The sequence below is a fragment of the Glycine max genome, chromosome 16 (genome assembly GCF_000004515.6).
Source record: "Glycine max cultivar Williams 82 chromosome 16, Glycine_max_v4.0, whole genome shotgun sequence".
NCBI classification, from domain to species: Eukaryota; Viridiplantae; Streptophyta; class Magnoliopsida; order Fabales; family Fabaceae; genus Glycine; species Glycine max.
This window is the reverse complement of record NC_038252.2, coordinates 21,744,086-21,816,174: the sequence shown is the minus strand read 5'-3', so window position 1 is coordinate 21,816,174 and position 72,089 is coordinate 21,744,086. Positions and strand designations below refer to the sequence as shown.

The 72,089-nt window shown below is 35.3% G+C and overlaps 1 protein-coding gene across 2 annotated transcripts; it reads left to right on the top strand.

Annotated features, from left to right (window-relative positions):
• Nucleotides 1-18,348: 18,348 nt before the first annotated feature.
• Nucleotides 18,349-41,598, top strand: LOC100781794 (uncharacterized). Of its 2 annotated transcripts, XM_003547776.5 has the most exons (7): nucleotides 18,352-18,922; nucleotides 20,027-20,181; nucleotides 20,539-20,787; nucleotides 39,771-39,905; nucleotides 39,978-40,160; nucleotides 40,253-40,414; nucleotides 40,925-41,598. In XM_003547776.5, exons 1-7 carry the CDS (start codon nucleotides 18,568-18,570, stop codon nucleotides 41,342-41,344), a joined length of 1,659 nt encoding a protein of 552 aa, XP_003547824.1. In that variant the 5' UTR covers nucleotides 18,352-18,567; the 3' UTR covers nucleotides 41,345-41,598. The 2 variants fall into 2 exon arrangements, with proteins under 2 accessions (XP_006599214.1, XP_003547824.1); XM_006599151.4 differs by lacking the exon at nucleotides 20,539-20,787 and having other exon boundaries at nucleotides 18,349-18,922.
• The last annotated feature ends 30,491 nt before the right edge of the window (nucleotides 41,599-72,089 follow it).

Below are 72,089 nucleotides of genomic sequence, written 5' to 3'. Positions count from 1 at the left end.
TCTCATTTGAAGGCTAAACAAATTTTGTTTCAGAAGCAACTTGTTGCAGATTGATTTGGCCATGCAAAATTTCTCTAGCTTGAGCCATAACACAAAAGTAGTTTTTTCTTCAAAAACTTCGTAAAGAACTTCATCAAACAGCGACAAGAGAATCAACGAGTGAGCTTTTTCATCTTGCAACTCAAGGACTAACTTATCAACCTTCAATAGTTGACCGGAGAAAAGTGCCTAGATTCTTTATTCTTTCTACAAGGCACACATCTTGATGCACCAAAGGTTGAAGCTATTCTTCCCTATGAATTTCTCAATCTTGATTGTGGTGACCATCTTTTTGAAAAAATCTTAAAGATGCAACATGAATAAAATAGAATGGTTAATCTATGATGACTTAGACCCACCATGAAATAGAAGTGAAATTGATCTAAACCGAAGATCTAATACCAATTTATTAGGTTTAAGACTAAGAAATACACAAACAAATAAGGAAAACATATGATAAAAGAAGAAGAGATATAATGCAACAAAAATTGTATTGTGAATAACATAAATAACATACACAATGAAAAGGGTTCAGAAACTCTGTCTCTTCAACTCACTTCAAACCTTGTTAACTAATCCTCTTATAGGAGCGTACAAATAATAGAATAACTAAAAATATTTACAACTTGATTAAACAGTTACAACACAGAACACTATTAATGAACTATTTAAATAGACTAGCTAAATTGTCTAGACGATGAATAAGTAGACTAGACTGGATGCAACACTGGATAAAAAGAGATATTCTAGGACAGAGGGATACACTGGACAATATAGACAATGTCATCCACTTCTTTTTCCAACAACCTCTTAAAGGAGGTAATCCTTGAGGCAAATCTTCTGGAAAACATTAGTGAATTCCTGTAACAAAGAAACAACTTCACAAGGCAAAGAAGAATTCAAATTGTTAGTGAAGTAAACATCTTTATACATGAGTACCAGTCTCCTTCGAACAAAGCACTTTCAACTTCTGTTTTCTTTGCAAATGCACCCACTCTCTTATTTTCCTCTTTACTGCACTCACTTTTAATTCTCTCTCTTTCGCTTATTTTCACTCATATATTTTCTTTCTTTTTCTTGAATGCTCAATTTCTTTTCTCTCAACCTACACTCCCTTGCAATTCTTATTTGATCAATATATGCTTTCACATGTTTGAGAAGTGTTAATAAAATGGTGCGGTTATTCGTGGCAAGGGTATATCTATTTTTGTACCCATCATGCGTGACTTTTCTTTCAAATTGCCAAGGACACCTAAGAATTATATGTCTAGCATGCATCAATGCAACATCAAGAACCTCATCTTTGTATTTGCCAATGGAAAATGAAACCAAAATTTTCTTAGTCACCCTTCTATCTCCATAATCATTCAACCATTGACGTCTATATGGATTAGGATGCTTCTTGGTTGGCAAGTTCAATTTCTCAACCAACAAAGTGCTAGCAACATTGGTAAAAGTCCCACTATTAATAATCATGCTACATACCTTGTCATTTATGTGGCACCTAGTATGAAAAATAAGCTCACGTTGCTCTACATCACCATCTTCCTTAGGTTGTATGCTAAGAGCACGCCTTGTAACAAGTGCAACTCCATGTACAAGTTCAGCAACTTCAACATCACTACAATCCTCCAATGTTGGCATTTCATCATCACTTGAGCCCTCAATTTCTATGTCTCCATTATCACTCACAATCAGTATTCTTTTATTTAGACATTGAGAAGCAATATGTCCAACTGCTTGACACCTAAAACACTTGATATCACGTGATCTAGAAGAGATATTATTTTCCATTTTACCTTTAGGTGCAACAACTGAGTACTTGGCCTTCCCATCATTTTTAGGAATTACATCACTTTTATTGTTCTTTCAACTTAATTTCCATGTAGAGTTAGAAGATGAAGCAAATTCGGAAGGACCTTTTGACTTCATTTGCCTCTCCAACTGAATTGTTTTGTGCAACAAATCATCCATCTCCACACAATGTTGCAACTTCACCACACCAACTATCTCTTTCTTTAAACCTGCAACGAACCTTGCCATAGTTGCCTCCCAGTCTTCCTTAACATTGGCTTTAATCATGACTATCTGCATCTCCTTGAAGTAATCCTCCACACTCATAGAACCTTGAGTTAAACTTTACAATTTTCTATGCAAGTCCCTATAGTAGTGACTTGATACAAATCTCCTTCTCATCAAAAGCTTCATCTCTTCCCATGAACAAATAGGCCTTTATCCATTTCTACGTTTGCTAATCACAAATTGATCCCACCAAATACTAGCATAATCACTAAATTCAACAACTACTAATTTTAGCTTTTTCTCCTCTGATTAATTATGACAATCAAACACATGTTCAACCTTTTTCTCCCACTCCAAGTACAATTTAGGATCATTTTTTCCTTGGAATGGTGGGATATTAATCTTAATATTACCTAAGTAGTTGTCAACTCTTGGCTCATTACTTCTTCTCCTTTCACTATGTCTCCCATTTGAGTACACTTCTTATTCTTCCTCATCATGATTTCTTCTAGGAGGTGTCTTAGACCTAGAAGTAGATTGTAAATCATCCAACCTTGCATTTAGAGTCATGACTTGTTCTTGAATAGCCTTCATGAACAACTTGAGTTCAGCATCTCCTACTCCTTCACATATGATTTTAAGTGCTGTAAAAATTGAATTAGAGAAATAAAATCCTCATACTACACTCTCTCACGTGTTTACACTAAAAATATGTTTTAGTCACTCGTGTTTTCACTAGATTTGGCTTTTTTTCCCTCTGATAGCCTTACTATTCTTGTCTTTTACCACTCAATTTCACCTTATGAGCTCTTAAGCAAAAACCTTTAAGGATGATTCTACTCAACAAGAAACAATAGAGAATTGTGATACGATAACTTTGGGGGAAAAGAACAATAAAAACATAAACAACAAGGAACTTAAGAGATTTTTTTATGAGACAAGAGTAAAGAAAGGTGTATAGAACCAACAATACCAACAATGCAAATAAGATCAGAATTGACACTTTCTGAGTAACAGAATATAAGATGATTTGACATTTTTTATTTCCTTTTCTTAAAATCTTCTTTTGATTATGTAGTAAGTAATTTGAAGCACAATATTGAACACTATCAATTTTTTTGCAACTTTTTTCACTCTTTCAATCTGAAGCTTTTTTTCCCCACAAATTTCTCTTTTTTTTTGCATGAATTTTTTTTCTCTCTCTTTTTTATAATAGGCTAGAAAAGAAGACGCCCAAAGAAAGGTAACAAAGGAAGATAATCAGACTTAGACAAAAAGAACAAAGGAAGACAAAATATAAGAAATATGATAGAAATAGAACATAACACAAATGTTGACAAATAGAAGAAACAAACTAACAAGCAAAAACAATTGTTTATTTTTGGATTGAAGAAGACAAAGAAAGAATAGACAAAACCTGAATTCAAGAGTTGAAGATCTGATGTCAAATGATACGAATCATCTTGAAAATAGGTAAAGGATAGAAAGAGGAACTTGACCCTAACTACTACTTGTCGGTAGAACCCAAGTTATTAAAGAAAATGTGACTCTAACCACGACCTACCATTAGAACCAACACTATAAAGTTTTTAACCCAAGAACAAAGGAAAATCTTTTTGGAAGCTTACATGAGCTTCCTATTTATAGGTTAAGCATAGAAACCCTTTATGCACACATAATGAATTCCCACTACCATTTCCACTAGGCCTTAATTACCCACTAACAATTATTTCCCACTAAGCTTTTATTTTTAGCCAAAACTTACTTCCCATTAACCCACTAACTAACATAAAATTGTAACTCAAATCTAACCTAGAAGAGCTGAAAAGACATTTGAACTTATTCACTAAAAAATAAGCACAAAAATTACATGGAAAATTGAGAAATTGGTTTTAAATAACTAATCAATTCCAAAACTTATTAAAATCCAGCCCATGAATGTTTCTTGTCTTATAAGCTTAGGCTTTTCTGTTAGAAATAATGGCGCATGAAACCACAAACCGAGAGAGGAGTGAATTGGTTTTAAACCTATTTTACACTCAAATTAAAACTTTCTGCTAATAGTTTCCTTTAAATCCAATTGAAACAAGAGATTCAGATGCGTTGCAAATATCCTTTGATTTCTTAATCGTAATCAAACAATTAAATAATGATAATAATCAAAATATCAACACACAAAAGTTAAGAAACTTAAGCAATAAGCAATATAAGAGTTGAAGGGTTAGAGAAAAGATGCAAATACAATTTATATTGGTTCGATTTCTAAGAAATATACATCTAGTGAATCCGTAATAACCTACTAAGTTCTTTCCACTATAATCTGAATTACGACCAAACTCACTTGCAAATGCACTCATAAATGCACTAACCCTTGAAAACCTACCAAGAATTAAAACCTACATGCAAAAAACCCACTACATGAACACCATTGAGTAACCCACTCAATGAAAACAAAAATAAAAAAATAGATTAAGGAAATATTTCACCTGATAAGTGAATGATGTGAAGGTTTGAAAACACTTTCTATATAGTATCAACTTCTCTTCATGATCCAATGCATAAATCCATTGATTCCATGTATAGACGAGTTTCCAATCAAAGGATCAAAGTGGTGATGATACTCATAGGTTCTAAAGCTCTCTCAATGAAAATCATAGTAAAAAATATGAGAGAATGATATCACACACGAGATACTTAAGAAAAATCATTTTTATAGTCTCAAAACAGAAATAGTCGATTAGGTCATAGAGATAATCGACTACATTGTTCTTCGCACCACTTAGGTTTCCTGAAAAACATATAGTCGATTATATTATCATATAGTCAATTTTTTGCGAAAGTGAAAAATTCTTTAGACCCAAGTAGTCAATTAGATACTTAAGATAGTTTACTACTTGCTCACCTATCTCAATTCTGAGATATAGGGTTCACAATATAATCTACTATATATAGTTGATTATAACGATGTAGAATTGAAACTTAGAGATTTTAAAAACTAAGTTATGAAAGTTTCAATTCTAAGTTATGAGCATGTTGAATTACATATCCTAGTCTAGGATGCATGTATGCATGACTTCAAACACACTCAAGCATTAAAGCAATAATAATCATCCTAATCAAGGCCAATGTTTCAATTAATATTGAGAAAGATTTAAGAAATTCTATTCAGATAGGGAAGTTCGGATGCTAAAAGGAGAAGAGTTATCACACAAATTGTTAAGTTTGTTGCAAATTTATAATGAAGGGGTTCAAAGCACTCTCAAGCTCTCTCTACCTATAATACAAAGCTCCTTATAAAGGAGAAAAATAGAAAACAATTAGTTAAAATACAATCTATGCTAATGAACCACCAGACTAGATGCTTCCTTCTACGTGACTGGATGCTCTACTGGATTACAGAAGATTGGACGACCAATATAGATGAAAAGAGTATTGGACCAGACAACCAACACTATCATGCATCCTATCTTTATCATTCATCGTCCAACAATCAACAATCTTCACCTTTGTTCAATAACATTTTTGAATTACAAGTAACAACAACAACAACAACAACGCCTTATCCCACTAGGTGGGGTCGGCTACATGGATCAACTTCCGCCATAATGTTCTATCAAGTACCATACTTCTATCCAAATCATTAAGTTCGAGATCCTTCTTGATAACCTCTCTTATAGTCTTTTTGGGTCTTCCTCTGCCTCGAATTGTTTGCCTTTTCTCCATCTGGTCTACTCTCCTCACTACAGAGTCTACCGGTCTTCTCTCTACATGCCCAAACCACCTAAGTCTATTTTCCACCATCTTCTCTACAATAGGCGCTACTCCAACCCTCTCTCTAATAGCTCCATTTCTAATTTTATCCTGTCGAGTCTTACCACACATCCACCGCAACATCCTCATCTCCGCTACACCTACTTTAGTCTCATGTTGGCTCTTGACCGCCCAACATTCTGTTCCGTACAAAATCGCCGGTCTTACCGCAGTCCGATAAAACTTTCCCTTTAGCTTGATCGGTACCTTTGCATCACATAACACCCCCGATGCTTTTCTCCATTTCATCCATCCTACTTGAATGCGATGATTCACATCCCCTTCAATTTCTCCATCATCCTGTATTACAGACCCAAGATATTTAAACCGTGTGACTTGAGGGATAATATGGTCTCCTATTTTCACCTCTGAGTTAGAACCCTCCTACTTTTGTTGAACTTACATTCCATATACTCCTATTTGCTTCTGCTTAGGCGAAAGTCATGTGTTTCTAGAGCTCGTCTCCAAGTTTCTAACCTCTCATTCAACTCCTCCCTCGACTCTCCAAGGAGGACTATGTCATCTACAAAAAGCATGCATCTCGGCGCTATCTCTTGGATTTGTTCCGTGAGGACATCCAGAATTAAGGTAAAAAGGTAGGGGCTAAGGGTTGACCCTTGATGCAAACCAATTGTGATGGGAAAATCGTCTGACTCTCCACCCTGTGTCCTAACACTAGTCGATACCCTATCATACATATCTTGGATAGCTCGAATATATGCAACCCTAACCCCTTTCTTCTCTAGAGCTTTCCACAAAATCTCTCTAGGCACTCTATCATACGCTTTCTCCAAGTCAATAAAAATCAAGTGCAAGTCTTGTTGGTCCATGCGATATGCTCCATCACCCGCCCGTAATAATAAATCGCTTCCATGGTCGACCTTCCCGGCATGAAACCAAATTGATTCTCAGTAACTTGAGTCTCCTTTCTTAATCTCCGTTCAATCACTCTTTCCCATAATTTCATGGTATGACTCATGAGCTTGATTCCCCTATAATTTGCATAATTTTGTATATCCCCCTTGTTCTTATAGATTGGCACTAACGTGCTTCTCCTCCATTCCTCCGGCATGCGTTTTGACCTCATAATTTCATTAAAGAGTTTGGTGAGCCACTCAAGACCTCTATCTCCAAGAGTTTTCCACACTTCAATAGGTATGTTGTCTAGCCCCACCGCCTTACCGTTACTCATTCTTTTCAATGCTTCCTTTACTTCCTGTTTCTGAATTTGACGATAATACTTATAGTTCCGGTCCTCTTCTCTTGTTTCTAGACTGCTAGAGTCATATCCATATCCATCATTAAATAAGTTGTGGAAATACACCTTCCACCTTTCCTTGATATCTTTTTCATGCACTAAGACTTTGCCTTCTTCATCCTTAACACACTTTACGTGATCCAAATCTCTAGTCTTCCTCTCTCTACCCTTAGCAAGCCTATATATAGATCTTTCTCTGTCCCTGGTTCCTAGAGCTTGGTATAGTCCGTCAAAAGCTTGGGCTCTTGCCTCACTCACCGCCTTTTTGGTTTCATTTCTAGCTATCTTATACTTATCCCAAGTTTTAGAATTTCTACACCTAGACCACTCCTTGAAACACTCCTTTTTTACTCTAACTTTGCTCTGAACACTTTCATTCCACCACCACGATTCTTTACCCCTAGGTCCAAAACCTCTAGATTCACCCAACGTCTCTTTAGCCACTTTAATAATCTCTTGGGACGTCTTGTTCCACATATCATTTGCACTTCCTTGTGATTGTCCACACCATCCCTCCCATATCTTTTGTTGGAAGATTCCTTGTTTCTCACCCTTCAAGTGCCACCATTTGATCCTTGGTGCTACCATAGGACTTCTTCTCTTTGCCCTATCTCTAATTCTTACATCCATAACCAAAACTCTATGTTGGGTAGTCAAGCTCTCTCCCGGGATAACTTTACAGTTCAAGCAATACTTCCTATCAGACTTCCTGATAAGGAAGAAATCTATCTGAGAACATGTCCCTCCACTTTTGTAAGTGATAAGATGTTCCTCTCTTTTCTTAAACCATGTATTGGCTATAGAAAGATCCAAAGCCTCCGAAAACTCCAAGATGGATTTACCCTCCCCATTCATCTCCCCTAGGCCAAAAACCCCATGCACCCCCTCAAAACCTCTATCCACGCTACCTACATGTCCATTGAGATCCCCTCTTAGGAAAACTTTCTCTCCTTGGGGTATATCCTGAAGTACCCCTTCTAGATCCTCCCAAAATTTTACCTTAAAGTGTTCTGCTAACCCAACCTGAGGTGCGTACCCACTAATAACATTAAAGGTGTCCTGTCCCACTACCAATTTTAAGGCTATGATACGATCTCCTACTCTTCTTACATCTACGACATCCTTCTTCCACTCCTTGTCCACAATAATCCCTACCCCATTTCTTGAATTACAAGTAACTCAGTTCATTTCCAGCAATCTATGTTAAGTAGATCCAAAAAATGCATGAACTTGCTTCTTGGAACATGCTTCATGAACATATTAGTTGGATTCTCTCTCGTATCAACTTTCTAGAATTTGACCCTCTTCTGAGTATGGATGAACTGGTATCTAATGTCAATGTGCTTAGTCCTATCATGATGGACTTGATCATTGTCTAAACAAATTGCACTTAGATTATCGCAAAAAATGATAGCCTTTTTCCTGTGGAAACCTAAGATTGCTAATCATACCCTTCAACCAAATTCTTTCCTTTGCTTCTTTTTGCTGGAGCCATGTACTCGGCCTTTATAGTGGATAAAGACATTGTTGGATGAAGCATTGTCTTCCAACTGATAAAAGAGTTGCCTATCATTAATGTGTACCCAGTCATAGATCCCCTTGCATCCAAATTTGCAACATAGTTAAAATCTGAGTAACCAATGAGAGCATACAACATGCCCCATGGTAGATGAGTCCAATATTAGTTGTACTCATAAGGTACATGAATATACGTTTCAAAACTTGCTAATGTTCCTTCCCAGGATTACCCAAATACTTACTTAAAAAACTGATTGCTTGTGCTAGGTCTGGTCTAGTGCATGCCATAGCATACATGAGACTACCTATAAAACTTGCATAAGGAACACGAGACATGTATTTTTTCTCTGATACTGACTGAGTAGTATTGAGTTTAAATAGACGAATAGATGTTGTTACAGGAGTAAATACTAGTTTTATGGATGCCATCACAAAATGATTCAACACTTTCTGAATATATTCCTTCTAACATTGAAAGAGCTTTGTTTGGAATCGATATCTCTTGATCTCCATGCCCAAAATCTTTTTAGTAGCTCCTATGTCCTTCATCTCAAATTCACTACTGAGTAGAGTGACTTTAGCTTTTGAATTGCCAACATATTTTGAGATGTTATGAGCATGTCATCCACGTAGAGTAATAGATAGATGTGGGAACCATCCTCCGCCTTGCTACGATAAACACATGAATCATAGAGGCTTCAGATGTGCCCATGAGAGACAATGAACTCATTGAATCTCTTGTACCACTGCCTTAGTGATTGCTTTAACCCATAAAGAGACCTTTTCAATCTACAAACAAATTTTCCTTTCCTTCCACCTTAAAACCTTCAGGTTGTTACACTAGAATGTCTTCCTCCAATCTTCCATGGAGAAAGGAAGTTTTGGCATTGATTTGTTATAACTCCATGTCCAGAGTTGCCACTAGGGCCAAAAAAACATGTATAAAGTTGTGTTGAACTACTAGAGAGAATATATCGTTGTAGTCCACTTCTTCCTTCTAACTGTAGCCCTTAACTAACAAACGTGCTTTATAATGAATGACTTCTTCAATGGACGAACCATATTTCTTCTTGAAGATCCAGTTGGACCCCACTACTCGTTTTCCTTCAAGTAGCTCAGCTAAATCCCATGTCTGGTTCTTCTAAAGGGATTCCATCTCTTCATCCATAGCCATTTTCTACTCCTCAACTTTAGAGCAAGAAATTGCTTCCTGATAAGTGCACGACTCAAATGAATTGATGTCTTCTTCTACCTATAGCGCATAAGACACTATATCAAAGCCATATCTTTTAGGAGCTTTGATTTGCCTTTGTGTCTTTCTGGGTGTTATGGTTTTGGGCTGCTTCGGATAGTTTTGACTCATCCAGTTAGTCCCCTCAACTGGTGCTAACTTCTGGTGTCGATGGTGCATTTAAAGATCCTGATTAGTCTCATTAAGTGCTTCAAACTGCTTCTAATCACTAATGTTTCTAATTGTGGAACAATCAAACTCCACTTGTTGAGTGACATCCTTAGCCTTGCCCAAATCTTCATTAGATTTAGAATGCAACATAAAACTTTGTAAAAGACAACATCTATACTCAAAATGACCTTTCATTCAGATGAAGACCAGACTCAGAATCCTTTGACTCCATCTTCATAGCCCATAAAGAATCCTTTCTTAACTCTAGGCTCCAACTTACCTTCACTTACATGATAGTATGTTGGACATCCAAACACCTTCAATATTAAGTATTCAGTTAGTTTGTTAGACCACACCTCAATAGAGGTCTTGATGTCTCTGGCAGTGGATGGTGAACGATTCATGAGATAACATGTTGTGCTGACTACCTCGGTCCAAAAACTCATATGCAAGCCCAAATTGGATAGCATGCATGTTAGGAAAGATTTGAAAATTTCTATTTAGATAGGGAAGCTAATATGATAAAAAGAGAAGAGAGATATTGCATAAAATTATTAAGTTTATTGTGAATAACAAAATTTACAATGAAGGGGTTCAAAGCACTCTCAAGCTCATTGAACTCGGAATGCAAAGCTCTGTATAACAAAGATAACAACTAATTGTCTAATTGAAAATGGTTACAACAAAAAAAATAGAAAAACAGTTACAGTTACAACAGAACCTATATTAATAAACCACTAGACTGAACGCTCCCTTCTATGTGACTGGATGCTCCACTAGATTTACAAAAGATTGGATGACCAATACAAAAGGCAAGAGTATTGGACCAGATGACCAACGTTGTCGTCCATGTTGGATCAAGTGGCCTCGGAATAATTAAAAAGGGGGGGGGGGGGTTGAATTAATTATGAACGTGTCTTGACTAATTAAAAATTTAACCTTCTTAATGTTATTAGATTCAATTAGGCTTTACTACTAAGTTGTGAGGATGTAAAGAACAAAGACAATAATTTAGACAAAAGTAAAGCGGAAATATAAGAACACAACGAAAATTAAAAAGTGTAGGGAAGAAGAAGACAAACACAAGATTTATACAGGTTCGGCCACAACTCGTGCCTACGTCCAGTCCCTAAGAAACCAACTGGTTCTTGAGATTTCTTTCAATCTTGTAAAATCCTTTACAAGCCAAAGATCCACAACGGATGTACCCTCCCTTGTTCTCTTTGAAAAACCAAGTGGATGTACCCTCCACTTGAACTGATCCACAAGAGATGTACCCTCTCTTGTTCTCAGTATAACAATCTCAAGTAGATGTACCCTCTACTTATACCACAAAAGATATACCCTCCAATGTGTTGGGACAAAGAATTTTGAGGCGATTAGTCCTTTGAATCTTTGTAAGGGGAAACAAAAGATATCTCAGGCGGTTAGTCCTTTTTTTATCAAAGAACTTTTCTTGAAAGAGAAAGAATTGAACAAAAACTTTTAGAAAGATGAAGAGAAATGAATCAGAAAGATCTGTAAATAACTTGTTATGAAACTTGTTGAAAGATTGTAAGATTGTTGAAAGATGTTATGAAATTCATGCCATGGTCACATATTTATAATCACTTGATGACTTAAGTTAAAGTTTGTGACTCTTGGCAATTTCTTTAAAACTAGTCACCTTTTAAAAATTGTGACTCTTTTGAAAACTAGTCACTTAAAAAGTTGTGACTTTTGAAAAAATCTTCAGAAACAAGTCACTTGAAGAATTGTGACTTTTGGAAACTTATTTTTCAAAATCAGTCACTGCTAATCAATTATCATCAATGTGTAATCAATTACACATCAACAGATGTGACTCTTCATGTTTAAATTTGAAAATCAAAACGTTTAGAAACACTGGTAATCGATTACAAGTATTGTGTAATCGATTACACAAGTTAAAAGTGATCTGAAAATGTTTAAAAACAAGTTGTGACTCTTGAAATTTGAAATCTAACATTTTAAAACATTGGTAATCGATTACATGCTCATAGTAATCGATTACAGCTTTGTAAATCAGTTTTGAAAATAATGTTGGCTACTGGTAATCGATTACTACCTTCTGGTAATCGATTACCAGAGAGTAAAACTCTTTGGTAAAATATTTTGTGAAAACTTCTTGTGCTACTCAATTTTTTGAAAAACTTTTTTAGTACTTATCTTGATTCTTGAATCTTGAGTCTTGAATCTTGAAACTTGATTCTTGAATCTTGATTCTTGAAACTTAATTCTTGAATCTTTGGAATTTGGTTAACTCTTGATTCTTTGGCATCATCAAAATAACCTTGGAAGGCATTGCTTCCACAATTCACACTATCTCTATCATCCATCGTTCAACAATTAATAATGCATCTGACCTTTTCCAACAAGATCCCATTTATTCTTTCATCCACTCCATTTTGTTGTGGAGTATAGCGTACATTATGTTGTCTTGTGATGCCTTCATCTCTACAAAATTGATTGAATTTAGTAGAATGGAATTTCAAGTCGTTGTCAGTCCTAAGACACATTATTATCTTTCATGTCTGATTCTTCATAAGAATCGTCTAATGCTTGAAAATTTGAAAGTTTCATATTTTTGGTTCATCATGGATGCCCATGTCATCCTAGAGTAATCATCGATGATGGAGAGGAAATACCTTGCCCCTCCCGGTGATGGAACTCTCAAAGGCCCCTAGCAATTAGAATGGACATAATCCAGCATGGCCTTTGTTGTGTGCATAACCTTTGGGAACTTTGTCTGATGCTGCTTCCCATAGACACAATGCTCATAAAATTGAAGAGGTTTCACCTTATGATTTCCAAATAAGCCTCGCTTGCTCATAATATCTAGACCTTTTTCACTCATGTAGCTCAAACATATATACCACAAAGAATTATCAGATGAGCCATTAGACACATGGCTTCCAGATTGTGAAACAGCAGAGACAAAGCTTGTCATAGTCGACCGTGATGGATGTACGAATTTCCTTGCTTGGTTCACTACATTACCACAAGCTTCCATTTCCCTTTAATCTACATAACTAAACCTTCAACCCAACAAGAAAAACCTTTTGAATCCATGGCACCCATAGAGACTAGATTTTTCTTAAACTTTGGAACATGACGAACCTTAGTTAAGTTTCTATCAATCCCATCATACATTATGATTTGTATAGAACCTATATCGACTGACTTGCAAGGAGCATTGTTACCCATCAAAACATTACCACCAGACTTCTCCTCATATGTTACGAACCAACTTCTTTGTGGACACATATGATAAGAACAACCTAAGTCTAGTACCCATTGTTCAGAATGTTGTTGTGGTTATTCACCAACAACCAGAACCAAATCATTTTCTGATGAGGAGTTATTCTGAACAAGAGCAACAAAAAAATCTTCATTTTCTTTCTTTGGACAGTCTTGCTTCCACTAACTCAGTTCTTTGCAATAATTGAAGATATCCTTAGGATCAACTTTGCTCTTCCTGCCACCTTTAACGGAGTCATTACCTACACTAAGAGAACTCACAAAATTCTCATAAGAGGGAGGAAGAGAGGCTAACAAAATCATTACCAGAATTTCATCTTCCATTTTGACATCAATGTCACGTAGCTCTATCATAATAAAGTTTAGTTCATCAAGATATTCCTTCAATGGCATACCTTCCCTCATTCATAGGGAAAAAATGTCATTTTAGAAGCAACTTGTCATAGATTGATTTTGTTGTAACTCAAGCATTGACTTATCAATCTTCGACGGTTGACCAGAGAGAGGAGCTCAGATGCCTTATTCTTTCAATAAGGCTCCCATCTTGATGCACAAAAGGTTGAAACTATTCTTTCTTGTGGATTTCTCAATGTTTATTATGTTGATCATCTTCTTGATAGAATCTTTAAAATGCAGCACAAACAACAAAAACAAAATGGTTGATCACTAATGATTTGATCTACCACAAAATTGATGCAAAACTGATCTTGAACCGAAGCTCTAGATACCAATTTGTTGGGAAGTATTCAACAAATTCTATTAAGATAGGGAAGTTCAGATGATAGAAGAAGAAGAAATATCACACAAATTGTTAAGTTTATTGCAAATAACACAATTTACAATGAAGGGGTTCAAAACACTCTCAAGCTATTTCAACCCAAAATACAAAGTCCATATAAAGGATACAACAGCTAGTTGTCTAACCGAAAATGGTTAAACAAAAAACAATTGCAGTTACAACACAACCTATGTTAATGAACTGCCATACTAGACACCTCTTTCTACGTGACTGGATGCTCCACCAAATTACAGAAGATTGTACGACCAATACAGAAGACAAAAGTACTAGACGACCAATTACAACTCATCATCAACAACATAAAGGAAAATACATAATGACATCTTCATGTTCACATTTTCTTGTTGTCTTCTAGTTGGACTTAAATCTTCATCCACTTGTAGAAAAGTGCCCCAATGTGGTGTAGCCTCTAATCTACCTTGATCTCTATTATTGGGCCTTGCAAAATTTTCTTCATCCTTTTAGTCTTAGACCTAGTCATGTAACCTTTAATCTCTCTCTCTCTCTCTCTCTTTCTCTCTCTCTCTCTCTCTCTCTCTCTCTCTCTCTCTCTCTCTCTCTCTCTCTCTCTCTCTCTCTCTCTCTCTCTCTCTCTCTCTCTCTCTCTCTCTCTCTCTCTCTCTCTCTCTCTCTCTATATATATATATATATATATATATATATATATATAATTGATAAATAATTAAAAAAATATGATCATATTTAAATATTTGTACATGAAATAAATTATTGTTTTTATTATTTTTGAAACACACATGTTTACATGCATGTATGTATGATAAATGAATAATTCATTTTTAATTTATATCCTTAAATATTATTTTTATTATATCATTATGAATTATTCTGAATTATATATTTTCCAAGAAAATATTATTTTGATTTTTTATTTTTTTATGAAATATATTTCAAATATAACCAAAATGAAAAGTAAAATATAGCATATTAATATACTTTCTGAAAACATAATATTAATATATTATTTATGTTGCTATATAAAAATAGATATTGACCATCTTTAATATATATTAAATAAAATACAATTAATTTTAATAGTATTATTTAATATTATATATATTAAATATATTATTATGTTTTTTAACATAATAAATTTAAAATACATTTATTAAATGCATTTTTTATACATATGATTGGTATATATTAAAATTGAATTGAAAAATAAATAGTAAATGTAGTCATATTTATATATGTAACACACGCTAAATAAGTTATTATTTTATTAATTTTTAAAATATTATCTTACAAAACACATTTTAAAATAGAAAATCTAAAACGTATACTAACACATTAGATTTGAATAATATTACTAAATGTCTCTATTTAAAGATGGTTGGATACTTTACTTCTTATTGTGTCTTTCACTTGAGCTTATCCTTCCTTGGTACTCGGTGAAACAATCCTCCGAAGGGTGAGATACCTACAAAAGGTTCTCAAAAACTCAAGTTAGCTCTCAACGTAGAGAGGATAATGAGTGTAATAAATGAGAGTGGATAGAATAATGTATGTTACCTTGAGAATATAACCATTATATACATGTATTTATATGCCTTTAGGTCCATGAGCCTTACATCTCAATTATGGGGATGTAATACGAGATTACCTAATAGTGTTAATGTAGTATTAAGATTAGGTAAGCTAAATTCCTTAACCTCCCCATGGGGTGGTGCGCAAAAGGGTACTTGGTCGTGATCGAGGGGGTATTAGGCTATGGTCGAGGAGGTCCTAGTCTGTGACAGAGAGGGTACTAGGTCGTGGTTGAACTGAATACCTAAGGCTTCTTCTTGTGTGAAAGGGTTGGAGGAATTCAGGTATTTGATCTAATCAAATACCCAAGTTCTTTCTTTATCGAAGGGGTACTAGACCATGGTCGGGAGAGTACTAGGTCGTGGTCGCGAGGGTACTAGGCCGTGGTCAAGTCAAATACCTAAGGTTTCTTCTTGCCTAAGAGGGTTGAAGGTATTTGGGCACTCAACCTAATAGAATACCTGACTTCTTTCTTTATTGAGGGGGTACTAGACCAAGGTTGGGAAAGTATTAGGTTGTGGTAGAGCCAAATACCTAAGGTTTCTTCCTACCTGAGAAGGTTGGAAGTATTTGAGTATTTAACTTAGTTGAATACCTAATGTTTCACCTTTATCAAATAAGGTCTAGAGTATTCAAATGAATACCCAATTTCTTTCTTTATTGAGGGATACTAGGTTGTGGTCGAGGGGTACTAGGCCATGGCCAAGAGGGTATTAAGTCGTGGCCGAAGAGATCCTAGGTTGTGGCCAAAGGGATCTTAGGCCTTACGAGTATATCAAATATTTTATTTATTAAATATAATATATTTATTGAATTTTATTAATGTAATATATATTTAGAAAGCATATCACTATATGATGTACCTATGTTTATAACTATGGTTAATTTACAAGTATTTTTCATAAAAACTTATTGTCTCTATTTATCTATCTATCTATTTCTCTCTCTACGTGTGTATATAAAGAGAGATAAAGTATCATATGAGAACGACCATCTTATGTGAGAATGAGAATGATTAATTTTAACTATTAGATTAAAATGAAATGTCAAGATTAAAACATTTCAAATTCAAATTAAAACTTCATTTAACGATAAAATCTTCGTAAGATTTACTAAATAGAACATCAAATATCTTAAATATTTAATCCATGATGTCCTAAAATATCTCAAACTCATCATCACACCACCGCCATCATCATGACCATTTCCACCATAACTACTATGGTCACCACTACAACCACCACTAAGATCATCAATCATTGTTGCCACAACTAACATGATGTACCTATGTTTATAACTATGGTTAATTTACAAGTATTTTTCATAAAAACTTATTGTCTCTATTTATCTATCTATCTATTTCCCTCTCTATGTGTGTATATAAAGAGAGAGAAAGTATCATATGAAAATAATCATCTTATGTGAGAATGAGAATGATTAATTTCAACCATTAGATTAAAATGAAAGGTCAAGATTAAAACATTTCAAATTCAAATTAAAACTTCATTTAACGATAAAATCTTCGTAAGATTTACTAAACAGAACATCAAATATTTTAAATATTTAATCCATGATGTCCTAAAATATCTCAAACTTATCTTCACACCACCCCATCGTCATGACCATTTCCACCATAACTACCATGGTCACCACTACAACCACCAACATGACTATTGTTGCCATCATCACCACTACCACTGCCACTATTGTGATCATCGTCATGACCACCGTCATCACCACCAGGTGGTAGTGATGACAGTGGTGACGACGGTGGTCATGACAGTGATCACAATAGTGGCAGTGGCGACAATGGTGGTAATTATGATAGCAATCTTGATGTAAATTAAATCTCTAAGATATTTAATTTTCTGTTTTGTAAATCTTATAGAAATTTTATGATTAAATGTAATTTTAACTATTGATACATACAAAATAATATTTATAAAATTAACAAATCAGAGTAACTTTAAATAATCAATTAAATGTCAATCAACATAATGATAAAAATTACTTATTTATTCTATAAAATAAAAAACTAAATATTTTGATTTAAAAATAAAAAAAATTAAAATCACAAATATAAAGTTATAAAATAAAAGTTAAATTACTCATTTGATCCTTATAGTTTCTTGATTCTTACATTTTTAGTCTTTATAGTTTGAAAATGGTTTTTTTAGTCCCTATCTAGTTTAAAAGTATTCTTTTTTAGTTATTATAATTTGTATTTTAATTCTCTTTTAGTCCCTATAGTTTGAAAGTGATATTTTTAGTCCCTATAATTTATATTTTAATTATCCTTTAGTTCTTACTAAAAAAATATATATAAAAATTATTAGCTACAAATTAGTTATAAATTATCAATTATTTTTTTATTATAAATTATTTTATAATAAATTAGTTACGAATTACTTGATAATATTTTTATAGTTAAATGTAATGATAATATTACTCATATTTTGATGGTAATGAATAAAAAGAAATTAAAATATAAAGTATATAGATTAAAAAGACAACTTTCAAACTATAGAAATTAAAAGAGAATTAGAAAACAAAATTATAAGGACTTAAAAAAATTATTTTTAAAATTAAAGAATTAAAATGTAAACTATAAAAACTAAAAAGACTACCTTAAAAAGTTTAAGAACAAAAAAGATAAGAATTTGAAACGACAAAAACCAAATTGGGTAATTTAACCTACAATAAATAACATTACATTTTAGCCTAAAAATTTATACAATTATAAACACCAAAATGACTAATTAAAAAAAAAAGGAGAAAAAAATCAGTATGCTTGGCGGAAACTGGATGGAAAAATCCAGTGAAAGTGGTAAACTTATGGGGACTGGGCATTTTGGTCGAAGTGCTGTGTAGAGGTTGGCCTTGAGTCTCTCAACAATGGCCTTGTTGCTACAAACGCATTACCCTCTCTCTCTACGCTCACCGCGTTGCCCTTATCTCTTCCCTAACCCTTATTATCATTCATTTCTCATTATCCCCACCAATCCCCTACCGCGATTCAATGCCGCCATTACATTCTCCGGTCACCGGACTCCGTCGCGCCCTTCGTCGGCGCCACCCGCAGCCTCCGCTTTCGATCGCCACGCGCGTCCGGCAACGCCCCTTCTCAAGGCTTTTGCCCGCGCCGCCGTCTCCGCCCTGCTGTTTCTCTGCTTCGGTGTTCGCATGTGCTTGGCCTCTTCGCCGCCGGCGCCGGCTCTGCCGACGGTTCAGGAGGAGCAAACTGTTCAAGGTTTCAAAGAAGCCTAACACACTCTATTCTTTGATATGTTATTGTTTGTCATATGTTTAATAATTATAGTTGAATTCGGTGGTTACTGGTGTGGTTTTTACTTTTTGTCACTAATTTTCGTAAGCGTTGAATTGTGTTTTTTCATTTTTAATTTCTCCTAATAATTACGAAAAATGTCTCTGTGATAGTATGATTTTGTATATTTTTGTAGTAATTCATCAAAATAAAAAATGGCATCCGAAAATATTTCGAAAAATAATAGATAAGGCTTTGATTCCTTGATGTTAGATGGAATTTATGTTTTTTAGGTGAAACTAGGATATCTGGGTATCTCCTAGCTGAGAGCTAGATGCTAATCGCTTGAGCCTTGAGGTACTGAGATGCATTTGAGTATCTAACTTTCCCAACATATGCTTTTCCATACACGTGAACCTGAGACTTGATCACATGTTTAAGGGGTGCAATTATCTGTCAATCATACTGCACCAATGCACCGTGTTGGTAGCCAGAATTATACTTTAACATGAATAAGGAGCAGTTTCACTTCCACCGAAACATTAATGCGAAATTTCTTCCCTTTAAGTTGGTGGTATTGCTAGGTTATGTATACAAAACTTTTGATAAGGATTACTTAATAAGTTTAATTGTTTGATTTTGATTGAAATTAAATCCAACAGAGTTTGCTTACGGAAGGGAAAAAAAAGATCTATTATTTCTTCAAAACAAATATGCTACCTCAGGAGGGACACAAGGAAGTAGAATGAAAATTGAACAAAAGATGGGGAGGGTTTTGTTTCTTAAATTTCTTCTTTCCTTGCTTCTATATTTTCATATTTTAATTCTGTCATTTACTTTACATTTTAAAATTTGTTTTAGCTGCCTCCCTTTCGTAAGGAAGTTGATGTTACAAAATTTATTACGGATCTCTGTAATTCTATCTGGTAATCAAATCTAAATAGCGCTGGCTACCTATCAGTTGTTTTGACTGTTTTAGCATAGTTTGAGAGAAGTCATACTCATAATGATATGCACTTACCTAGTTTATGCACGTATACATATATATAATTATCCATGATGTTGTGATTTGTGGTTTAATGGTCACAGATGATCATGATGGAATAAAACAAGATGACAAAGAAACTGTAGTAGATAAGGAATTAGAGGAAGCCTTTAATGCCTGGAAATCTAAAACATTTGCATTGACTGTTCCTCTGAAAGTTGTTGCTCTACGTGGCTCCATACCTCCTTCATGGATCAAGGTCTGTGACACATACTCCTTAACCTGTTTTCTGTGATTAATCAACATGTTCTATTATTGTTTGCACTGTATTTTCTCTTGGTGTTGGTTCCTGGGAATGGTCTTTCTGTATTCTTCCCAATCTGGATGTGCATTGTTTGCTCAAAAGTTCTCTGAAATCCTAATATCATGTCTTGTTATAAACTCTTTTCTAGCATCAATTAGCAGTTCATTTGGTGAGATTATGCTAGTTCATACTGTAGCTTCCTTTGAATCTCCCATGTCATTTCAAGCAACTTATGGCTGCTAAAATAATTTAATCTAGATTTGCAGTAACTTATTTTATAGTTTGTCATGCTAATTTATTCTTCATTTTTAGGACTTCATAAATTCTCAAGGGAGGAGAATGAAGTTTAACGTCAAGTATTATGCAAGTCTTGAGAACATCTTTTCTGACCTATCAATTCCCTTTACCAAAGGAAAAATTGGCCCAGCATCTGCTTTGGCGGCTGATATTGTTGGTATTGGTGATTCATGGGTCAAATTTGCTATTAACAAAGCTATAATTGAACCAATAAGAGATGTAGAAGATCAGGAATGGTTTAAAAGCTTAGATGACAAATGGAAGGTAACACTATATTTTGTATTTCTTCTCCTTTGAAATTGTCTCTCAAGATTGGCTGTATACTTCTTTTATAACAAAAACATTGATTTCTTGAACTTAGTTCAGCTTAAATTTGATGTGTCTGCATACTTCATTAAGCATATATGACATATGAATATCTTTGTTTTGAAAACCATATAGAGGCAAACCAAGACATCATAGTTGTCTGAGGGCTTCTGTGTGCGCACCTGGGTATGTGACATACTTGTATGCATGCTCATATATATCTGCATACTTCTATGCTTGTGCTAAACTGATAGAACTTGTATCACAGTAGATTTTTTATGAGTTCCTACATACCTTATTTTAAGAGAGAGACTGTTAGGTCAGGAACTACACAAATTGAAAGTGGGCCTGAGACTGTGAATGGCCCAAGAGTCTTGGAAGTTTACAATAGAAGGGATAAGGGTGTAATGAAAAAAGGGGAGAGTTGGTTAGGAAAATTTAACAAAAAAGGATGCACAATACTACCACAGAGAAGTGTTGTTGGGATGAAGTTATACGGGATTTTAGGGAAAAAAGGGAAGTTTTGACATTGAGGGGTTGTGGTGGTTATGGTGGTTATGGTGAGGTAATCACTCTTGTAAGAGCTTAGTCCTTTGAGGGTAGCTTTCATAGCTACTTTTGGGGTTATTCCTGTGTATTCTGTTGCTCCATTCAACCAAGAGTTCTTTTTTCCATTTGAATTCAATGAAATTCAGTGGCTTTTCTATCTTAATTTAATCATATCTTTCTTCCATTTAATTATCTAACAGGGTGAGAGAGAGAGAGAGATCTTAACCGAAAGATTGTAACTCTAGACTCTAAAAGGGGGAGAAGGCTTTGTTCTTGCTGTTGTTTTCTTTCTTTTGTTTTTATAAATAAAATGTAATATTGGGATAAAAGGTGGAAACCTAAATGTGAACTAGGGTTAAGAGAAAATACTTGAAGTTCTAAGGAAGTATAAAAGTGAAATAGAGTATAGGTAATCTTGGTGAGAGAAGTACCACTATTATCTGTAGTTCTATACATATTAACTGCTATTTGTCTGAACCTCAATAGCCCATGATATTTTGTGATAGCAACCTGAATGTTAATCGTGAACTCTTGCTTACATGGTACAGTGCCACTGCCATCACTACACCAGCTTTTTATTACAAAAACTAAATTTACTGAAAGAACACATTAGAAAAATAGATTAACTTTGCTGCTGAAGATTATAACAAAGCATCATAGTGAAAACCTAATATCTATATCACTCAATATTTTGAATCTTGGATAGTGGCTGTAGCGGTCTGCCCGAAAACCGCTATAGCGGGATAGAGGATAGCCGTATAGTCGCTATTCTGAAATTTTTTATACAGTCTATAGTTTATATAATGTATAATATATACATATAAATTCTCAAAAATGATAAAAGATTACTCAAAATTCATGACATTCATAATTAACAATAAAAAGTCATAGGTGTCTTAAATAAAACATACTAGCAAAGTACTTCATACCCAATTTCTGACTCTTTCTCAGTGCCACTGAATGCTGCCTATATGGTTGCAACTTCACCAGAGCCAAATCTCCAATTTCCAACTGACAATCTCTTCTCTTCTTATTTGCATTGTGTTTCATATAATTCTGGGCCTTTAAAAGATTAGTTTTCAACTGTTGAAGTAAATTATCTCTATTAATCAATGAGTCCTGCACAGCGGCTGGATCTTTAGGGTCAGATTCATAAGGAATAACTGATGGTGGATCACGTCCAAAAACAGCCTTGAAGGGAGGCATTCCAATGCTATGAGCCTATGATGAAACAAAGTGTTATACCAAAATTGAGCCCATGGAAGCATATCAACCCATGCTTTAGGATAATAAAATACAAAGCATCTCAAATACATTTCTAAAGTCTTGTTCAAAACCTCAGTTTGGCCATCTGATTGAGGATGGTAGACAGAACTCATAGCCAATATAGTTCCCTGTGCTTTGAACAACTGCTGCCAAAATGAATTGATAAAAATACTATCTCTATCAGAGACTATTGTTTTTGGAAACCCATGCATCTTGACAATATTAGAAATGAATGCATTTACAACAGATTTGCTATTAAAAGCAGCCTTCAGTGGTATAAAATGAGCAAATTTTGAAAGTCTATCCACCACAACAAAAATAGTAGCATAACCACGGGAAGGAGGTAGATTACTGATGAAATCCATAGCAATGTCTTCCCAAAATATCTGTGGAATGGGTAAAGGTTGTAATAAACCAGCTGGTAAAGCTTGTTCAACTTTAGCTTGCTGGCAAATAATACATTGCCTCACAAAGTCTCTTATATCTTGCTGCATTTTTGGCCAGTAAAATTGCTTGCAAATTCGTGAAACTGACTTTGTAACTCCCTCATGACCCCCAATTTTAGAGGCATGAAACTCCTGCATAATTTGTTCTTTTAGTTCTTTATTGGAAGGAATCATCATTCTACCCTTCCAAAACAACAACCCATCTTTCACTGCATACTCAGTGCCTTGTACAGTACCTTCCATGCATTGTTTGTAAATTGCAGCTAAAGAATTATCCTCTTGTAACAAAGCTGATACTTGATTCATCCAAACACCTACAGCTTCTAACCAAGCCATCAAAAAGCTTCTTGATAAAGCATTAGCAGGTAGATTTTCTCTACCAGGCTTATATTGAATGACAAAATCATATCCCAGAAATTTGGGAAGCCACTGTTGTTGTTCAGGAGTTTGCAATCGTTGCTCTAACAGTTCTTTCAAACTCTTTTGATCAGTTCGAATAATGAACTTATGGCCCAATAAATAATGCCTGAATTTTGCCAAAGCTTCAGTGATTGCATGAAATTCCCTAATATAAGCCGACTGTTTTTGCATCCTAGATGACAGTTTTTTTGAAAAATAAGCTATAGGATTTCAGCTTGGCTTAAAACTGCCCCAATTCCAGTCCCCGAGGCATCAGTTTCCAATACAAACGGCTCTTAAAAATTAGGGATAGCTAAAACTGGAGCTGAAGTCATCACTTCCTTCAACTTATTAATTGCAGTAGTGGCACTAACAGACCACTTAAAAGAGTCCTTTTTTAAAAGATCTGTTAAAGGTGCTGCTATAGATGCATAACCTTTCACAAACCTCCTATAATAACCTGTTAAGCCCCAAAACCCTCTCAATTGCTTAAGAGATGTAGGTAATGGCCAATCTAACTTTTTTGTTTCCATTACTAAGCAGCTCCTGATAACGTATGACCCAAGTAATCAATTTCTCTAACTCCAAATGCACATTTAGAGAATCTAGCAAATAGCTGGTGGTGCTTCAATGTGTTCAACACAAATTCCAAATGAGATAAATGGTCTTTCCAAGAAGAACTGAATATAAGGACGTCATCAAAGAAGACTAACACAAATCTCCTTAATGCTCCTTTGAAAATGTCATTCATCAAACTCTGAAAGGTTGCTGGTGCATAGGTTAAACCGAATGGCATAACCAACCATTCATAATGACCATGATGAGTTCTAAAAGCTGTTTAGCATCTGTCCTCCGGATTAAGAAGGATCTGATTATAATTAGACCTCAAGTCTAACTTGGAGAAGAAAACCGCTCCATATAATTCATCAATCAATTCATCAACAGTTGGAATTGGAAATGTGTCTTTGACAATTATAGCATTTAATGCTTTATAATCCGTGCAAACTCTCCATGAGTCATCTTTCTTTTTGACCAAAATAATTGGAGATGAAAAGGGGCTTTTGCTTGGTTGGATAGTTCCTTCTTCCAACATACCATTTACTAATTTTTCAATTTCCTCCTTTTGACTGTGAGGATACCTGTAAGGATTAACCTTAACAGGTTGAGAGCCTTCAATCAATGTAATAGAATGGTCATGAGATCTTGGAGGAGGTAATGATGTAGGAGTATCAAAAACAGTACTATAAGAGTGCAGCAGCAAGGCTAATTCTGGTTACATATCTGTAGGTAACTCATTGAATTGAATTGGGCTCAATTAATTGCATAGTAAAAATCTCAGCAACTGCATCAGTTTGCAACATTCTTCTGATATGATGTAAGTGGGCTGTGCCTGGGGTTAAGTCTGTGTCTCCTTGTAAAGTGGTGAATCTACCATCCTGCATAAACTTCAATTGTAATTTATCGTAATCTGCAATATGAGGGCCAATTGTTTTCAACCAACTAGCTCCCAATATAAGATCAACTCCTGAAACAGGTAATAAAAACACAGGTAATTGGAACTTAGCATTCTGAGCCTTGATTGCTAGCTTGCTAACCATGCCCCAGCATCCATGTAATTGCCATTCTCGACCATAACCTTAAAAAAAGGTGCTGGCTCAATAGGCAACTTAAGAAATTTCGCAACTCGTGGTTGTAAAAAATTGTCTGAACTGCCTCCATCAACCAAAACCTTAACTGGAAGCTTCCCAATATAGGCCATAAACCTTATCGTGCTGACACCCATACCACCTTTTAAAGCATTAAGTGATAAATGGTGGTCTTCAATAACCACATTAGAGCTGTCAGCCATACCATCAAATTTGTCTTCACTATCATGAAACTCCAATTCAGCATCATTAGTCTCAGATTGCAACAACAAAAGTTGCCTATTAGGACACTTATGATTGAATGAAAACTTCTCATCACAAAAATAGCATAAACCTTTCTCCCTTCGGCTTATTTTTTTAACATTGTTATTTCGAATAGGAGGAACATTTGGAGTAGGAAGTAATGGAGGTAAATTATTTTTAATGGGATATTTCTGGGCAGTATTTTGAGTATTATGATTATTTGAAGCAGATAAGGTGGAATATCTAGGTGTAAAAGGGGTAGAACAAGGACTGGGCACTGAAACATATTTCTCCTCATACAATTTTGCTAAGGAAACCGCATGATGCAATCCTACCCCCCAAGGGTATTGGATAAAAGACTCCAAGAGGATTGGACTAGAGCTGCTAAAGAAGGTCCTAGGGTTCTCATGAACCTAAGGGTAGATTTTTTGAGCCCATGAGCCAAGGTTGGGTCCACTCTTCTTTGTAAATATTAGAATATGTTTTTCCTTCTTTTTGGGCTTGTATTTTGGCCATTCTAGTAGTATAGAGTTTTAGCCTTGTATTTCAGGGCATTTTGAGTAGTCTTTGTAGTAAGGACTTTTTTTGTATTTTCATGTATTTTGGCATGGGGTGTGCTTAGCTGTTAGGGGGTGTGTACCTAATCTCTAGCTTTTCATCTCAAGGAGGTGAGCTTAGCTATTAGAGAGGTGTGTGTAGCTAAGCTCTAGCTTCTCTAAGAATTTTCTAAATGAAGCTTCTCAAGGAGGTGAGTTTAGTTATTAGAGGGGTGTATGTAGCTAAGCTTTAGCTTCTCAAGGAAGCTTCTCAAAGAAGCTTCTCAAGAAAGTTTCTCAAGAAAGTTTCTCAAGGAAATTTCTCAAGAAAGCTACCTAGGCTATAAATAAAAACATGTGTAACACTTGTTGTAACTTTGATGAATGAGAGTCTTGTGAGACACAACTCAAAGTTTAACTTCTCTCCCTCTTCTCTTCCTTCAATTTCGTGCTCTCCCCTCTCTATTTCTCTCTCTTTCTTTTCCTCCATTGAAGCATCCTCTCTAAGCTTCTTATCTAAGGCACATTCTTGGTGGCGAAACTCCTTCTTCCATGGCTTATCCCCTAGTGGATGACGCCTCCTCTCACCTCTTCTCCTCTTCTGTTGCATCTCCATGGTGGAAAATCACCATTGAAGGATCTCATTGAAGCTCAAAGATCCAGTCTCCATAGAAGCTTCACAAGCAAGCTTCCATCACCGCACACAACAAATCAGCAGGAGCTTGAGCAACTACATCTCTATGGATGTCTTTGTTCAATCCACTAATAAAACAATTAAGCAACGCCTCAGGAGTCAAACCTTCAGAGCGATGAGCTAACCCCATAAACTTCAGATAATAATCAGCAACGGTACCAACTTGTTAAAGTTTGAATAACTCAGCCATAGGGCAACCAAATAGTGAGGGTTCAAATTGAGATTCCAATGCTCGTCGGAGCTCAGCCCACATATTAACCGTCTGTAACCGTTGAAGCATCTAGAACCAAGGTATCACATCCTTCTCAAAATGAATGGAAGCAATATCCACACGATCCTGATCAGGAGTGTGGTGATAATTGAAGAATTTCTCAGCCTTAAAAATCCACTCAATTATTGGTGATTGACCATCAAAATGGGGAAAACTCAATGAAATTTCCTTCACACCTATAGTAGATGAAATTGGAACTGAATGGATAACCGGAGTATTTGGAGTACCTCTGTTTGAGCTCGAACCACCAGTGTCCGCTGCTTGATTCTGAATCAATAGTTCTATGGATCTCTGCATCTGAACGAAACGATCTTGTAATTTCTGGTCCTTGGAACGTTGGTCGTCAGCGTTGCAACTTCTGATTGCAGTTGTTGAAGACGAGTGCGCTCGTTGTGCTCAGCCATAGATGACAATGAAAGCACCAATGAAACAATATAGTAATCTTGAAACAGAATTAGAGCAATTACAACGAAAATTTGAGAAGAAACATCCACATGGTTCTTAGATAGAAAAGGAAAGACAATTAAAGGTAAAGAGCAGCAATCACGATCTTCATTCAGCTAATGACGATCACCTGAGAATGAAGTACAAGAAGTTTTTAGAAATGGACAGTAGAGAAGATGAGCAGAAGGAATCAAGAAATATTGCAGAAGGGGATCAAAGAGAAAATACACCTTTCACATTCCCCAAAGTGTGTAGCCTCACAACCTTATATTCTCTCTCCTTGTGCGTGTGCTTTTCCTGACTTCCATGCTATGCGAATCTGCTGCCATGTGTACCTCCTTGCTAACAGAATTGCGAGCCCAAATTCCTCCCTCCATTTCACATGTTACGCACATTTATAGACCGTTAGATTCACCTCATCCACACCCATATGATGCACTGTCTCCACTAGATTTTTTGTTCCTTCTTTCTCCCTCTTCCTCCTCCGTTCTTTTCTTCAACCTGCACCAGTAAAAAACATGATGTCACTCATTGGAGGCGATTCCTGCGGGCGGCGACCATCCCTCCCGTTTTTTTTCTCCCTCTCCGCATCAATTTCAACCGTATTTTCCTTCTTCCATCTCTCACAATGTTGTTTCCTGGTCCCAATTAAATCCTACACCCTGATTCTAATTTAATAAAAAACGAAGCCAAACAAAATAGATCACACAAAAATTTGAAGAAGTTTCTAAAATTGACATGAAAGCAAGGAATAATGATTCCCTTTGCGCGCTGCAGGTAGAGCTGGGCATGCAGGTAAGCCCGTCCCACGAAGTCCACCTTGCAAAGCCGGCATTCCTAACGGGCTTGTTTTTTTCGAGCCCACACCCACCCTGCATTTGACAAAAAAATTAAAATACGAATTAGAAAATTAAATTTTAAAACATAAAATTTGGCCCATTTTAAAAACTATGAGTTGTCTAATAAAAAAATATATTTTCCCAAAATGGTAACATAATTTGCATCTTAAGCCACCTAAAAAACATTTTTCTACATTATGTTTACTTAATCTGAGGGCGAGCCCTGGTGCAGCAGTAAAGTTGTGCCTTGGTGACTTGTTGGTCATGGGTTCGAATCCGGAAACAGCCTCTTTGCATATGCAAGGGTAAGGCTGCGTACAATATCCCTCCCTCATACCTTCGCATAGCGAAGAGCCTCTGGGCAATGGGGTACGCTAGTATGTTTACTTAATCTATAATTCTATACTAAATAAAAATATTATATCACCATCCACCAACCATTGAACCATATAAGAAAGTACTTAAATTGTATACTTTTTTTTTTACTGTTTACACCCTTATTTATTAGTATTAGATTTTTTAGATTAAAATGCAAAAAGCCCGTGGGGCCCATGGATAAAACCCATTTAACCCACGGGTTAAGCAGGCTGAGCTAAAAAGCCCTCAATTTAAACAGGCTCAAAATATCAAGGCCCATATACCGTGAGGGTTGGGGGTTTTGCAGGTGGCCCACGGGCCCAAGTTCGTTTGCCCAGCTCTAGCTGCAGGCAATGATTTGGAGGCCATCAGTTGGAGGATCAATGAAGTTCGTTGATGCGAGCTAAGAGGACTCTTAACTCCTTCAAAACAAAGTCAATGAGTGTGTCTCAGACCTTGTCTTATTTCTTGCAAATCTTTTGCCAATTCTTAATGTTACTTGCACGCATTTTTTATTTAATTAATTTTACATTTTGTGATAGAATTTAGAGAATAGAAAACTGAGTTTATCATTGATCTGAAAATGATTAGACAGATTACAATCAACTGTGTCATCTCCATATACAGAGAGATTTAACTGTAAACTAACTCTAACAGTTACTAACTAAGTAGAGTTAGTAACTGCAACTACCTGACAGCTGGTAACAGCTCACTGACAGAACTAACACTAAGTAAAAATAAATACAGTGGAATAAGAATACTCTAACTCTAATACCCCCCGCCGCCCCCCCTCCCCCCTCCCCTCCCCAACGAGCTCATGGTGGGTGAGACCGAGAAGAATTGGAGGGATCACACAGTGTGAGTTTGGCCCTGAACACTTCAAAATTGCTTGGGAGACAAAGCTTTGGTGAGACTATCTGCATACTGACTAGTAACAGGAACATAAACTACCTGAAGTAGTTTATTGAGAACCATTTCTCTCACAAAAAATTGGTCTAGCTCCATGTGCTTTGTACAAGCATGAAGGACTGGGTTATGAGCCCGAGACACAGTGCTGGTGTTGTCACAATGAATGACTGGGAGTTGGTGAGGAACAACAAGTTCAAAAAGAAGGGATTGAAGCCAGGATACTTTAGCAGTAACTAAGGCTAAGCTTCTATATTCGGCCTCTGTGCTCAAGCGGGCAACAACTGTCTGCTTCTTTGACCACCAGGATATTAGGACCAAAGTAGACACAGCCACCAGAAGTGGACCTCCTGTCATCAGGGTCAGAGGCCCAATCTGCATCACAAAATGCATTGATGGAGAAAGATGCAGAAGCTGGCTTTAGATGAAGACCCCATGTAAGAGTACCCTTAGGATGCCTTAGTATCCTTTTAACAGCAACCCAGTGATCTTCAAGAGGCTCCTTCATGAACTGACAGAGTTTATTCACAAAAAAGCTAATTTCTGGTCTAGTTATAGTTGCATACTGAAGTGCACCTACAACAGATCTGTACATATAGGCATCAGTGAGTGGATCAGACCCACTTTTAGTTTTTTTTTTTTTTTTTTGATCAGCAAAGATAAATTATATTTATATAAAAACTAGAAGTACCAGAGGTACTGATTACAGAGTTAGTCACCATAAAAATGGTTCCACAGCCAGACAGCATAAGTCTGATTGGGAACCAAAATATGGAAAGCAAAGTATACTTGTATTGATCCCTACTCCCTAATGAAACCCTACTGCTGCAAAAAATGATGTCTGAAATTACTAGACCATTGATTAAAATGTAATGTAAAGTCCTTCTCCAAATTATGGAGCCAAGTCCACATTAAGAAAGTCGCATCTTCAACCAATTTGATTCCATCAAAGGTCGCTCCTGAGAACAGAATTTTATTTCGAAGTTGCCAAGTGGACCAAGTGATAGCCAGCCACCAATATTGCCACCTCCTATTCCTACTACTTGCATCCTGCAAAAAGGAGTATTGCATGAATAGGTGCTTTGTACTCAATGGCAAAGCACCTTTAAGATTTATCCACGACATTGAGTCCCACCATAAAGGTTGGATCTTACTGCAATGGATAAAAAGGTGAGATGCATCCTCCTCTACCCTTCTACAAAAGGGACAGGTCATATCCAAAATCTGTACTTGTCTATCCCTCAAGTTTGATTTTGTAGGTAACCTATCCCTGAGAAGTCTCCATGCAGAAACTGCTACCTTACTTGGAATCCTAATTTTCCATAACACCTCAAAACATTCCTCTATACTCTCCACTGCTGCCTCCTCCAATAAAACTTCATAAGCACTTTGAGTGGAATAAATGCCCGACTGATCTGTTACCCATTCCCAACTATCAGCTCCGTGATGGTGAATAGATTGGCCTTCAACTTCAGAGAGGAAAGTAATGGCCAGGTCAATTTCACTATCAAATAGCGATCTTCTCCAGCTAAAACGCCACTCCCATGTTGAATTTATGTGCTCCCCCATTTGACCAATGAGCTGCTGTTGTTGAGACGAAATTAAGTATAACCTAGGATACTTTTCAGCTAAAGATTGTTCATTGCAAATCCATCTATCTTCCCAGAATTTTACCTTATCCCCTGCTTCTACCTTCCATTTAAGTTGCTGTTGTAGGCTTATACCATAGGGAGAGTGCTGAATGGCTCTTTTTAAGTCCCTCCACCAGATTGATTGCATGTTGACACTGCCCTCTTCAGTTAAGCCCCTCCATCCTCCATATTTGGCCTCCAGAATTGCAACCCATAAAGACCCTTGGTGCTGCATAAGGTTCCACATCCATTTACCGAGAAGGGCCAAATTAAAAGTCTCTATATCTTTGATACCTAGACCCCCTTTGTGTTTAGGTAAACACACTTTCTCCCACGATATCCAAGCAATCTTCTTGCTGTCAAGACCTCCTCCCCAAAGAAATTTTCGCTGTAACTTGATTAATTTGCTGATGACTGTTTGTGGTACCCTGAAAAATGAAAAGTAATAGATAGGAATAGAAGTAAGTACTGATTGAATAAGTGCTACTCTCCCCCCAAACGAGATAAATCTCTGTTGCCACCTAGCTAGCCTTCTCTCACATTTTTGAATAATTGGTTCCCACATATGAGCTCGTCTCGGATTAGCCCCGATAGGTATGCCAAGATAGACAAATGGAAGAACCAGCTGTCTGCAATTCAAATACCTAGCTGCCATTTGCTTCCATTGGTCATTCATTCCAAAAGCACCGAAGCTACTCTTAGCGAAGTTGATTTTTAGACCAGAAACCAGTTCAAAAGTTCTTAAGATAGCTTTAATAGCTTTCAAATTATCCATAGAAGTCTCCCCAAAAAAGATAGTGTCATCCGCATATTGCAATAGGCGAATGGACACCTCGCTGTCTCCAATATTGAAACCTTTGTACAGATTAGCCTCCACGGCTGTCCTCATCAGGCCATTCAAAGCTTCAGCAACCACATTGAACAAAAAAGGAGCTAGAGGGTCTCCTTGTCTAAGACCCCTTTGGGGTATGAATTCCGATGTGGGGCTACCGTTTATCAAGACTGAAATTGAAGCAGATTTCAAGCATCCCTCCATCCAACTTATCCATTTAGAATTAAATCCTGATCTGTTCAGCATATAAAACAGAAAATCCCATGACACCGAATCATAAGCCTTCTCAAAGTCGACTTTGAAGATGCAGCAGCTTTTGGTGCTCCTTTTAGCTTCATCAATCACTTCGTTTGCTATAAGTACACTTTGTAGTAAGTGTCTTCCTTCAATGAACGCGGATTGCGTTTCATTGATGATAGTAGGCAGCACTTTCTTCAATCTCTTAGCCAATAGCTTTGCCACGATCTTATACATACAACCTATAAGAGATATAGGTCTGTAGTCATTCAAAAATTGCGGGTCAGCCACCTTCGGGATTAAGGCTAGGAAGGATGCGTTGCATCCCCTAGGAAAAGCACTATTGACATGAAATTCATCTAGAAACCGTAGGATGTCAGGTTTGATCAGCTGCCAAAACCTCTTAATGAATTTAAAATTAAGACCATCAGGCCCCGGGCTCTTATCACTACCACAATCCCAAACTGCCATCCTCACTTCCTCCTCCGAAAAAGGTGCTACTAGCAAGCTGTTCTGCTGTTGGTTGATGGTCTGAAAATGAATGCCATCCAATTTGGGCCTATGAAGATCTGGTTCACTGAATCTCTGTGAAAAATATGCCTTAGCTTCCTCCTTCACTTTATGAGGTTCAGCTGTCCAAGCACCATCCACTAGGACCCCTTTTATAGAATTTCTACTTCGATTTGCATTTATTATCATATGAAAAAATCTGGAGTTGCAATCTCCCTCCTTAATCCACCTTGATCTTGATTTTTGTCTCAAGATAGACTCATGAGCTTGGGCTGCTGTCCAAAGCTCTTCCTGCAGCTGCTTTCTTTTCTGAATTTCATGTTGGGATAGTTCTCTTTGGCTTGTGTCCTCCTCTAACTTATTTAGTTCAGATTCAATCTTTTTTACCCTTGTAAAAGTATCTCCGAACTGATCTCTATTCCACCTCTTCAAGCTGTTCTTTAAGTTCTTAATCTTCTCTTTAAGAATAAAACCACCCCACCCTGGTTGCTGATATGATGTCCAGCTGTGATAGACTGTTTCCTTGAAGGATCTATCAAGAAGCCAAAAGTCCAAAATCCGAAAAGGTTTGGGACCCCAGTCAATCTCATTAGAACGAAGAACAATGGGACAATGGTCCGAAAAATTTCTTGCAAGAGTAACTTGTGTGCTGTTAGGCCACCTGTCAAGCCACTCATGAGAGACAAGAAACCTATCAAGTCTGCTTCTAGAGGTGCCATTCGGTCTATACCAGGTAAAACTTCTACCAAGCCACGGAACCTCCACAACCTCCAATTCCTGTATCCATTCATTAAACTCTCTAGAGGAGCTGTCCTCAGCCGAGGTCTGTGCAGATGTATACCTTTCATCAGGTCTTCTAATGGAATTAAAGTCCCCCAGTATACACCATAACCCCCCAACCATTGACTGTCTCAACTGCTTTACTGTGTCCCACAGGCTTCTTTTACTATTTATATCACATGGTGAATAAATAGACACAATGGTGACTATCTGAGCTTCCTGTACCCATTCCCCCACCATTAAAATAAAGCCAGGACCACTAATTTTCCTCTGCAATTTAAAAGAATTTTCTCCCCACAAGCAAAGAATGCCACCTGCTGAATTTGTGGCAGGCAACAATTCCCAGACTACTTCCACATGTCCCCATAATGCCTGACACATTGCTTTATCCACCATCTCTTTCTTTGTCTCTTGAAGACAAATCATGTCCACCCCCTCCTGCTTTACCAATCTCCTTATTGCACCCCATTTCACACCCCTCCCAAGGCCTCTTACATTATAAGAGATTATTTTCATTGATGGCTGTTGCAGACACCCTTCTAGTTGCTTCTGCCCTGTCCCTCTCCTCCATATTTTGAAACTTTTGAATAACTGATTCCTTGCTCCCCTCTCCTGTGAGGCCCAATTGTTTGGCCATGCTCCACATCTGAAGTGCATCAGGATTAAATGTTTTGTCAGAGTCACTGGTTGCCTCCATGTTACCATTGTAAACCTGCAGCTGGAATGGAGTTTCCAGTTTGTCGTTGTATGGTTCCTTATGAAGTGAAGAAAGCTGTGTGTTTGGAGGTTGTGAGAGTCTCTTATGTGCTTCATCACCAGAGCCCAATGGAATTAAGCCCAAGGTTATTTTCTTCTTGCACCTACGTTGTCGGGAGTATACTTGGCAACTAGTTGCACCTCCGCCTGTTAATGGGTTCAGGCCCAACTTAGATCTTTTGTCACTGGGGGTAGAATTGGAATTCTGGTCCGTTAAAATTGCCCGTGCTTCTGTATCAACAATAAAGGCCTCCACCTCCTTATATCCTCCTGTGCCCCGTGTCATGAGGCTATCGTTGATCCTCTCCACGTCAGCCCCTACTGCAATATCCATCTTTTGACCCGTTTCCAATCCACTGGACTCACCCTGAGCTTCATTACCAACTTGGTGATAACTCTGTAAAGTATCATCTGTGTTAGGCACTGGTTCCCACTTCATAGCCCTCCTTTTTGCACTATCTTCTGGGTTATAGGTGACCGTAGCCTGCATAAAATTCGAATTTGGTCCATGCGTGTTTACCCACTGGTTTCCGCTATCGACCCGATGGTTGTTCACATTGTCCAAAGGGTAACCGTTATCGCTTGGACCGTTGGATGCAGTGGGAGACTGCTGGTCTTCAGCTCCGACATCATTCTCCGCGACGGCGCCAGGAGACGCGATATGTAATTCCGAAGCTGAATATTCCCCCCCGGGTGGCGATCTTCTGTTGGAGACTTCTTAGAAATAGGCTTCCTACCAAGGTCAACCTCCTAAGAAGAAGTGTCAGTATTCAGGAAGACACCTGTTCCTTATGTGGCTGTGTGCAAGAGGATGTGGGTCATTTGCTCTTCAATTGTAAAATGACAAATGGTCTGTGGTGGGAATCTATGAGATGGGTTCGGGTAGTAGGTCCCCTTTCCATTAACCCAATTCACCATTTGTACCAATTCTGCGAAGGGTTCGGATCAAATGTGAATTACAGCTCAAGATGTGGGTGGTGGATAGCCTTAACTAATTCTATATGGCAGCATAGGAATCAATTGATTTTCCAAGGAAAACCTTTTGATCCCTATAAAGTCATGGACCATGCTATTTTCTTAGCTTGGTCATGGTTAAAGGCTTATGATAAAGATTTCAGTATTAACTTCCATTACTGGTCTTCTAATATATCTACTTTTCTTGCCTAGATGGGTTTGGGTCTGAATGTTTTCTGTTGAGTATGTGTGTTATTTTGGAGGGTAGCACTCTGGTGCCTTGTATTTCTACTATTTGGTACCTCTGGTACTGTTTTACCTATTAATGATATATATATTTTCTGCCTTCCAAAAAAAAAAACATAAACTAGCATGTAGATTGTTGATGGCCCCCATGGAGTAGACAAACAAAGAGGCATCACACTTGCTGGGTTATGAGCCAGAGACACAGTGCTGACCTTGAGTCTATCAAACCAAGCTCTAGGCCTGTTTAAGACCTTAGATGGCCTTGTTAAGCTTGCAGACCATAGATTTGGTGAATGAGGTTGCTGCATGTACACCTCCTCTTCCAAAATCCCATTAAGAAAAACATTATTTACATCACACTGTTGAGGTGGCCAGCCATAAGTGACAGCTAGGGTGAGAAGCAATCTCACTGTTATTGGCTTTATCACAGGTGAGAATGTTTCTGTATAGTCAGTTTCCATACTGCTGATGGAATCCTTTGGCCACTAATCTGGCTTTGTATTTACTGACTGTACCATCAAGATTCTCTTTAATTCTGAAAACCCATTTACAACCAATGGGAACTCTGTTAGGAGGCAGAGAAACAAGAGTCCAAGTACTGTTGTTGATGAGGGCATCATACTCAGCTTTCATGGCAGCTAACCATATGAGGTCAGTCAAGGCTTGCTTAGTAGACTTAGTTTCCATATGAGCAAGAAGAAGAGTAGGATGAATTCTAGGCTGAACAATTCCAGACTTTGACCTAGTTTGCATTGGATGTGTGTTTTGAGCAATGGGTTGAATAACAGCTTGTTCTGGTTGAGAAACTTGTAGATCAGAATTTGATGAAGATTAATTAGTAGAAGCAATAGAAGTTGTGTACAGGATGAATCTCACTAGGAAAAGTACGAGAAGATTGGCTGGCGGAGGATGAGACAGAATTTTGGTAAGGAGATTGACTAGACTGAGAATGTACATGTGTGGGTTGTTGATTGGAGAGTTATCAACCATAGAATGGGTGCTTGTTGTTGAGGAACGGACACAGTAGGTATAGTGGTGGTGGGAAATTGAGTCTCTAAAGAGTGTGAGGAAGGAGAGGAAAATAAACTAGGATAGGGAAATTTTGACTCATTAGACACAACATCTTTGTGGGCAGGTGAATATCTTTGAAAAATACACTTGAGACCTAAATTGAAGTTTATTTTTGTTGTATGGTCTTACGAGTGGAAAACGAGCACACCCAAACACCCTTAGAAAATGAAAATCTGGTTTCTGTTTATACAGTTTAACAAATGGCATATCAAAGTTAAGAGAAGAAGTAGGGAGTCTATTGATAAGAAAGACACTGGTTAGGAAGGCATGATCCCAATAGGTAAGAAGAAGAGCTTGGGCCAAGAGAGTGAGTCCAAGCTCAACTATGTGTCTATGTTTTCTCTCAACCACACCATTTTGGTGATGGGTACGAGGACAAATCACCCTATGAATGATCCCTAACTGCTGTAAAAAGGAAGTAAAGGGTCTGAACTCTTCCCCCCCCCCCCCAGTCTGTTTGAACAGCTTTTATAGGAAGACCAAACTGTTTCTCAACCATTGCTTGAAACTGTTTGAAAATATTCAGTGTTTCAGATTTTGCTTTAAGCAGAAAAATTCAGGTACACCTAGTGTAGGCATTGTTAGATCGAGTGACCTCAGAATAATTAAGAAGGAGGGGTTGAATTAATTATTCCTAAACCTTTACCAATTAAAAATTACTCTTTTAAGGCTTTTACTTTTGTTGTTAAGAGAATATGGAGTAAAAGAGAAACTTAACAGAAAGTAAAAACAAAAATTAAATGCACAGCGGAAAGTAAAAGAGTAGGGAAGAAGGAAACAAACACACAAGAGTTTTTATACTGGTTCGGCAACAACCCGTGCCTACCTCCAGTCCCCAAGCGACCTGCGGTCCTTGAGATTTCTTTCAACCTTGTAAAAATCCTTTTACAAGCAAAGATCCACAAGGGATGTACCCTCCCTTGTTCTCTTTGAAACCCTAGTGGATGTACCCTCCACTAGAATTGATCCACAAGAGATGTACCCTCTCTTTTCTCATTCAAACCCAAGTAGATGTACCCTCTACTTGTACCACAAAGGATGTACCTTCCAATGTGTTAAGACAAAAATCTCAGGCTGTTAAACCTTTGATACTTTGTGAATGGGGATACAAAAGAATTCTCAGGCGGTTAAACTTTTGAACGCTTTTGTATTAGGGAATGGGAAGAATCAAAAGAATTCTCATACTGTTTCGTTTTGAATTCTTTGACAAGGGAGAAGGGAAATACAAAAGAATTCAGGCGGTTAGTCCTTTGTTCTTTTGGAAAAGGGAGAAGAGAGATACAAAAAGAATTCAGGCGATTAGTCCTTGGCGAATTCTTTTTGGCAAAGGGAGAAGAGAATGAAAAGATGAATAGCACAAGTTTTCAAGGTTTGGAAAACCAAAAAACTTCAGAAAGCTTTTGGTACAAAGAAGAAGAAGAAGTTCAAAGAGATTCAGGGCTTGTAAAAGATTGATTGAATAAGTGTACAAGATTGTTGTTTTGAAAGATTGATTGAAAATGCAAAACAAAGCCTTGCTTTTATAGACTCTTCATGTCTGGCCAAGAAGGCCATTCGGAAGACTTATAACTTTTAGAAGAACTTAAAACCCATTTGAAAAAGTCAAAACCTTTTTGAAGAGTTACATCTTTAGATTTTTCAGAAACAAACACTGGTAATCGATTACCAAATAAGTGTAATCGATTACACAAAGCTTTTGAGTGAAACAATGTGACTCTTCACATTTAAATTTGAATTTCAACATTCAAGGACACTGGTAATCGATTACGAAAACATTGTAATCGATTACAGCCTTTTGAAAATATTTGGAACGTTGTAAATTCAGTTTGAAAACTTTTTCAAACTCATTTTGCTACTGGTAATCGATTACAACACTATGGTAATCGATTACCAGAGAGTAAAAACTCTTTGGTAAAGGTTTTGTCAAAAACTCATGTGCTATTCAAAGTTTTGAAAATTTTTTTTAATACTTATCTTGATTGAGTCTTTTTTTCATTCTTGAATCTTGATCTTGATTCTTGATTGTAGGCTTTCTTCTTGAGTCTTGAATTCTTCTTGATTCTTGAACTCTTGACTTTTTCTTGATTCACTTGAGATGTTCTTTGATTCACTTGAGTTGTTCTTTGATTCACTTGAGTTGTTCTTTGATCTTTTGAACTTTTTGTTCATCACCTTTGTCATCATCTTTTGTTGTCATCATTGTTATCATCAAAACACCTTTGAATCATTTTGATTCATCATGAAGCTTTGCTTCCACAGGCATCAACAAAAGTAACAGTAGTTATCCAGTAGATGAAACAAAGGGAGCTGGTTCCCAAAGATCACTAAAAATGAGTTCAAGGGGTTGGTTGTAAGTGGTGTTAGAAGAGGGAGAGTGTAGTCTGTGTGCTTTACCAAGACAACATGAGCAACAGAAATGAAGCTCACTTTTATTGATAAATGGAATCTTACAAAGTTGCATTACAAGTTTTTGAACAGCAGCCCTAGGATGGCCTAGCCTAGAGTGCCAAGTGCTTGAAGCAATGGAATTTACAGAGGCAGAAGAATGAGGTAAACTAGAACTAGGCGTAAGAGATCTTGTCTTGACATTGAAGCAAGGACAAACCATCAGAACTGACATTTCCTTTGAGAAGTATCTCATTGGATCCCTGAGATTTAACCAAACAAACATTAGCATGGAATTCAAAAAACACAGAATTATCTTCTGCAGACTGACTTACACTTAGCTGATTTTTAGAGATATTAGTGACATGAAACAGTTTGTGAAGGATAAGAGTAACATTAGGATTGAATGGAGATAAAAATGAAGATGAGCCAAACTGTTTGAACAGCTTTGATAGGAAGACCAAACTGTTTCTCAACCATTGCTTGAAACTGTTTGAAAATATTCAGCGTTTCAGATTTTGCTTTAAGCAGAAAAATCCAGGTACACCTAGTGTAGGCATCAACAAAAGTAACAGTAGTTACACAGTAGATGAAACAAAGGGAGCTTGTCCCCAAAGATCACTAAAAATGAGTTCAAGGGGTTGATTGTAACATCTCCTTTATTTGTGGTGCATTTGCCTGGGCTTATAGTGTATACAATGTTAAGTTGGTTATTATCCTTTTTGGATTGTCTCTCTTGATAGCATATGTCATGCAGAGCACAGGCACTTGTATCTAGGCTTTTGGTTTCTATCAAGACTACATATGTTTCATAATGGAACTAGTGGTCTGTGGTCTTAATATGTAAACTTTGTAAGCTTGTACCTCTGGTACTCAATTAATATATTATCTATTTTTGCTGAGCAAAAAAAAAAATATGTCATGCTCTCTAACAAAGTTCCAGGTATACCTACGCAGGAACCGTGAGGGAGAAATGGATCCTAAAGGTGATATATGGGCTGCCCCATATCGATGGGGCTGCATGGTAATAGCATACAAGACAAATAAATTCCAAAAGCATAAATTGGCTCCGGTAGAGGTAAGTTGCTTTCAATAAACACTGTAAAACTCTTGTAGTGTGTTTATGAGAGTATGTCAACTGAAATTGCAGGACTGGGCAGATCTGTGGCGGCCCGATCTTGCAGGGAGGATTTCAATGGTTGATTCTCCCCGAGAAGTTATTGGAGCAGTTTTGAAGTATATGGGGGCTTCCTACAATACAAATGACATCAACATGGAAGTTAATGGTGGGAGAGATGCTGTTAAACATAATTTGGCTTTGCTTGCAAAACAGGTATTGTTACTTGATAATCTCTCAACTGATGCTGTTGTTTTTTAATTCCAAACAATAATTTAAGTTGCTATTCATTTGATATGTATTTGTAGGTTCGACTGTTTGATAGTTCAAACTATTTAAAAGCTTTTGGAGTTGGAGACGTGTGGGTAGCTGTTGGATGGAGTAGTGATATTATTCCTGCTGCTAAGCGCATGTCTAATGTCGCTGTTGTTGTTCCAAAGTCCGGAGCGAGTTTATGGGCAGATCTTTGGGTATTACTCTTACTGTTGAGTGTTATCTTGCTTTTTAAGGTTTGATATCTGTTCGATTAATGGCATTAAGAAATTATTTCGTAGAATGATTTAAAATGGTATCTGGAAACTGGCACTGGCACCCTAGTAATACTGCAATAGAAAATTTTATATAAACTATTAAAATGGGATTCAGATACACCTATTTATTGATGGTTTCAATCTTTGGGTATCACTCTTACTGTTGAGTGTTATCTTGCTTTTTAAGGTTTGATATCTGTTCGATTAATGGCCTTAAGAAATTATTACGTAGAATGATTTAAAATGGTATCTGGAAACTGGTAGTGGCACCCTAGTAATACTGCAATAGAAGATTTTATATAAAATATTCAAATGGGATTCAGATACACCTATTTATTGATGGTTGCGTTCAATTTACAAATAAATTACTTGAAAATTTATTTCCTTAGACACTAGGCATTATTGACTTTCTTCTGGCCTCCCTTTTCACCTTTGTTTTTGTTTTCCCAGGCAATTCCTGCTGCCTCTAGGATTCAAACAAATCGGATTGGTGGACGCATCAGGGGACCATCACCATTAATCCATCAATGGATAGAGTTTTGTCTGCAATCTGCAAGAGCACTCCCTTTTAAGCAGGAGGTGATCCCAGGTGCCTCTCCCTCTCATCTTCAAGGTCATTCGGCCAATGTGCCCGTGGAGTTAACCAAGGGTGGGCCGAGGCTAAATGGCAACCTAGTTGATGGAGCACCTCCACCAGACATCTTAGAAAAGTGTGAGTTTCTAGAGCCATTATCTAATTCAACATTGTCAGATTACCACTGGTTGCTTACCTCTATCCAGGAACCTGGCCATGGATTGATACACAAAATGTATCAGAATATCATATCAGTGGCTAAATTTTCTGGGTGGTTTAATTCAAAGCTTACTTGAGTCACTGTGCTGTGGAATACATATCAAGGATCCGTGGCTAATAGTTTGAATGACTAGAAACTTGAAAAGTTTGCTGATGTAGTTTAACACTTGTGAAGGTCCATTTTCTGTATTACAAGGTTAAGAGAAGAGGCTGCGTTCAAGCCACAACAATGCGATCTGCATGTAAGCTGTGTTGGTTCTGCCCTCCGTATGGCTAAAAGTAACGATTTTTTCTGTAAATTCATATGATAAAGGCTATTTACGTACAAGTACAACAAGATTATTCAATTTTTTAAAGGTTAGAGCTCGTCTTTTTGAAGGAAATTATTAGTACAAATCAACATTAAGAGACTGTTTGATTCAAAGGAGGAAAGGGGAGGGGATTTAAGGCAGGGAAAGGAAAGGAAGGGATTTTGATTAAACATATTGTTTGGTTAAGAGGAGAGAAGGGAGGTAATCCTTATTTGTTTAGTTCACAGGGGGGAAGAATTTTAAAAATAAATTTAATTTTCTACCGTTGTAATCACTTGAAATGTTTTAAATTATCTTCCTTCTTAATCTTTCCAATATTGGAGGGGTGCAAAAATTGGATGATGATGAATTTATCTCCCCTCCATTTCCCACCTTCCTCCTAAAAATTGATTTCCTCCATTCCCCCTACCAAATACTATGTAAGCAATATTGGCCAATGTTCTGAAAACTTGGGACTGATTCACGTGTGGTTGTAGCTAAGTGGCCATGATTGCATCCACGTCTAATTTTATAAATATTAAAATGTTAATAACATTTTAATAAATTATAAATTAAATTAAATAATCTAATAGTAGAATTATAGTCACAGAAAAATATAACAACTTTTAGATATATTTGATTAGGCTAAAATATATATTTGGTCCTTTATGTTTTAGTCTTTGTTTAGTTTGGTTCTTTATATTTTGGAAGCTTCATTTTAGTCTCTTATATTTGTTAATAACTTAAAAATCCTTGCAATCAATTGCAAGATGTGACCTAACGAGAAAAAAAAAATACATGTGTTTTTTAAAAGGATTATTTTTGTCATGAATGAGCTTTAAAAAGGTTTAATTTGGTTTCTCACTGAAAAATATTAAAAACATATGAATTGAATAAAAATTAGACCAAATATGTAATTTAGCCTTTAGATTTTGTATACTTTTTTGTAATTTAAGCGATAACTATGTATTAAACCAACAGCAAACATCGCTATCTCACTGTTTTGTTTTATGGGTTGGCGAAAGGATAATTTAAGCTGGAGTATTCTTTTTGTTGTGACCCTGGACAATATTTGGCGTGGTAGGAATTGATGGGTTTTTGAGCATATCATGCCAAGTGGATGTTATTGAAGTTAGTTTGCAGCATGTGAAATTGTTGAATGTTGCAAATACTATGCATTTCAGATTTGCATGGGGTTTTCAAATTGAATTGTGATGGATCTGTACATTTGCAATCTTAGTCAGCGGCTGTTGATGGTTGTTTTAGAGACCATAGTGGATCTGTGATTTTCTCCTATGCATCAGATTAAGCAATTCCAGATTTGCATTTTCGGAAGGCTCCATCAATGTTTATGTGTTCTAGAATCGTTAATTCGGAAGCTAAACATTAATGTTACGAAGGTATTCTAGAGAGGACAATCCATATCTCTTATACAATCCAGAGAGGGACAATCCGTAAGTATTATCAGTATAAAATCTAGAAAGGACAATAATCCGTAGGTTTGTTGTAAAAAAGTTGTTTCATCATGGTTTATGGAGAGAAGTTGGATAAAGGGCTCGACATCTAAGTGGACTTACACCTTGATAGCAATCAGGGGATGCAAACAGAGACTAGGAGACAAGGGGTACAAACAGTAAGGAACTACCCAAGAGGAATAGCACCACACCAGCATACCTGAAGGATTTCATCTGAGAAAGAGAGAATTTGTTGAGTAGGCATTAGAATCTTCACTCCCAGCAACAAAATTTGCACTTCGTTAGTTTGTTTGCCATTTGCCTCTTGATTTTGTAATTCCGTTAGGATAATGCTAGCACAAAATGACAAAATCAGTTATAATTTTGCATTATATATAGAAGAGCAGTATAATAAGGCAGAATATCAATGAAATTACCCCAAGTCTCCTTCTAATTCTCTTCTTCTTGGGAGGTTGTTGGTCCTCTAAATCAGACAAGTCTATCAATTTTGGTGCTCTCATTGCTCTTCAATGGCGGAATCCACTAGGTCCAAAGCTTCTTCCGATAGATTGGAAGATGCCATAACCAAACTCACAACCCATCACTTATCCTTGACTGAAACAGTACACACCATGACCTTGAAACTCGACGAATTGATCCACAAACTAGCCCAACCTGAGACTTCCTCTCCCTCACCTTCCTCGTCCAATACCACTCCACCTGTGTTCCACCTCGAACCCTCACCGCTTGAAACTTGATGTCCCACGGTTTGATGGTACCGAACCCCTTGGTTGGATCTTTAAGATCAACCAGTTCTTCGAATACCATGCTACGCTCGAGCACGATAGGCTGACCATCGCCTCCTTCTACATGGAGGGGCGTGCCTTGGCCTGGTTTCAGTGGATGACCAGTAATGGTTAGTTCACCTCCTGGCCAGGATTCCTTCAAGTGTTGCAGATATGGTTTGCCCCGTCGCAATACGAGGACCCCACCGGTGCCCATTTCAAGCTTACACAGCGGTCCACAGTCACAAATTACCTTTCGAAGTTTAAAGATCTTGCGAACCGTATTATCGGACTGCCTCCATCATTTCTCGAGTTGTTTCATCTCTAGGTTGACTCTGGAGATCCGCTAGGAGGTCCAAGCCTTCCAGCCTCTCACTTTGGTGCAGGCGGCAGGCCTGGCTAGGCTTCAGGATGAGAAGTTTCTCAAGGCACGCGCGCGACCACCCTCCACCCTTGTCGTGCCGCCCCCGCGGCCCTTGTCGGCAATTGCGACCCCATTGCTTCCAGGCCTCGCGACAACCCCAACATCGGTGTCTCTGAAGAGACTCTCCCCGAAAGAATTGGCTTCGTGTAGGGAACACGGTTTGTGTTTCAACTGTGATGAATGATTTCATCGAGGGCACAAATGTGCCTCTCTTATGTTCCTCTTAATAGCTAATGAAGAAGACGCAACCTTCGGTGACCTTATCCAATTAGAGCGCCCACCCGACCCACCTGATACCACTAACCCGACTCAGGCCCAAATCATGCTCTCTCTCTCAAGACATTTGGCGCCTGAGACCCTGCGTCTGTTGGTCCTTCTTGTAATCTTCTCACCCCACCCTAGCTTTGTCCTATAATCCGGAGACAGGGAGCAAGTGCTTATTTTCACATCGCAATCACTTCCTACATTCATCCCGTCTTTCACTGTTCTCTGTTGAAGCCCTTTCATGGAGCTCCGGGTGATGATCCATAGTTACCTCTGTCGGCCACCGCCATAGATAATCAACCTCTTATTACTCCTCTGGCCATTGTGGATTCCAAATGCTTGTCGGACTCTTCTACACCAAAATGGGAGGTCTTGGTCCAATGGGATGGTCTGTGCCCTGACGATACTTCTTGGGAGGATTGGGACCAACTCCGTGCTAACTACCACCTTGAGGACAAGGTGTTTCCGCAAGCGACATGGAGTGATAGCAATCAGGGATGCAACACAAAGACTAACAGACAGGGGGTACAAACAGTAAGGAACAGGCCTAAGAGGAATAGAACCACACCAGCGTACTTGAAGGATTTCATATGAGAAAGAGAGAATTTGCTGAATAGGCATTAGAATCTTCACTCCCAGCAACAAAATCTGCATTTCCTTAGTTTGTCTGCTATTTGCCTTTTGATTTTGTAATTCCGTTAGGATAATGCTAGCACAAAATGACAAAATCAGTTATAATTTTGCATTATAAATAGAAGAGCAATATAATAAGGTAGAATACCAATGAAATTACCCTGAGTCTCCTTCTAATTCTCTTCTTCTTGGGAGGTTGCTGGTCCTCTAAACCAGACAAGTATATCACCGTTATTCTACTTTGAGGGATCATTGGTTAATTGTTGTAAGAGAAATGAGAGAGAAGTAAATGAGCGTAACTCAAAGATCATAACATGACTGGTAGGAGTTATATGCATATATAAAAAATTAAATATTATTATTATTATTATTATTATTATTATTATTATTTTGATTTTTTTAGTCAGTAGAATAAACAAACACAGGCTGCAAAGTCCAAAACAAATACTAAGATTGAGAATGGTTCACCAAACATATTATTATTATTATTATTATTATTATTATGTTAAAAAGCTATGAACTCAAACGAAGGCCCAAAAAATAAAAAACAGACAAAAAGGGGAAAAACATCCTATAAGTTGTAACCCTAAAAACCTAGCCCATAATCTAAATTGTTTCCTAGTGCTGCACCCATAGAAAAAGATACAGATGGATGAGTTGAAGGAGGGTGTTGCTAGGTGCACCAGCATTATTGCTTGTGTACCTAGAAATTTTATGTAATTTTGAAAATGCCCTTTTGGTTTCTTTTTCCTTTTTAAGTTGCTTTTCTTTTGTTTGAGTTACACTTTCATTCCTTCCTCATTTTCTCTATTTCCTCTTGGTTTTTCATTGTTCTGAGAGGTGCACATTGTTGCTTTGGTTGAGGTGAAAGACCCATGGAGGTATGTCGGTGGTGATTGTTGCGGTGATTGATTCGATTGTTAACGGAGATACGTCTGAGGTACATTGTTAATTTTTTTGTTTGCGTCACATACGAATTAAGTAATTTGTATAAATCATATGGATTAGTTCATTCATATGATTTATAAAGATTTTTAATTTTTTTAAAATTAAAATAAATATTTAATTTTTATTTTTTTTAAAATTATAAATATGTTACTATGATTGTTAAAAATATTAATTTAATGTGTAAATAAAAATTATTTGATTATATGTTTATTTGAAATATAATTTGTATCATTGTTTTAGATATTTTTAAAGAATTAAAGATTGATAATTAATTAGTAATTACTTATTTTTATATTTTGAAAATGGTATTATTTGTAAGATAATTTATAGTTGTAATTTACGGATAATTTATTTGAGTTTTTGTGGTCTAAAATTGATTGTTTTGTGTGGTAATAATTTCATGAATTAGAATTAAGTTGAATAAAGCAATTTATTTTACTACATATGTTATGGTTATAATTTTTTTTATGTATTATATGGTTATGAATTGTAAGTATAAAAAGTTGGAGTTATTGGTTTTAATATATAGGGTTATCAATTTTAATGTTTATAAAATTATATGCAATAAAAGATTATGTAGGGTTTTGTGTGATAGTATATGTATGGTGCAATTAGGGGTTGTTTGTTTGTGATGTTGAAACTTTTGAATATCTTGTTAATATGGACGAAAATCAATGGATGTATGACAATATAATGTCTGAAGAAATTGATATGAATGAAAAAAATGAAAACGAAGCTGGTGTGAATGAAGAACCTGTTGATTGTTCTGATGCGTTTAATACTTCCCGGGTAATAATGTGATTTATTGTTATTAAATTAATAAAATGAATGTCCCTTTGAAGAATAAACTTGTGTGGATTGCATTGTAGGTGTTTGCTACCCAAGATGATGTTTTGCAGTGGGCTCGATCAGTTGCTTATGAAATTGAATTTGAAGCGGTGACGGTGATTATGAGGTCATACCCAAACACTGGTATGAGAGGAAGGACTTTATTCTTGTTAATTGGTTGTGAAAGGAGTGATCAGTATAGGTGTAGGAAGAAAGAATTTATCAGAAGAAATACTGGCAGTTGGAAATGTAGGTGTTCCTTTAAGCTTCGTGAGAAACAAGTGGTTGTAGGCCAAGGATGAATGGTGAAGTTAATGTGTGGGAGCCACAATCATGAAATGGTAAAGTCATTAGTTGGACATCCATACGCTGGTCGATTGACTAAGGATGAAAAGACAATTATTGCTGATATGACAAAGTCAATGGTGAAACCAAGAAATATTTTGCTAGCGCTGAAGGAGCACAATGCCAATAGTTATACAATAATTAAACAAATATACAATGTAAGAAGTGCATACCGTTCTTTAAGAGGCAGTGATATTGAAATGCAACATCTAATGAAACTTCTTGAACGAGATCAGTATATTCATTAGCATAGATTAAAGGATGAAGATGTTGTACGTGATATCTTTTGGTGTCATCCTGATGCAATAAAGTTATGCAATGCATGTAATTTAGTATTTTTGATAGATAATACTTACAAAACTAATAGGTACAGGTTCCCGTTACTTGACTTGGTGTGACACCAATGGGGATGACATTCTCTGTAGGTTTTGCATATTTGGATGGAGAACGTCTAAATAATGTGGTATGGTCTCTAAAATGGTTTCGAGATCTTTTTCTAAGACATGATGTCCTCCCTGGAGTTATTGTTTCCGACAGAGACCTGTCATTAATGAATGCAATAAAAATTGTATTCCCTGACTGTACCAACTTGTTGTGTAGGTTTCACATCAACAAGAATGTCAAGGCAAAATGTAAATCCCTAATTGGTAAAAAAAAAATAAAATGCATGGGAGTGTCATGGATGCCTGGGGAGTTTGGTTGATTGTCGTTTCGAGCATTAGTTCAATGATTGACTTAAGAAGTTTGAAATTACTTGTTCACCATGGCCAATGCTTGTTGACTATGTCTACCCAAAATGGATAATTTCCCACAAGGAAAAATTTGTTAAAGCCTGGACGAATAAAGTGATGCACTTAGGAAACACCACAAAAAATAGGTATGAAAATGTTCATATTTTTTTTCTTAGGGGTTAAGGAATTCATGGATTTTAATTATTGTATTTATTTATTATTTTTTGTATATTTCAAATGTAGGGTTGAATTTGCTCATTGGGCTTTAAAAAGACTATTACAGAATAGCTTTGGAGACCTATGTGGTGTTTGGGATGCCATAAACAACATGATCGTGCTGCAACACACTGAAATTAAGGCATCCTTTGAGACAAGTACACATGTGGTTGAACATGTTCTTAAAGTTACCTTATACAAGAGGCTACTTCGCATGGTATCAAGATATGCTTTAAATTAGATTGTTGTTGAGTATGAACGTGTACATTATGCTGACAAAAATCCTTCTCGTGGTGGATGTGTCGTAAGAATTACTCACGGTCTTCCATGTGCATGTGAGCTATCTAAATATGTTCTTGGTACCATATCACTTGAGACAATCTATATGTTTTGGTGAAGGCTAAGTTTTTCAGACCTAAGTGACCATAACCGAAGAGATGGAAACCATATCCAAACGATTTGAATCAATTACAATACAATCATTCATAAATAAAAAATTATTATATATATATATATATATATATATATATATATATATATATATATTTTTCAAATTTGAATTTTAATTAATTTTATAGTGAATTAACTTCTTTATTAAAAATCAACTTAAACAAACACTATAATTAATTAATTACATACAAATTATTTTTATAATAATTATAAATATAATTATAATTAAAAAAAATAGCTTTTTCAAAAATAAAATGAAAATAATGTATTTTTTTATTAAAAAATAATAACAAATTATAAACATAATTCAAAATAATCTATTTTTATTTAAAAAACAAACAATAGCTATTTAAAAAAATTAATATATTTAGAATTTTAAAAAATTACTATTTCAAAACATAATTCAAAATATTTTATTTTTATTAATAAAACAAACAAAAACTATTTAAAAACAAAATTAATAAATTTACAATTAAAAAAATTAACTATTTAAAAACATAAAACAATACATTTTTCAAAACAAAAATGAAAATAATCTATTTTTAAAAAATATATATTAACTTTTTCAAAACAACATTCTAAATCATATATTTATAATTAACAAAATACAATAACTATTTAAAAACATAATTCAAAATAATCTATTTTTATTAAAAAAACCCGAACAATAGCTATTTAAAAACAAAAACAAAATAAATATATTTACAATTTTTTAAAAAATATTTAAAAACATAATTCAAAATCAACTATTTTTATTGAAAAAAACAATACCTATTTTATTAAAAAAATTAAATTAATATATTTACAATTAAAAAATTACTATTTAAAAACATAATTGTAAATAATCTATTTTTAATAAATAAAATAAATAATAACTATTTACAAACAAAAAATAAATTAATATATTTACATTTAATAAATAAAATAACTATTTAAAAAAATAAATCAAAATAATAATTTTTATAATTAAAAAAAGATTTACTATTTAAAAAAAAATCATTTATTAATAATTTTATAAAACATACAAATTACATAATCCGTATACGCTATACGGATGACCTAATCCATATAACGCATATTGATTAACTTAATTTATATGTCGTCAAACGGATATGAAAGCGCAAACAACACCAAGACCAAAAAAAAGGCATATAACGCATATGGATTAACTTAATTCATATGTGGACGGCATCGACGAACCCAAAAGAGGGTGATGACAGCAGCGGTGCAGCACAAAAGACGCAAACACGGAGGAGGACGAAGGGGTGTGGTGGCTATGGGAAAAAGGGTGCACATGGAAGATGAGAGGGAGAGGGATTTTAAAATTTAAGTGAAGTTTTTGCTACTTCACTTAAATTGCTGGATGCACCAGCAATAATGCTAGGTGCTCCTAGCAACACCCATTGAAGGACCGTGGCAGCAAAATGAAGGTTGTAGAGGCTTTCTAGTGACAAAAAAGGTCACCAAGCCTTGTCAGGCAATGGCTTAAACAGAGTTGCTTCTACTTTGAAATGGACTAGAAAACCCGAGCTCAAAAAACACAGGAGTGAAAGAACAAAACGAAACATTGTTCCCCGAAAAATGCGAACAAACTTGTTGTTGGAGGTCCAAAAAACACGAGATCATATTAGTTTTCGAGTAAACTCGTGATCTTGACACATTGGTTGTCATATTGATGTGCAAATTATATAGAAGGCGTATCAAGCATTGGGGTTTCTACCATGGTGTCTTGTGACTTTTAGTTGCCAATCACAAATTGCAACTTCACCCTATATGACATGACAAGTGTACAGGTGCATAAAAAGGAATTGAAGTAGCCACAGGAATCACAACTTCATAGTGAATGACACTTATGTGACATGCAACATGGTCACACTTTCAACCTGACCCTATTTACGATCAAACAAACATATGCCAATAAATTGTTTTGTAGCATATCTATTTTGAAAAAAAGTTTGCAAAAGTAATCCAAATAGGTCAATCCGCTTGAAATAATAGATCTATGAATCACCACACCTTTATTTAGATGTTTGTACCAAGGTTGTGTTTAAACATTGAGTTTTTAACCAAAATTTATATTTGTGATTTTGTCAATACAATATTAAAAACTATCACAATCATTTTATTAGAAAAGCTTGTCTACAAGCTTTGTTTTAATTTATTTAAAATATTATCGTCATTTAACAAAGAAATGAAGGTACAATCTTTGGATGCCCAAAGGACATTGTTCGAAGGATTTTGGTGCCTTTGAACATAGTAGATGCTTTCTTTGGTGAAGTCATAAATAAGTGGTCCACCAGTGGCCTATTATAAATTATATCGGTTAGAGCAAGAAACAAATTTACATTAAAAAAAATGTTTCCTAAAATAGGCTTGCTTGTCTTTTTCATTAATTGTTGAAATAAGTTTTGCTGAAATAGGACAGGAGGGGGGAAACACATGTTTACACACAGTTTTGTTGTAAAGTTCATCAACCCATCACCCATCGTCACATAGTTCCTCCATTTGAGCATTTTAGCTTCGCTTTCACCTCCACCTCTATGATCTACAAAAACCTAGATTTATAAAACCAAATCTTTAAACTCAGATCTACAAAACTCAAATCTTCAAAAATCTACAAATATAGATTTGCAATATCTAGATCTGGGCCTGTGCATGAATTTGATATCCAAAAAAGTCGACTCGAGCCGAACTAAACAGGTTGAACAGGTTCGGGTTTTAATCCAAATAGTTGATCCACTTGACCAAACTGATTATAAACGAATTGGTTAGTTAAACCGGTTTTGAATTGGTTTTTAACATTGAATCAATTTTGATTTAGTTTCACAACTAAGCTGGTTTTGAAATCTAATATGGTTTCATAAACCGGTTTTAAAACTACTTTTTTTTTCAACTCTCAAATCTTTTTCATAGTGTCATTTTCATCCTAAATTCATTTTCACTCATCAATAAAAAACATATATTTTTTCATAAAACATTTCATTTTCATTCAACTCTACATTTCATCCTACACCACATAAAATAAATCACAACTTATCCAATGCTTCCAAATGTGACAAAGACTTCATTGACAAAAACTAAAGCAAACATAAAAAGAGACTTACCAGAACAACCAACTTATCCAATACAATATGTGAAATTCATAAATAGTGGCCACAAACTATGATACTCAAAATAGACCTACTAGAGCAACCAACTTCAATTTAATTACAAAGTACTCAAAATAAGCATGCACCATGATTAAATCTCTAGAGTTTAATTGCAAATAGATATATAATAATTCTAATAACAAAAAGAAGTGATCTCCATTCTTCATTCATCATCAAGTGCAATAGAGACTAAATAAGTTACGTCCTGTGAGGATACAATTTTTGCAAAGTGAAGAAAAACAACATTAGTTTACAAAAAGTACATAATACAAGAATGTATTTGAAAAAAATTTTGTTACCTTGTTCAAATTGCTCAACCATATCAAAAAACTCATTTTCATTTGAAGACAATGATAAATCAATTCTCTTGAGCCAATCTTGTGTGCAAATGAGTGCTTCCACCATTCATGGTGTGAGAGAACTACGATGTGGATCGATAACTATTCCTCCAGTACTAAAGGTAGATTCAGAGGCTACGATAGAGATGGGTATAGCAAGCAAATCTCTTGTCATGTTTGGTAGAATTGGAAATCGACCCAAGTTTAGTTTCCACCAACTCAAAACATCCAAATCTTCTTGACCCGATTCTAAAGCTTCATCTAAGTAAATATTTAGTTTAGTTTTGCTAGATTCGGTTGTTTGGAAAAATTGGTTGAAACCATAAGGATCATCACTACCTTCTTCATTAAGATGAGCTTCTTGTGAGTTAGCTTCAAACTCATTCATCACAACATAGTACTCTTCAAAAAGTGATTTCATCTTGGATTCCACTTTTTTTCAACACAAATGCAACTTCACGACTAAATTTTAGTAAACAACTAATGCAAGAATTGCAGTTTGTATCTTAGATGCAACACGAGCAATTAATACAACACATGTTTAGACAATCAAGTACACTTTAATACTTATTATATTTTTTTCTTCATTGCTTCAACCATCTCTTTTACACTCACATCCTTGGGAGTAGACATTTGTTTTTATCTTCCAATTTGAAAGGCCTCAAACATGTACAAATTGCTAGTAGCATGAGTCAAACTATACATGTGCAAAGTAGCATCATAAAACAATTTCAAACATGACAAGATTGCACGCACAAATTCCTAATCTTCAGATATAGGAACACCACCCTCATTTCGTAACTCATATGCATATTTCATTTCTTCCATTAGAAACTCTTCAAATGCCTTTTGGTGGTTCAACGTAGCATCCAACATTAAGTAGGTGAAACTCCATCTGGTTTCCACATCTAAGCAAACAAGACCTTTAAAATCAATATTTTGCTTTATAACATATTTCTTGAAGTTAGCCAATTGAGAAAGAGAAGATCTTACATATTTGATCACTACACGAATTTTACAAACAAAATCCATTTTATCTTCCAACCCATCTGATGCAATCCTATCCCCAAGGGCATTGGATAGAAGACTCCAATAAGATTGGGCTAGAGATGCAAGAGAAGGCCCTAGGGTTCTCATGAGCCTTAGGGTAGATTTCGGGCCCATGGGCTAAGTATGAGCTCACTTATCTTTGTACATATTAGATTAAGGTTTCATTATTTTTGGATCTTGTATTTAGGGCTCCATAATGTAGGTAGGGTACCCTAGAAATGTAGGATTTTTCAGCCCTTGTATTTTAGGGCACCTAGACTAATTTTTGTATTAGGGGTAGTTTTGTAATTTCATATGCATTAAGTGAATATTTGATGTGTGTGTTAAGAAATAAATTTAATTGAATTGGGACAAGCCCAATCCAATTAAATTTTAGAGGGAGAGGTGAGCATTTGCTTGCTACACCCCATTGCCACATCATATAGTCACACTTTGGGCATGCCCTTCATGCTTTACATGCCTCATGACACCTAAGCACACTTAATGTAGAATCATGGACTTGATCTTGGATTAGTGGGTTGAATCATAGCTAAAATTTACTAATCATAATTAGTGAAATTTTGGCTCCACAAATTCAATTTCAAATTGAAGTGAAATTTGAATTGAAATTCAAATTTCCCTCCAATTTGGTATGACACTTAGGCTATAAATAAAGGCCATGTGTGTGCATTTTTCAACTTTGATCATTTGAGAATTACACTTCAAAGTTCAGACATCATTTGAGGCACAAAATTTTGTGCTCCTTTTCTCTCTCTCCCTCCACTCATTTTCTCCTTCCTTCAAGCTCTTATCCATGGCTTCCTATGGTGGTGAGCTTCTTCTTGACTCATCTTCCCCTTGAAGTGGCATTTCCAATCATCTTTCTTTCTTCCTTCTCCAATCCACTGCCATTGATATTAAAGAAGCAAAAGACTCCATTGATGAATAAGATCCAAGGCCTATGTTCGAACTCTAGGACAGTCCCGAACTTTATTGGAAAGTGTATCGAGTCATTAAAGTAATAATAAAATGGTAAGAAATCGAGTATCGAACTCGGGAAACTTGTTTCATTCGGTGAAGTTTTATTCTGCAAGCAGACATTGATATAAAGCCATATAAACAGAATTATATCCAAGATGTATATGTGAATGTATGTATACATGATTTTGATGATGTCAAAGAAGAATCTAACAAGGCTGCTTCAAATGATAAGCATTTGCTTCAAGAATAATTCAAGATTGCTTCAACAAACAAAGCCTTGTTTCAAGATTCACTAAAGACCAAGCCTTGCCTTAAAACAATGTGCTTTCAAGACATGCAAGGCTCTGGTAATCGATTACCAGGAAGTGTAATCGATTACCAGAAGACAGGGTTGAGAAATAGTTGTTGAAAAAGGTTTTGAATTTGAATTTTCAACATGTAATCGATTACCATATGTCTGTAATCGATTACCAGCAACGAAACTTTGGAAATTCAAATTCAAAAGTCATAACCCTTCAAATTATAACTGTGTAATCGATTACACAAACATTGTAATCGATTACCAGTGGAAAGTTTTCAGAAAATCTGCCAACAGTCACATCTTTTCATTAGATTTGTGAATGGTCATCAAAGGCCTATAAATAGGTGACTTGGGCACGAATTTTAGAGAGAGAGTTTTGCTTGGTAAAAATGTCTTATCCTCTCAAAAGACAATGAGAGAGATTCCAAAGGAACTTCATTGTCAAATGCTCTCTCAAAAGAAATCCTTGGCCAAACACTTGCAAAATCTATAAGGATTCCTACATGATCTTTATTGTAATATTCTTCTCTTGAAGAGAGAATTCTTCTTCCATTCTTCTTATTCAATGAGATTAGTTAAGAGACTTTGAGTCTCTTGTTGTAAAGGATTCCTGAACACAAGGGATGGGTTGTTCCTGTGTGGTTCAGACTTTGTAATGGATTTTACAAAGATAGTGGAAATCTCAAGTGGGTTGCTTGAGTACTGGACGTAGGCACAGGTTGTGGCCGAACCAGTATAAAACTGTGTTTGCATTCTCTCTTCCCTTATCTTATTTATTTTGTTGCAATCAATTGTGTCTTGCATGTTTAAAGAACATTGTTAAATTGATTGTTGTTGCTTCTTCTGTATTCTAAGCCTATCCCTCTTAAGATTATTGAGGCCACAAGGTCCAACAGTATATACTATAAATCTAAAATAACTACAAATACACTTATCATAACGAGAGAGAAAACAGATAATTAAAACGTTGGGTCCTTCTACTGAACGCTTGATGTAATTAAAATATTTTTCTCTATTTAATGTTATTTATGTGTTCTATGCTGAGGACTAAAATACGAAACACCGATTCCTCGCGTGAATGGAGTAATTCTAATCAAACCTCGTTCTCGGATGTCTTGTCGAACTTAGCTTAACCGAACAACATTACAATCACAGCATACCAAAAACCAAAACCCTGCACTCTATGTCTAGCAATGCAGTTATCTAGCCCTTCTCTATCCAGTTCTAAGGATTAATACATTTTCCAATGATAAAAATCCTAACTTTACACACAAATGGGTGATCAGACCAAAAGCATGCAATAATTAAGTGCAGATAGAAACAATGAACACATAAAAGAACTTTAAATAGATAGTTAACAATTTATATCATGTTTCAGTAGAATTTCCCAACAGAGATACTTAGCCTTCCGTCACAAGGTAGCACTTTTCAGCTACAAGATGAGGGTTTAAGAAGAAAATAACAAATTACACAGTGGTGGGGATGTCTCCTCCACCTCTAGGAACGTAGAAATTACTCCTAAACCTAAGATCCTCTTGAAAGCTGAGGTTTTTGGCTTCCTTGCTCTGTTTTGCGCCTCTGTTCTACTCTCCACGTTCCAATCCACGCTCCTTTTCGAATAATGTTTGATTTTTCCAACTTCAGCCTTAAAAAGGGCTTTCTGTCCTCGAAGGCTCACTTAGCGCCATTTTCGTGCTTAGCGCGAGTTAATGAATATCCGTTGAGCGAGCTGGGCGTGCTTAGCGTGGGAAGAGACAAACGCTTTGCTGAGTGAGCTGATGATGAGCGCGTAGATGCTTCTCAGATTCTCCCAACTCTCTAAGCGGGCTGAGTGCCTCGCTTAGCGCATGATTCTCGCTAAGCGCACAAGCCTTGGTTAGCGAGACACCAACTGCTAGCCTTCACAAATTTCATCCTTTTTACCTGAAATTAAAGTTGAAACACATTAAATTCACAATGTTGGACATTTCTACTGAACAAAATTAAATTAAACCTAAAAATATGTACGAACCTACAAAAAGAACCATAAATTGGGGAAAGATAAACATTTTATAAAACTTTTCTATACAAAAGTTAGTCGTAAATGACGACTAACAGCCTACAAGCTTCATATGGAGCTACATCACCATCTCTGTAGCATCCCATTTTTTTCATAAATAAATTTAAAAAGTTTTTTAGTAAAAATAATAAAAATAAATAAATAGATTAAATAATAGGTCGTAAATGCCCCTAGCTATAAATAGCAACATGCTAGGTTTTTCAGACTGACTCCTCAGCCTCTCATTTTCGTTTTTCCCCTTCTCCTCTCAAAACCCTTTCTTTTTTCTGCAGCTCACTAAACCTGTCTCAGAAAAACGACAAGCTCGGAATCATTCACCGTTGGATCGTTGTGAAATTTAAACAACAGGTTCACAACCCAATTCCGAGAATTCTCACCGTTGGGAATTTCAAAATAATGTCTGAGCTTAGGAAAACCCTTCGCATTGTAGCCTTTTAATTTCCCGCAGAAACCCAAAACTGTCTCAGTAAAATTTTGATCCCGGTTTCGTTAACCGTTGAATTTTCATGAAATTTGGACGTGTTGTTCGAAATTCAATTGCGCACAATTCCACCGTTGGGATTTGTGGGATAATATTCGTAGAGGGAGCAAAAGGAATTGCATGAAGACAGTACAAGTGGAGGTTTCAATCTCTTCTCTGTCTCTCTGACGTTCGGGAATTTTATCGGAGTAGTCAGATGAATAACTGAAGGAATCTCAGGGAACCGCTAGAGATGTTGCTATCGCTGGCTGAAGACACGTGAGTCCGCTCCGAGGTAAGGGATGAGTTATTCACGATTGGGGATTAATGAGAACATGTGCAGGGATCCTTAGAGTATCAATTGGAATGGGTTTTGGGGTGTTTCTACAATTTTTACTTTATCCTTATAATTATAACTATGATTTATATATAAATTATATATGTTTGATGAATCATTTGATGTCCCAATGAGAAATTTTTGTGAAATTAATGTGCTCTTGTGTTGAGTGTAACCGTAGTTGATGAAATTAAGTAAGGAGATATTAAGTTTGTATTTTTCCCCTTTTCAAGCTTTTTAGTTTTTTTTATAGTTTAAAATTGATATTATATTTGAAATTGAGAAAAGAATTCTAATAGACTGTGTTGTATTCTTAGATAATATATATGTGAATTCATGTATACTTATATATATGAGAAAGTGTTTATATAATTATTTAGAATTGGTACATTGAAAACTTTCTTAAAATTCATGATCAAATATGATATACGTTGCTGGATTTATATATATAGATTTAGTTATATATTTATTTATATTAATATTTTATGTAAATAATGTTGTAGTGTTGTTATTGTGTGATTCCAAAAATTATTCAAGTGTTGGAGTTTGAGAATACTATGTTTAGATTTGAGATACATGTGTATTGAGATGTGTGTATTGAGTTATGAGCTGTGAATTATACAATAACCCGACCCGTGTTGATATTGAGAAAACTGTTTATGCACAGTGTTAAAGAGAAAGTGTAGGTTCCTAGTTAGGAACCAGTGTTAAATTGTAGCGCAATTGTGTTAAACATGTTTGAAACATGAGTGTGAGGTCGTGGTATTGTATAATTCATGAGCAGTGTTTATAAATGAAATATGTGATGAATTATGGAATAATATGTTGCCTTGAGATTATAATATTGTTATTGAGATTGAGTAAAAGTATAAAGTAGAACATGTGTTGAATTATGAGATACATGAAAACATGTGATGATGGATTGTGACATTATGAGATGTGAAATTGTGAATGAGTTTTGGTTGTGAATAAGTGTATGATTAACTCTTGATGTGAAATTATTTGTGTTGTAAGCTGTGAATTGTACAATAACCCGACCAGTGTTATCTTGAGAAAAGTGTAAATGCACAGTGTTAAAGAGAAAGTGTAGGTTTCCTATTTAGGAACCAGTGTTAAATTGTAGCGCAATATGTTGTACGTGTTTAACACACGAGTGTGAGATCATGGGTATTGTATAATTCACGAGCAGTGTCTGTGTGCTAAAATGATTTTAGGGATTGGACCTGAATTAGGAGGGAGAGGCCCTGGCGGACTCTTCGGAGTGTAGGCCTTGGGGGTCACCGGGTTTGAGTGCTCCTTTAAGCCTATGCTGATCTCATATGGTTGAAGCATTATTGCAAAACATCGTGACCCTGACTGGTCTCCCTATGATCTTACTTAGTGAGAGTGACCTGACAAACCCATTGTTTGGTGTGTCTTGTTATGTACTCCTAAGCGCCCCAAGGTGGTTTTTTACTGACATGGTATTACATTGCATATAGGCTTGAGTCTTAGCATAACTGTCTCATGCACTTGCTAATTATTTATTATGAAATTGATGTGTTATTATGTCTTGATCAGAACGTGTGATTCTTGTGTAATGTGATTAATGATTGAAAAGTGAACTTTGAATGACAAAGTGGTGGAATTACGTGAATTACGTGTAACTAAGTTTTATTTGGTTTATATGATATGTATATCTAGTTGTCTTGTTTCTCTATTAGTTAGGAATGTGATAACTCACTCCCCGTGTGTTGTTTGTGTTTGGATCCTGTGATGATCTTGAACTTTGTGTTTGGGGGAGCAGATGACTAGGTGAATTGCTTTAAGAAATCATGTGCTGAAGGACGTCGGGACACAACGCTCTGATAGGATGTGGCATTGGGGTGTAGGGTTTTATAGACGACCTTGTTTGAGCCGAAGTGAATTTATTATTTATTTAGAAAAGTTTTATGATGATGTTAGAAAGGTGAATGTGAGCCTGCTACCCTCTTGAAAGGCTTGTATTTAAATATGTTTTAAAAACTTGAATTAAGTTTAATTTTTTTGATTATTTCTTTTATTATTAGTACATATATGTGTGGGGCAGAGGGTGTCACAATCTCTCACAATAAGATTCAACATATGTGTGCAACAACGCATGTGAACATAATCTCCATTCATAATCAAACTATTCCATGATGTTAGCCTCATTTTGAGAAGTGAGATTGAAACATCATTGGATGTGGCATTGCCCACTATCAAAGTAAGAACATGTTTTAGCCCCCAACTACTCAAGCATTGCTCGATCGTCTTAGCCATAGTCTTTCCTGTGTGACTTTTGACAAAAATTTAACACATTCTTTTGCAAGTTCCTATTGTTCTCAATGAAATGAGTTGTCGTACACATATAAATAAAATTTTGAGATGAAGTCCACATGGCAATAGTGAGGCAAACCCTACGACAATGTTGGGAAATAAAATTCTTCAGCTTTGCTTTTTCAGTATCCCAAAGTTTGAAAGTATCATGTGCAAGGGTAAGACATTAAGAGATGATGCTACAATGCTAAAAATTTCATGAAAAGCTTCATGTTTGATACATAGAAAGGGAGCTCCATTGAAATAAACATTTTGGTAATTGCAACCTGAATTGCTTGTGGCTCAATTCTAACCCTTGCCAAGGAAGGAGAAGAAGCATTTGTCATGGATGAAGTTGATTTTTGCTTCTTACTCACATTTCCTACTCCTTGCATCTGTCTAAATGATTCCACATAGCAATTGTTCCATTCTCAAATTTGATCAGACCTTCACAATAGTTACATCTACCTTTCTTTTTTGAGTTGGGCTCTGGCTGCTCTGTGAAGTGATCTATACATTAGATCGATTTTTATGCTCTCTAGAACTAGGAGGTAACATTTGACTTTGCTCAACTAAATATTTTGTTGTATTATTGGGAAAATATTCAATTTGCTCAACCATGTAGATATTTTGCATTTGAAAACTAGAGCTTGTGATTGAATGCAAAAGGAAAATACAGAAGAAAAATGTAATAGGCACCAGCTAGGAAAGGTAAATTGAGGAAGTTGATGCATAAAAATACACACCAATCAACATATCTAATAACAAAAACAAACAACTTGGTACAAGAGAATAATGTTCCATAAACTAATTATATAATTCACATTCCATACCATTACAACTGCTAATGTTCAATATATAAATCAAATGATAGATTCTGCAAGTGCAAACCATAGACAACAAAGGACATTAGGTTTGGTTAATGTGGAAATTAAAAAATACAACTTGTTCTCTAACATATCTACAACTTAATCAAGTGTTTCTACAACCTCCTCATTTGTCAAGTGGTCAAGCCCAAATCAAAATTCAAAAAATTCTTCAAACGGTAGCATGCCATGATTTTTTTAACCAAAATCCATAATTATCACACTACTATACATTAATATTGTATTTCCTATGGCTATTCAGTCACTTTTCTAGATTGCAGGCATTTCCAAATCACAAATTCAAGATTGCTCCTTGTGCAGTCAATGATGCACTTTGATTGCTATATTCAGACAAGAAATACCATTACAATAAAAATTAAATGAGCACACCATGACACAAGTAATAACTTTGGTAACAAAGAAAAATCAATTAATTCAACCAGAATAATTCATAAAAGAAATAATAACTTAGCCTTATGATTGACAAAGAGCACTAAAAAAAGGTATGGTATTATCTCCAAAGAGAACCTTCCCACTTTCCTATTACTATCTTTCCAAAAAATTATAGATGTTTTGTTAAGAAGTTTGATATAAGAGAACAAAACTAGGATAATACAACCATACATAATTTTTACACAATTAAAAAGAGCACGAGGGAACACACGTTCACACACACACACAGGGAAGGAGGTAAAGAGAGAGTGGTCTGTTAATTGATATGAAAGGCAAAAGCACATTAGGAGTATATGAATTATAAGCCTTGAGGTTGTAGATTTGTCACTTAATTCAAGGGCAGGAAAAGTATCAAAGTTTTTGAATGTCAGACTACTTTTTAAAGCCTTGGGTACTTGGAAATGGTTTGGAAAAGTAACATGTTGCTTCAACTCTACTGAAGACTGTACACAAGCTTCTGAAGTTGAAACCTCTGTGGTATTAGTTGATTCATACACATGTATGAACACACCAAAAATTGTAAGTAAATAGATAAATAGGAAACTCTAGATTGTTAGGATGATTCCTTCCAACATGGAAGAGTATCTAAGCAAGTAAATTTAAGGGTTAGTACACAAAATTATAACCCATACAAGTGACAAGCTTATTCAAATTATAGTCTTAGTCTTGCTGCTTCTCACTTAAAATACCTTTAGAAATAGTTGCTAAGGTTCCTGACCTATGTCCTCTTATCCCCATGGGCTTTTCTTCACTATCTCTTTTAAAAATTTACATTGTTCTCATTTCTAGTAGGAAGAGCAATGATAGTATCCATATGGTAGAATTGTTTAATTGGAAAAATCAAGGAATACTTCAACCTAGTACATTGAGGGAAACAAGACATAAAGCAACCGTGCTTAATGAATCATTTAGGGATTTCCTTAAGTATGTTTTTCTTGCATTAAAATCCTTTTTCCAACTATTTTAGCCCTCTAAAAATGCCGAATTTATAGGAATAACCTTTTTCCAAGATGGAGTATGGAAACTATGACTTAGGCATATTTGACAATAACTAAAGAATTGCAAAGTGGCTACACAGTCAAAACGTGACTTAGGCATCCTGACTTCATGTGCTTAGCTAAGTAGGGACCTCATATTTTGAAGTCATGATTCTATAAATCAATGTAATTAATTGGATCATATTCACATAGCAAGTGATTTCTATATAGATGTTACATAGACACTATTATAGAAGGACAAGAAAAAAGTAAATCACGTCTCAGATCATTACATCTATTTCAATATTTAAATAAATGGACAATAAAGAATTAAAGAAACAATTAAGTGTTGTTGTTGATGGGAAGCATGAAAGAGACCAAAGCTTTTTAGTTTATTGGCAAGGACTCGTTGGTTTATTGTTTATGGGAATGCCTTGGAACAAGTCACAAAAAAATTCTTTGGTTGTTAGCATTCTAAGAAAGGTAAAGGTCGAATTTTCTAGTTGGCACAATGGCAGAAACTTCTAGTTTCTTGTATGAAAGCAAAACCCACAAAACAGGAAGAAACTTTGGAGACCTAAAATCACATTTTTCTAGTTGAAAGCAAAACCCACAAGAAAAGGGAGGTTTACCAATTTGCAACACTAACATTGGCTACAAAAGTTACGGCACTAGAGAGAGAGTCTTGAGCAATGCCGATGGTGGCTATAGAAGCGGTGACACCAGAGACAGAGCCTTAAGCAATGTTGATGGTGGCTACAGAAGTGATGACACCAAAGAGATAGCCTTGAGTGATGCAGACATTGGCTACAGGAAGGGCAATGCCAGAGAGAAAGAGTCCTTGAACCTTGAGACTTGAGTGATGAGTGAGTGAATGAGTATAAGTGTATAACTATCCAAATAGTTATAACTGAGTAAGAGACTAAGTGCCTTCACTATCCAGATAGTGATAACTACCCAAAAACATCAGTTCAGTTAACTGAACTGATTCTAAAAAGAGTTCAGCTCAAATTTTTAAAATCTGGTTGGGTTTTTTCTAGATCAATTTGGTATAGTTATACTATAAATCGGATCTGTTCTATTATTTTGCACAGGCCTACCCAAATTGACAAAATGAAGGTGAAGGAATGTGGTGGTCTTGAGTGCTCACTAGCCTTATTCACATCACAACTTATAGTTGTCGTAGGTACAAACTTGGACAAAGAAAAAAAGGAGAAGAGGATCAGAAACGAAGCCGAGGGAGGTCACAAATGAAGATTATGAAAGAGGATCAAAATAGTTGTAGTGGCAAGTGCGCCAGTTTCATTTTGTAATTTTCTTTTTGGCGGATGGAATTCAATTCTATTTTTTTGTTCTTTGAATACGTCCTAGTTGTTTTTGAGAAATTCTCTAATGAAGATTTTGGAGTGTTGTTTAAATTTTCTATCTTAAATCGAGTGTTGTTCAATTTCTATTAGAGTTTGTTTGGATAGGGTAGTTTAACTAAGTAATGTATTTTTTACAGGGAATTAAATTCTTTTCTATTAAAAGTATCTGTTTGGATATTTTACTAAAAGGAATTTAAAATTTTAGAATTTAAGAAGGAATTTTAGTTAGCTGAAAAAATAGAATTTCAAACTCCATCTCAAGAGAGAGAATTTGGAAATTCTCACTCTGGATAGAGGTGCACCTTCTTGCTCTCGACATGGAGCCTTGCTCACTCGCTCTCGCAGTAGAGCCTCACTCTTGAACTTTTCTCTTTGATTTGTTTTACTTCTCTCTTGAACTTTCATGATTTTGATGTTGTTCTTCTGTGATAATTGTTTTGTTTCATTCTAATCTTAATCTAAATTGCATTTTACTCAACTGAATTCCAATCTAGGGTTCATATATTTTCCTCAATACTCGTTCTCGTAAACCTGATCCCTGGCTCTTGAACTTCTCTCTCCATGTTTTATCTTGCTTTATCATTTGCTAGGGTTTTTTTTTTATTATTATTGACATTTGGTTCTAGGGATTCATATTTTGATGTTGTTCTTTTGTGATGACTATTTCATAATTTTTTTTGTTTTACTCTCATTAATCACATTTTACTTCGTTGAACTGCTTTACACATTAATATTTTTTTTATATAACATTTCAAGTATTACATAAATATTAGTTTGTGTTTACTTCTATGGTTGTGTTTTGTTTGTGTTATGTTTTGTATTCAAAGAAAAGATTATTGTATTTTGTTTTGGGATTCAGATACCAATCCTGCAATTGATAAACAAGTGGATATGATTCCTTGATTCAAAGAGTTTATTACATAAGTTTCTCTTAACACTCTTAATTTATAGAGTTTCAAATTCAATCATTGTTTTACAAAGGTAAAAAGAAAATTAGCTATTTAAATTTTTAGTATCCATTAGATTTATTATTGTATGTTTGTACACATCACAACTAAAAATATGCAGTGCTGGATGTGCATTGTATTCTATAATACTAGCATTTTCTTGATAGCCATATCTTTCAACATGTAGAAATAGATTTAAATATGTTTTGAACAATGTTATTAAACTAGTTGGTCAATTCGATTTATATCTTAGATTAAGTATGTGTTCATAATTTGGTATTGAAACCTATTGTATGATACTCATTTGAGTATGTTGAGTCACTTTAAGGCTCTGTTGCATTCACCTTAAGCCTCAGTTCTTATAATCTGTAGTGCATGCACAAGCTGCTTTTCTAAGTTTTATTGGATTTCACACACACCCAAGTATGATTTGAACCAATTCATGAAATCCAATCTTATAATTGATAGGAGACAAAAAATTACTCAATGCCAAAAAACTAGCTTAAGTGGGAAGATTATCCTCTTCCATCCAAGACAAAAACATCAGCAAGTGGGCCATCATTCAAACTTTTAGATTGATTATGATATACCATATTTCACATCAACCTTTGATAAGCTAATTGAGTGTAAAAGATGACTTGGAGGACACTTAATAGGGGCCATGACAAGTTATTTGTTTCTCTTAGAACTTGTGTCAATTACAACAAGAAAAATAGACATCGTACTGCAAAGGTATGCAGATATTAATGTCGTTAATTACCTCTCACAATTCACAAGATGTCCTATATCTTTGTCTCATTTTTATTTATTTATAGGCAACATGCTTTATTTGTTTAACCAACTAACCAACTAATTACCAACATAACTAAGTAAGGGGTATCTATCAGTTTCATTTACTATATATGTTAGGACCATGGAATTATCAATTAATTTGTTGTTAACCAAAACAAGTTGTTTATGATGAAAGCTGAACAACTGGCCAACATTAGAAGGTGATAGGACCCCAATGAAGTGATGAATAATAATAGCAAACATTTTCTATGGTGCAGTCACATAAATCTTCCACCACCTATTCTCATTTCTTGCCATTCTATATCAGTAGTGATTTGCATATTGTCTAAACTTTAGATAAATTTGTACAAGGGTTTATGATTGCGATATCGAGTCTATTTTCTCAGTCTTCCATCCACCCCATTTACACACCTATTTGTAACTTATTTTTCAATGTGAAACTTTTAGTAACTTACTTTTCAATGTGAAACTTTTAGCAAGAGCTGAAGTTCTATTTTTACTTTTCTTACTTACCATACCTTGCCTTGTTCGATATTGTTATGTTATGTCAATTGCCTGGACATTCACTAGTAGTAGTAGTAATTAGTATTGTTATAACCACAATGCTGCATTTATGGTTTCAGTTAAGTAGGTTTGCTAGGAATCACTCATATAAAATGCTTAGGTACTCGAAATTTGATGTATGTGTTGGTGCCTCATTGATTCTAATTGTGGTTGGCATATACATCAGGCATCATCCATTGAGATATCAAAACTCTTTTTCTTCTTCTTTCAAATGCTTAAAACTATGGAACAAATTCTTTTTAAACTATTTTTGTTCCTTCTATTTAATATGGTAACAACAAAGGTATTTTTTTAATACTAAAAGTGTGTCTTGCTTGTCATTTACCGCATCACCAATTGGTTGTCCATAGTTTTAACATATTTTACACCGAAAGCATATTAGATTTAAACTTATGTTTGCATTATTTGGTTGCATGTTAAAAACGATCACTAATTGAAAGAGAGCGAAAGAAATAGAACAATATTTTTTTTGTGTCCCTTTATAGAAATTTCAAAAATTGAATATGTCACCTGATTTTTGTGAAATGAAGCCAACTAGAAACTATTATTTTTTTACGAGAACCACAAATTATTGTTGTGAAATAAAGGGGTACATTGTAGCATTGAGCATTTGAGATGTTGACTCTTTCGTCAAAAGTTAAGATGTTGTTTTCAGCTTGTTGGGCCTTAAAAGTTCCACTAGGCTTTTACGAAATGGACCTGGCTAATTTTTAAAATTCAAACATTATACATCCTTACAAAAAAAAAGGATTTATGAACCTCATCTGTATTGTTTGGATCTTATGACTTACCTAGTTTATGCTAGACTAATATATTAGTTAAAGGCAATTGTTAAGCCAATAATATAAGAATAAAAATGTCATTTAATTTATTAATGTAAGAAAATGGATAATATTATGTTCAAAATTAATGGTCATTTTTGACATTAAAAATTGAAGAGATAAAAAAAAAGCTATTCTCATCAGGTTCATTCATAGTTGTTCACTATCAGTACCGATAACAATAATTAACATTAAAATATAGTGTAACAGATAATGATTTCTCAATGATGATCTTTCTCTTATTTCACTCTCAGATCTCTCTATGTAATTCAAAGAGCATTCAATCTCTCTCTCTCTCTCTCTCTCTCTCAAGACTCTAACTTCTTCAGTGAAACATAACTTGTCTGTCTCTCGGAGGTTAGTCTCTCTCATTCTCTCAACTAAGTATTGTTTTATCAATAAAATTATCTTGGCCTTTCAAAAAAATAATAATAATAATATGAATACCAAACCTATAGTTACATTTCTACAAATCCATTTATGTTTATGCTTTTCTGGTTAAGATTTTTGGGGTTTGTATGTGACTTATGAATGTTTTCATGTCTTGCCACTTCTTTTTAGTTCTATTAATCATTTGAACTTTGTAAATAATTGTGTTGTGCATCACAGTTTAGGGAAAGAAAACTTTACCCATAATGCTATGCATTATATATACTATTTGTTATTTCCTTTATTTCCTCCTTTGTTAGAGTGCTTTTGTGAACAATTTATTAAAGTTAATGACATCTTTTTGTTATTATATTACTTTTCTTTTAGTTATATAGTGTGGACAATCAAGAAATGGAAAGTAGTATAGTTGATGCTACAGTTGCTTCAAGAAAATGTAGAAGAGATGAAGAGGAGGAAGAAGAACTTGAACAAGCATTTTTCATTATTGTTAGTTTTGCCACTATGCTTGTGGGTGCAATGACTTGGTATCACGACAAGTACTTTGTTAAGGAAACTGCCCGAAAATTGGAATTAGAAAGGCATAGTTTCCTAATCGTCTATTCAGGGGAACAAAAACTGGTCACGTTGAATAATTAAGGGTTAGTAAAATGGCATTTTTTAAGCTTTGTAGAATTTTACAAGAGAAATGACAATTGGTAAAAACAAGAAATGTTCCTATAACTGAAGTTGTGGCAATATTTTTGCATATCCATGCTCACAACCTAAAGTATAGAGTTGTGCACTTTAGTTATTGTAGATCCATGGAAACAATAAGTAGGCAATTCAAGAATGTCCTGCGAGCTATAATGAAAGTAAGCAAATAATATTTGAAGTTCTATGACTATAATTTAGAAGGCTCAGTGGAAAACAAATGAAGATGATTTAAGGTAAGTTTGTCATTTGTTAATAATTATAAGATACTTTAAGTGATTACAACTTATTTTTTATTTTGAAATATTTTTAGAATTTGATTGGAGCACTTGATGAAATACATATTCCAGTAACAGTTACTACAAAAGATAGGCCTAAATATCATAATAGAAAAGGTGATATCTCTACAAATGTTTTAGGAGTTTGTGATCCAGATTTAAGGTTTATATGTGTTGCCTGGGTGGGAAAGGTCAGCAAGAGATTCTCGAGTATTGCAAGATGCTTTGCATCGTCAAAACTGTCTCCATATTCCAAATGGTAATATCATGAAATGATGATACTTTATTTAACATGTAAAAGAAATATGCATGATTTTTTATATATAATATTTTTTTCAAAACCATTGTAGGTAAATATTTTCTTGTGGATGCGGGGTATACAAATGGCCCTGGATTTTTAGCACCTTATCGAGGGTCTAGGTATCATCTTAATGAGTGGATCGGAAACACCCCTCAAAATAACAAGTAATTATTTAATTTTCGTCATGCAAGTGCAAAGAATGTTATTGAAAGGTCATTTGGGGTATTGAAGAAAAGATGGAGTATATTAAGATCTCCTTCTTTTTTTTTATATATAAAAACACAAATAATAATTATTAATGTTTGTTTCATGCTACATAATTTCATATGAGATGAACAACAAAGTGATCCAATTTTGGAAGCCCAAGACTTGGAACTTTTATCTGTTGTTGACAATGAGTTAACCAGTCAACAAATGGAAAGAGTCACAAATAATATCAGAGATGAAGTCACAACTATCCAAGCAATTGAGGAATGGACAAGATTTCTTGACACTTTAGCTATAAATATGTTTGCTACCTATCAAATAAGAAGAAACTTTGATTAGGGAGATGTTTTTAGTGGATTTGGATTTTGTTTCTTATGTGTAATTGACTCTATACTCATGTATGTGTGATACGTTGGATTTTTGTATTTCATAATATTTTGGATTTTGTTTTCTTTTTATGTGTAAGTAACTTTATACTTTCGTAGAATGCTAATTTGACATGTCTCACCTTTATATATATAAAATTATATGTGAGATTTTTTTTTGTCTAGAGAAATGGAATCAAGCAATGTGAAGAACATGTCAAGTGGAAAAAAGAAAGATGTCTAGGAGAGGACACAAGAAGTTACTTCGCATGGAATTTGGAAATGGAGAGTGTGCTGACTAATGTGCTTAGAGATCAAAGCAATTTGGGCAATAAAGGTGATGGAAATTGGAAAGCAGTAACATATAGTACTGTAGCTCAAATTTTGTCCATGTGTTTTGGAGTTCACCTCATGGTAGATAATGTTAAGAATCGTTTTAAGCTTTGGAGAACATGATATGGAATTGTGAGTGACATTCTTAGTCAAGGTGGATTTGGCTGGGATAGCACAAAGTACATGATTATTGTTGAAAATGAAATTGCATGGAATACATATGTTAAGGTAGTCAATCATCTTTTTAATTTTATTTATTATTCAATTGTAGTTATTATTTGTTTTATTATTAACATGTTTCTATTTTTTTTCATGTCACATGAAGAGGCCAAACGATTTCGATTCAAAGTCATTCCTAATTGGGATGATGTTGTAGACCTATGTGCAAAGGATAGATCTACTGGACTCGGAGCAAAAAATGCATTATATACAGATGATATCATGAGCAAAGAAGCAAATGAAGAGGAAGCAATTCACAATGAATGATTTTCTCAATGAAAGAAGTAGCTGAGTCATTAAAAGAATTTGTTGAAGTGACTAAGAAAAAGATGGAGAAAAAAAAAAGATGGAGATAAAAGAAGCTCAAGAAGCGATACATGAAGTGTTAAATGAGCTAGATAATATACCTAATTTTAATGGTACACTTCGACATAGAGCAATCAATTGGTTGAGAAGGAGAATTATAAAAGTTCTTCCATTGAATGAGAAGGAGAATTATATCTTGTCTTTTATGCCTTGATGCCAAACTACAGGTATATTTGATATCATGACAAGTATATTGATGTTGTATAATTATGTTTTACATTTATATCTCTCATTTTATATAACAAATTATGCTTTAACAAATATGATTTGTTTGGTAGCACTTAACATGATGTTTTCTTTTGCAGAAAAGATGTGAAGGAATTCCTGTGCTAAAGAAAAGGCACTTAGAAAATTTGAAATTATTTTGGAAGTTGGACTTATTTTGTGATTAGATTTTGCTTCAGCCCAAGTCTTTTTTATGTAATTGCATTACTGGCCAACGACTTCCGTAGAAAACAAGTTTTATTTGTAGGCTTCTAAATAACATTCCAAGAGGAAATGATACATTTATACCTCAGATTTTATTGTCAAAAAAGCCTTGTGAATTTTGATTTGTATATTTTTTATGTTGTGTGGTTCTAAGATCACATTTAATATGTCATGTTATCTACTAAATAGTTCTAACTTATAAGCTTATAGAGCTTTGTAGTGGACCGTAAATGAAATAATAATTTAAATAGTTGAATAAATATATTTTTAATTGAAATAGATTAAAAGAGTACATATTTATTGAAATACTACCCTCGACAAATAGTACATAGAATTTATTAATGGAAAAAATAATTATTTTATTAAAAAATATTTTATTCAAATATAAAATTTTTAAAAAGAAGGCAAAGTCGGCACCATACTAATAGCCATGGCTTCAGCTAGTTTCCTGGTCACAATATTCCATCTCATAATCCTTTGCCACACCCACCACCATAATTCAGAACAACCCTAGTGCGGCGCACGGGAGAGAACGCTCTGGTACTGCCGCACCTGATTCCAGCCCACAAGTACGAGAAGAAGAAGAAAAGTGATGGTGATGATGACACTTGTGCTGTGTGCTTGGACGAGGACGCTGCCGGAGTGCATGCATTCCTTCCACGTGGTGTGCATAGATACGTGGCTCTATTCCCATTCCAACTGTCCCGTTTGCCGGACTCACGCCACGCCTTCGCCGGCGGTGGAGCGCCGGTTGCCGGAGTTGAATGCGCAACACACCATAGATATCATGCAAGTAGCTCGCGTTCAAAATGGGTCAGCCCGACTTGAACTACTGAGGTGAAATATGTGCATGTGATCTTCTCAAGCCAGCCCAATGTAAATCTAGAAGATTAAGAGCCATGATAATAATTAGAGTATATATTTGCTGATCACGTAAAACTAGTCAAAACATTATTATGTGTAGCAGGTTTTCTTTATTTTTATGTTAATTAACTTGAAAATTATATTAACAAACGGTTGGCACCTAATAAAAAATATCTGCGACCCATGAAATTTACCTGATAAGAACAGAACGGTTGCCGCCGGCTAATATAGAATTTGGTTAACTTTAATGTTAGATACGCCAATTTGATTGAATGTGCAGTGGACTATATATTTTTCAATATATATTAACTAAATTGGAATTGGGAAAAAAAATGATACACGCAAGTCACAATCCTAAACTGCTCTATAATTATTGTTTCACACTAAATTTTCCCACTTCATTCTTATTTTGATAAGGGAATGATTGAACACAGCCGCTCTCAATTTGATTAAATTCTAATTGCTTATCTATAAAGTTAATTATTTAGAAACACAACTGATTTTTCGGATTCGATAGACTTTTAATCCACTATAGTTATTGCTTAAAATACGCTTGCTTTAGCATAAACATATTTTTAGGCATTAGTCCCCATATATTAAAAGGAGTTAGCTATGTGCTTCGTGAAACCGTTTATTGCAAAATAGTACATTGGAAGGGTGAGTTTTACGCTACAACTCTAATCCACTATAATGCCTCAGGGTCTTGTGTAGTTGGATATCCTCTTGAGTATACTAGGTGTATGTTTTGACTTTGAATGATGTGTTGGAGTATTGAGAACAAGACTTTTAAAATCAATCAGGTCATTGAAGGGTGAATATACTGATTCAAGTTGAACCATAGTAAAACCAATAATAATTAAATAGTGCAATAAATTATATATCAATATTAACTTTGTTTAAAATATCATCATTAACAACAAATAATATATAAAATTACACATTAAATTAAATCAAATATAACATGATATTTCATTTTTACAGCACAATAATATATCTACCAACAACTATAAGGGCAAAATATGAAAATTATATTTGTTACAACATCAATCTTTTAGAGTTAATATAATACTGGTCACATTTTTATAGTATTTAATTCAATACATTAAAAATTAATGTATTTTATTTTTATTTAATAAGTTTTATTTTTTATCAACAAATTTTAATTATACTATTTTTCAAGTTCAATTTTCAAATCATTTTTTCTCTGCTATGTACTTCAGAAACACACTTTTTATGGTTTTATCTTTAAGCGTTG

Excerpts from the sequence above, each read along its gene's own strand:
- LOC100781794 (XM_003547776.5), top strand. The coding sequence starts at position 18,568 with ATGGCCTTGTTGCTACAAACGCATTACCCTCTCTCTCTACGCTCACCG. Across the intron at positions 20,182-20,538 it reads TACCTCCTTCATGGATCAAG|GACTTCATAAATTCTCAAGG; the intron begins GTCTGTGACACA and ends CTTCATTTTTAG. Across the intron at positions 39,906-39,977 it reads ATAAATTGGCTCCGGTAGAG|GACTGGGCAGATCTGTGGCG; the intron begins GTAAGTTGCTTT and ends CTGAAATTGCAG.